This window comes from Patiria miniata, unplaced genomic scaffold, assembly GCF_015706575.1.
Source record: "Patiria miniata isolate m_02_andy unplaced genomic scaffold, ASM1570657v1 HiC_scaffold_16, whole genome shotgun sequence".
NCBI classification, from domain to species: Eukaryota; Metazoa; Echinodermata; class Asteroidea; order Valvatida; family Asterinidae; genus Patiria; species Patiria miniata.
In genome coordinates, this window is record NW_024037054.1 from 16188058 (window position 1) to 16250818 (window position 62761).

Sequence of the window (62761 nt, forward strand, 5' to 3'; positions counted from 1 at the left end):
GGGGGGGGCGCCAAAGTATATACAATGTAGTAATATACACGTGTGTTTATAATGTAACGGGCAAAGAAAGTGGTAAAAAAATTTAATTGTATGCAAATCCATTTTTTGGGGAGGGGCGTGGGGGGGGGGGGAGAGCATGGGGTCTCCAATTGTCACTGCCATTGATAACTATTTAACCAGACTGGTGCATTGGATGGAGTTGCTGACGATGATTTCTGATGACAACGATGATTTCTGAAGAAGAAAAATCATTGTTCATACGATGACGCTATTCCTTCCTCCATGCACTAATGTACATGTAATATCACTAACATAACACTTACACCAGTTAGGTACATGTACACTCTTATTCTTAATACTTCAAGCAGCTGTGTAAGTGTTATGAGGTCTGCAAAAATCAACAGATTTCAGCACCAACTAAAAAAAAACCACCCAAAACAAAAAGCCAGCACAAAAGAATTGCCTGTTATTGGATCTAGTTCAATTCAGCAGTCAATGTTCAAGGTCGTTGTACTTCAATCCCATCTGTTTACAATGTACATTGATGTTATCCTTAACAGATTCTGGAAATGACTCGTCCACCGACACTGAAACTCTAAAGGAAATATGCAACATCAATCTTTCATCGAATTAACATTTGGGTGTATACATAAACAAATTCTTAATCGTACATCTTGTGAACTTATATTTTTGTATATGTACACATGTACAGGGGCGAGTAAATAAAAAGCGAAACCAAAATGTCGGGACTATTGTTTAAAGTGAAGTTCTGTATGAAGCACTTTCAAAATCTATGATATGAAAGCCCAATTCATTTATAAAAGCTTTCTTAGTACAAGAATCATTCGAATCACTCATGTTCATTTTAAGTTTACGGAGTTTTAAACACAACCACCATTTTAATGTTCTGTCCACGGATCACAAGTTTAGTGTGCATTCTTTCAGCAAAATGAAAACAATTCGCACATATCCTTATGTGATTTGTTTTCGTTTTGCTGCAAGAACACTGAACTTTTTCTTGATCCATGGACAGAACCTTAAAACGGCGGTTGTGTTTAAAATTCTGTAACTTGAAAAGTACACGAGTGATTTGAATGATTCTTGTACTAAAAGAAAGCTTATGAATTGGGCTTTTACATCCGAGATTTTGAAAGTGCTACATGAACTTCACTAAAACAATGGTCCCGACATTTGGGTTTCGTTTATTTTGACTCACCCTGTACATTGTATGTTTCCATTTCCGAGGCCATAGGCCCTACTTGTAACTACCGATATCGCTTCCCCTACCCCCACCCCTACCCCCCACCCCTAACCCTATGAATTTGACTCAGAGTTCGTGACTTGGCAGATAACCCCCAGATTAAAAAAAAAAAAAGAAGTAATACCGGGCAGAAACTAACCATATGACTTGATGAACTGACAGGTAATACGGAGTGCCATAAAAAAAATACCGAGGTCGCGCTTCTGTGGAAAGTGACTAGTGATTGGTCAGTATCATGTTTGCATTTGACCCAGTCACTTCCTTTGGGGCAGTGCGGGGAAATTAGTCCAACACACGCAACCGAGACAACTTCGCTGAACAACTCCGAAAAAAAAAGAAAAAAAAAGCCACCAGGCAGATATATACACATGTACACGTGATTTGCCATCACGACATCCGAACCATCACTCGTGATCGGGTGGAGGAGGGGATTAGTGACAGGATTGGGGGGGGGGGGAGGAGGGAGGGGGGATTTTGCATTGGACGGTTTGGCAAGGTCATGTTGGATTGTCCTGCATGACTGTTGGAAATTATAAGGTGGTGTCATATAAAAAGGGATTCATTTTTAGAATTGCTACAGCAGGCGTGGATTCAGGGGGGGGGGGGTTTAAACCTACCCCCCAGCTCTGTCTCAATTTTTTTTTTCATAGAAATACCTTAAAAATAATGTGAAACCCCCTCCCTGCTCTGACACCCAAAACAATATTCCTGTAATAATATCCTCCTCTGCACAATATTCGGACAAAGCCAGCTTGGTTATGAGGGTATTTCTACAATATTCTGTATTATAGTGTTAACAATCGTCAGATTTGAACAGCGTTCCCATTGAAAGTGTGGTACGAGCCCCCCCCCCCCCCCCCCCCCCCCCCCCCCCCCTATTGATTTTACAGATGCCAAGTGTTCGGAGAAAAAACCTGTCTACATTTCAGCATGGACTTGATGATGAAAAAAGAAACCTGCAAAAATTCCTGGGTCCGCCCCTGTAAAGGGGTCTTCCAGCCCTTTGAAAATACACAAGCATTACTGATAATGACACATTCTGTGACTGACATCTTTTTCTTAAAATTGCTAGAGTTTAGGTGTTGTTTTTTTAAAATTATTTTATATAGCTCAGAGCATTCAGGACTCTTCAATAACTGGCCATTGAAAAAAAAAAAAAAATCACAAAGTTCTTTTTACCATTTGAAAAAAAAAGTGTGGGTACACAATACGCTCTGGCTGTGGCTGTCTTGCAAGAAGTCTTGCATGAAAGTCTTGTGTGAAATCAATCAAAATGATCCCTGCCAGAGCTTAAAAAGGCGATGCTGAAAAATGCGACACTGTGGCACATTGGAACACCATACTTTTGGTCAATTTTCGGGGACAGACAGACCGCGGGGACAGACAGACCGACCGACCGACCACCAATGTAGAAGCTCTTGCCAGAGCTTAAAAATAACCAAATTATCAAAACTATATCTGCATAATTTACACAATACATGTACCGGTAGGTTGAGCAAAAAAGACTCGATTGGCAACAAAATACAAATATGTCCGTACTTTTTTTTTCAAATACTTTGTACTTCATGTAACTTCATTTAAAGGGACTATACAACATTTGCAAACATCGAAAAATAAATCTACCAAGTTTTTACGAAATACCGTACTAGGATGTTGGTAATGACAGTTTAAAGCATTCTGTAAAATTATGGCACCTGGTGTGAAGTCATTTTCAAGAAAATAGTATTTTTGTATACATTTCCAACGGTGGTCGGCCGACCACCGTTGGAAAAACCTAACTATTTTTCAACAACTGCTCCAATTTTTACTATTTGTTTCAGTCCAAATTGTGTTTGCTATTGGTAAAATGTTCATGAACGGGTGCAGGTCAGCTAGACTGGTTCCTAGCTAGCTAGCTTACCTTACAATTTTCCGGCATCTATAAATTGATCCATTTCATTTTTAGTGGAGTCAGGGAACCAGACTAATTGAACATTTTTGTTTTTCTTGGTTTTTCCAGCATTTTCGGACACAAAACTTCAAACATGTCAGTGTAACAATATTTTATCTGTTATACTAACCCCTCAAAATAGTTTATTTCTGAAAATTACAGCAAAAGCCAATGATGTACATTCCCTCTAAAAGCCTTTTGTGGTCAATCTACCATCCTTATGCGGTCATTATGCATAACCCAGCATGTCCACCACAAGGGTCAAAGGTCGAAAGCACCTGTCAGTCAGCAAAAACTGCCTGTGGCAAACTCTCAAGGATTCCAAGCCAACAACAAGAACAAAGAGCGCACTGCTGCAATTAACAATCAAACACTCAAACTCTCCTTGGGCAAACATTGTCCACCTTTTTTGTCAGTCTGACCAAATTGTTGGTCACTTGAGAGGCTTTTTTTTTTCTAGTGCAGGATTTTTTGTTCCGAGGTTGATTGACAGAAAGTCAATGGTGGTCTTCCTTTCTTTTTTAATATCGCGCCTTTATTCTGGCCGCTTTGAGTATCTGCGATTGAACATGAGCTCTTCGGCAGTGATGGGGGGGGGGGGGGACAGAAAACGTGGACAGTGTCAAGCGTCTAGAATTCCTAGGAAAAACAAGAAGTGACGGAGAAACGGAAATTACTGCTGCTGGATTTCCTATAATTTGGCAGTTAAGGGAAAGCTCAAGAATTGCCTTTCGGCCTGAATAAGTACAAGTTTAAATCAATTGGTTTCGGTCAGTTGACCTGCGTGTAAACATCGTGGGCACAAGTAAATTCTTCTCTTTCAAAATCTGCAAGTAAACGAATGTAAACCACAATGGAAAATTGACTACAGGTGATACGGTGGGCTCTCTTTAAAGGTAATAATTATACAACATTGGCAAACATCAAAAAACAACACCACCCAATTATTATCAAATACAATTTGTACAGGTCTATAAGTGAATAATAACAAATCTCAAGCCTCCTGTGAAATCATGGCACCGGGTGTGCTGTCATTTTTCAGAAAAGAGTGAAATTTTGCTTCAATTTTTAACAATGGTCAGCCGAATATCTTTGGGGCAAACGACCTTTTTTCAAATTCTACTGTAGTTAGTCCACATTTTTAGTTACACATGTAGTTCACATTTTGTGTGCAATCAATCCTCTCCCCTGCCATGCCTTAACACAGGCTAGTCACCAACAGTCAGATCATATTTCAAGCAAGCACTGTGACTACAGACAAATTCAGTCAACAGACGTCAAACTTAAAGCAGGCAAGTGGGCACAGCTACAGGCAAAGCATAGCTGTATACATTTAACAGTCATATGGCTCCAGTCAATCCTGCTTTATGTAGGCTGGGAGCTCTTAACTGTTAAAAGCAGTCACTTGATTGATTTTGACTGAAAGGACAACTTGGCACAGAATGTTGCACATGAGGAGGACGACGGACTAAAAATAATGCCAATTCGGGGTTTGTGATGCCACAAAGATGAAAAGAGGGAATGGCCTTTTTTTAACTCTAACCCTGCTGAATCCAACAGGATCCAACTAGATGTCATACCCGATGGAGCCTGTTGGATGGAGCAGTAAACCCCTTGTGTACATTCCTGATGCAAAATGTTGGATTCAGCAGGCAACTGAACCGCATTATAATGCCATGTTGGACTCTGTTGGATTCAGCAGACAACTGAAAATAAGGCACAGTGGATTCAGCAGGACACTCCGGTTGGACTCTGTTGGATTTAGCAGGGTATAGTCCTGAGGAAGTATCGTACTAGGGGGTTTAACAGTTAGGGTTAAATATAACAATTTTGGGGTATGCATTTCTCAAATTGTTACACCGCTGACAGAGTAAAAGTTAACTTGTGAAAGTGAAAATGGTTTAGTCAGAGGACAGGTCAGGCTCCCTCATCCTGTTTGCTTTAGTTGCCCAAGGGGATTGCATTGCAGGTTCAACAAACAGCACTTCTTGAAAAGTTACGCATTTCCTTGGCAATATGTCATGGGTGATTCCTTCCTGTGCACAAAACACCAGCAGGACAATCGCTTCCAATCGCACGATGGGTTTTTTATTCGCTGGCCAGCAATCTCAATATGAGAATCCTTCAATACAGAATGGAATGGGATGTCAGAGCATTTGAGATTGCTTTTGCATGCTTGTTGTTCTTCTTTTCTTGTAGCCGGAGGGTACTCTGGTTGCTTCGGCAGGGGGTGAGAAAAAGGGTACGGAAACAGGAGGGATTGCGTAGCGGGGACTCCAGTCAGATCATGGACGGGTGACCCTCGCCAAAGTACAACTGGCGTGCGTGCAGTGTTAAAATAAACTGGCTCACAGCACATACATGTAGCTGAATTTACATTTGTGCGTTACTTCTATATCTGGGTTGCACAGTTCAACAAAACAACGTTTGGCTTTGCGGAATGTTGTTCACTATGCTTTGAATACATCTATAAAATCACAGAAACTACAGATCTACACTGTACATAAACAGAAGGTCAATTAGTCATTTGGGTTGGGTATGAAACAAAACAGAGAACTTTTGTTAACAAAATAATTGGATCGGAGTACGAAGCATAAAGAAAACCTTGTATTTTTTTCCATCAATGAATATATTTTCAAACGACGGCTGGGTATCTGGTACTGGCCGTGAAGCTTTCAAGATGAATTAAATTTATGAATGAAATTTGTTTTAATTAACAAGAGGAGAGGAGGGGGGGGGGAAGGTATGTAAATTAACCCCGTGACCCCTCCCACTTATAGGATATGCCACAAATTTACTAAAATCCTCCTGCTAGCTGAACAGTCACAGACAGTACAAAAAAAATCAATCCTCTTCCCTGCCATGCCTTTATACGCAATTATACGCAGGCTAGTCATCAACAGTCAGATCATACTTCAAGCAAGCACTGTGACTAGTCGAATTCCATCAACAGACATGAAGCAAGTAACTGATACATGTAGGTACAGCTGGCTTATCAATCAATTACTGTCAAGGAAAAGCTGTGCCAAGTTACATAAACAGTCACAGCCAGTCAACTCTGCTTTATGTAAGCTGGGAGCTCTTAACTGTTAAAACAGTCACTTGTGATTGATTTTGACTGCTGGCAAAAATGTAGCTGTGTAGCTGTGTTGAATTTGACAGGACTTCAGAGAGGGAGGTGTGAGATTGGAATGTTTATGACGCTGTTTTAAAAAAAAAAGTTTATTACCTTGACCACAAAGGAAAATAGGTCTTACGCATCGCTCCACCGACATACAAAAAACGGTTAATAAACCAGGACTGGGTCATCTTCATTTGCAGAGCTGCGAGAGAGTGATACTGATAATAGAGTGATAGGAAACAGTCGCAAATCCCCGACTGAGAGATTCAATTCCTTGGCAGGCTAGACTGCATATGGGGAACTGACCCCAGCTTTGCGTGTGTTCCACGGCCTGTCCACTGAAAGCAAAATTAGGGGAACTGTGCGAGGCGACTCAGGGGTAGCCTTAGAGATGCAGCTGTCATGAATTCAGGCGTTTCCTGGACAAAAACTGACCGTTCCCTTCGAGCCAAAGTGTCGTATTGGTGTCACGGAAGGTGATTAATAGTGAAACTAATAATGGTCAGGTTTTAAAACAGGTAAATATTTGGTGTCTCAAAGTGCCTGGCACAGATATGAGAGGATTGCAAGGTCCTCAAATGATTAAACTTTGTAAGAAAAAAAAATTGAGTGAAAAATTAAAACGACAGAAGTACCAAACAGTGGAAATCTCTTTAATTGAAAAGTGAGTATCGGAACACCAGCAGCTTAAAATCGCAATACTGAACAATCACTATTACTATAGAGCTACCGTAGAAACAGATTCCTTGCTCTATGCTATAACGAACAATTTATGTGGATCCCACGATGTTCGTTATAGCAGCATTCCACTGTACATTGATTGAAAAACAGCTGTTAAAAAAAAAAATTGTAAATCTGCGAGACCTTTTTCCTGAGTTCAAAAACCTTTAGACAGAGGTGTGATGTCAAAATGTGCTTTTATATGTACAGCACACTACCTGTGACTTTAAAAAGAAAAAAAGGGCTCTTTTTTAAACAAGTCTGCACATCTACTGGAGGGGTGAAAATCTGAGACAATGTCCTCATCAGGAGGCATGCCCCCAAATTTGGCACTCTGCCTGTAATGCAGTCGCAGTCCTGCCCCCAAGATGCGCCCCGAGTGTGCTGTATGATGGGCATACCAGAATGTCCTAATCTGTCATGCGATACGGCAAATATGGCCCCGCTTCTCATCAGTTTCGCTGCACAAGTCAAGACATTTTTTTGTGTGCGTCGGTTGGAAACTTAACCCGTGCGTGTGTACTCATGTATGCATTACACGCAGGCCCGAGTAAACCACCCCTGGCAATGTTTTACACTGCCGAAGTTTTTTTTTTTTTTTCTGTGGAGGTTTTGAGGAAAGAATGAAGAAAAATGGGGGGTTATGTATGCATTGTTTGGTTGAGCTTTTTTTTTTTGGTCGACGTGTGGCTTTTTAAGCCGGCAAGCCAGGGAGGATTTTTTTTTAAAGAAAATGCCACACTATGTTTTGAACAAATGAGATGAAATTATCTATTGAATTATCAATTCGATGTTTATCTACTTTTCACTTGATGTTTGTCTTTGTTCACATTTGTATCGTGTTTTCTTTTTTTCAAAAATTCTGTATAGAAATGGGGCAACACTACAAGCTCAAATTTCAAGGCTGGAACAAAACATCCAAAGGTGACATCACAGACAATTTTTTCATGAGCCGACTTTCGAGTGCTATCCATGAATTCAATTTCAGAAATTATAATTTTGAACATTTCCATCTCCAAAATCTCGAATAATCTGTTGTTGATCTTTTGATTTAAAACTTCTATCGTAATAAACAGAAATCTGCGGTGAATTATGCAAGTTTAATTAATACCCAATGAATAATTCACCATTTTAATAATAACCCTACACCATGATGGATTACAAAACCAGCGACGAAGTCAGTAAATAAATTCCCATGTCCTACAGCACTGAACAGGGCCGGGGATGGGTTTTGTCAGCAGTGTGTACGCCATGCACGCTGACACCCTCAGAATATGACACTCCGCCCCAGCAGGCTTTGAGATCAAGCCAAAAAAACCTCACACCTAAAACGCGAACCTACCAGCTAAAAGGGAAATGAGTGTTGAGTTTAGAGGCACTACGGCAGACGGACGTAGGAGGAAATGCTGCACAAACAGGGGGTGGCACGCTATGGTGCAACGTACACCACAGGCATAGAATCCACACGCTATGGCTGGGTCAGTGGTACACTAATCACACTTGATAATAGTATGCTCTGTGCTGTGGTGTGGTACAGTGCCAGCATATATTGAAGGGGGGAAAAACCACACAAAGCATGCAAGGCTCCATCACACACAAAGTCTATTCGCCAGGCAAACAGGCAGTAAAAAACACCCTGGCTTTACCACAGCAAACAAGCTAGGCATTAATGGGGGGAGGGCTGGCATACAATACACCGCGGCCCTGAACAAGTGAAGGATTGGAATGGACTGTGTTGAGATCCATCATTGTTTATTATCATCATACCGAACAGGGCAGCGAAAGATAGTGGCTGGTGGTAGATTTACATAATTATGTAAATGAACCGCAGTAATGACCGTAATTATGGAATGGTGGTGAGCATGGGTAGTGTCTTTTTTTGTCCACTCCATACTATGCATATTCCGAATTCTGATCAAGTTTGAATTGAAAAATAAAACTATGCATGCATACATTTAATTTGTTCATAAGATGAGCTGAAGGAACATTTAAGAAACAATTTACAGGCCTTTTTATGTATGTATATTCATAGCCTACAAACTGTAAAAAGTCTGCGCGATTAAATGTACTGATAAACTATATAAGTTCTTTGAAAAATAACACAAAAGTGCTTCATTGAAAACAAACTTAATAATATAGAGAAAAATGTTGAAAAAAGTAAACAGATTACAGTTTGTTCATGTTTACTAACACCAAATATGTGGTAGCTATTTTTGTTTCCTTTCCCACATTTTTTTCAGCATAAGAACAATTATGACACAGCAAAACCAACTTCTGATTCCAAAGGGCAAAAAAAAAAAAAAAATCTGATTCAAAAACTGCTGTCTGGAAATTTCACCAATAGGAAATGAGTTTTGTAGACGTGCTCTGTTTCCAATTATCTCCATGATTACAGTACTAATCCAAGCTGGTCAGGCTGCGTCCCAAGACAAATTATTACACACACAAAAAAGGCACCCAAAACGGTACCTCCTTTTCAAGCTATTTCGGGGGGTTTAAAAAAATTCAGAAATAACCTCTGACTAGGTCTGTGTGCGTGTGATTAAGACAGATCGTGATTGAGCTCAGCGTCCGGTGCGATTGACATGCACAGGCATTAGGATTGACCCAGGGCAGGGTCTACTACTACTTGTTATAATAATCATAATCAACTGCTGTTCCGTAATCATCTAAACCCAAGAAAATGGGTTTCCAGACTGTTGGGGGATAAAGCAAATTTCAGGGAAGTGAGACCACTTCCTGTCCAGATTCCAACCTGGCCGGAGTGATAACAAAGCCACAGTGTCAGTGTTTTACAATCATGCCCCACTGGCCGGGAACACAGGAAGTTAGCAGCAGGATGGGGCCGCTCCTGGGGGAGAAAATGCCCATGAACTGCCCCGGTTTTTTCCGCTTCTCGCGCCCAGCACGGCACACACAGAGCCCTACATGAATGATAATGTACCCACGAGATTGGGGCCAATACTGAAAAGAGGGTTCCCTTTCTTTCTTTTTCAGAAGGGGGGGTTGAGAAAAAGCTGATAAAACAGATGTGGTATGGCGACAGTGGAGCTGTATACTCGAGTGGAAAATAAACAGTGGGCCCGCGGGTATGCCTTGACATAATATAATGGAAACAAATAACTAAGGCCCCACACTCTCAATATACTAAGGCAGGAATAATGTAAGGCTTGCTTGCTCCACCGCAGAAGCGCCGGGGCCGAGCTGTGAATCGATGCCGCACAATACGCCGGTCAGATACACGGCTGGCTGCCCATACAAACCCGGGCCGCAGCTCGCCCCGTAGAAAATCCACAACGACGCCATTGCGATTTTACTAATCTCGTGTTCACGTCTTCCATAATGAAAAATGGATGTGTTTTTTTCCCTCAACGGGTTGGGTATGACTGTCTGGATATATATGCTGCCGGTTAGGTTAGGGCGCGGCGGCAGAGGCCAGCAAGCCAAACCGTATCGCGGTGTTGGTTTACGGCCGCGGCTGACAAAATGAAAAGATGGGGGGATCACACGTTGAATCGCCCGTATGCTCAGCGCTGACGCGCGGTGCCACGGTGCAGTGTACACAGCGCTGTGTACACACGGGTATAGGTCAATGGGAAAATGACACGGTCATAAAATAACACGAAAATCCGCCATTTTAAAACGACAAGTAGGGTGTTTTTTCTTACCAACTTGAAGTACATGATCCACTGCGTTGTTGTCCAGTAGTCTAACTCCTCTCTGGAAAGGCAACTTTTGATATTCGCTTTCACTGACCGTGGAATGGTGAAGCGATGAGTACATACAGATATCCTTTTCATTGCGTGGAAACGACCAGAACACAATCCTCATCTGCACGGGCTCCGGAATGCGCGAAAATCTCTCTTCTACCTGCTGAAAGGGAATATTGAGGGCCACCACTTTGGCGCTAATGTCCAGGAGGGATTCCGGGTGATGTTTGTGTCCATTTTCCCGGTGTCTTGTACTGTTTGGATGGCTAAAACGGTGGCATTTTTCGGGAGAAAGACCCGCACAGTGTCTCTTGGCCGCCGCCATTTGGGAAATTGAACTTTGCGGAAATCCCTACGCGCATGTCCTCCGTACTTTAAACACACAACGCGCAGGCGCAGATCAATTAAGCTCATTAGCATATATAAATGACAATCGAAGCCGGTGCGGGTTTTCCTCTGATGTCACCGCGGTCGTGTGCAGCACCTCACACCTTCTGTTGACAATCGGAACTTTTGTCCCGGCTGTCTTTGTCAGTCTAGGGGTTCGCGAAAGGTCTGAACTCGGCAAAATCGACAATTTATTGGCGGACTTTTTTCTCGGTTTATTGTTGAGTTCCTATCTTTTCAATATCGACCGCCCAGCAGGCAAATATATACACAGTCCGATGGTTGCATGGGTTTACTGTAATGCAAAAAACAGGGAATGTTTATTAGTGCTGGTAGGGAGGGGCGATATGTGAATTCTATTGCTTGCGGTTTGGCGAGGATTTAGTCCTGGACAAAGCGGTTAAGATCTCGGGGCCTGCTCATCAAGAAAGAAAGTTAATATCGGTTTAGATTAGAATGTGGGAGCACGTATGGCTGGTTTGGCAGCGATGGGCCGCTTGACATTAGGAACGAACCGTGTTCAGCTGCGAGCACAGCTTGTGGGATCGCTTTCTATTCAGCACACAATTGTACGGCCGCTTCAATGCAGGAATTCATGCCAAAAGTACCCGCGTTTTTAATTCTTTCATTCCCTTTTTCGATCGTCACTTTTTTTTTACCGCACGTTGTTTGTGTGCGGCTTGCTATTGAAGTACTCTGTATATATACGACCCTTTGGGCATCTCGATCAAGCTGTCTGGATGAGAACGAGTACAAATGTCTGCCCGGGTTCCAACTGATTATAACTCGGTGACGCTTCTAGTCTAGGAGCAGGCCTATGGCCAAGCTCCTATACAATCTTTTTTTTTCATGCCTATTTTGTGCGGTTCAAATTCTCAATGAAAGATGATGGTATGGTGAATTAAGTCGACCATAGTACCAGGGATCGTTTGCTTGGTGAATGTAATAATAACAGTGGTGCTTATACCGCTGTATATTGAAGGTCTCATCGTTGCGCTTCACAATAATTACCCCTGTTAATCAGGCCATCGCCACTGAGACCAGTTTTTGCAGCAGCTCGAGATCAGCGCATTCCCGGTCTTTACCTTCACATGTCTTTTGTACTCCTGTGTGGAGAGAGGCAATTGTAGTAAAGTGTCTTGCCCAAGAACACAAGCACCATGTTCCCCGTCGGGTTCGAACCCACGTACCACGCACGGCACGTGAGTCAAACACCATAACCATTGGATCACAGTGCTCTTTGTTACGGGGGACACATGAAGTTCAATAAAGTCCATTTCAGAATATGCTAGTTCAAAGTCAGAACACGTTAAGTTCAGTAAAGTTCATAGTTAGAATATGCTAGCCACACATTTTGTTTTGGCTTTTAAACTGTAATCGCAATCGGGTATGTTTGACTTACAATGTACTTGTTATTCGTGTCATCATTTGTTGCTGCTGATGCCGAAACGTCGAGCCATAATTACCAGAGGCTACGGTTCTTCTCAGGACTGTTCTCCATGTTATTAAGAGAATTGTCACTAGTAGCATGTCGTACTCGCAAACTATTCCCAAGTTGTTATCTCCATCAGACAATGCCGACCTGTTGAAAGCGACTCTCGTAGACCTCAGTGATAATTACGCGTACTTCCAAAAAATATTTTAAAATACTCACAACTCGCCAAGGTGTTGACACACTCATCAAATGAGAGCTTATTTCATCATCTTTCATTATCTGACCAATTTTTTTTTTGGAGGGTTAACCAATGAATTTTGGGAGAAAATTTCATCCAAATATGATCACCCTAAAAGTAGTCACGATATGAAGCCCATCGCCATTTTGAAAATGGATGACTGCGCTCCATTGCAAATTAGAGCCATTGTTGGGCCTGACGTCATCCACATTCTACATAAATACGAGCTCGCTGTTCTGCACGGCTTAACTTTTTTGTTTTACAAATCTTTAAGTTCACATCAAAATGCTCTAAAACCTGAGAAATTGAGAGCATACAAATTGTGAATTGACCCGCGTAGGCAATTTTGGGCCTATTTACAGATCTGCACCCGCAAGACTAAAATCGTTTACTTCCATGTTGTTTTGTTGATTGGCAATTATTGTACAGTTTGCTGTGGTCAAACCAGTTGCCCTAGCGTGCAGACAATATTGGCCTATATGTGGCACCCCTATGCGGCCTCCCGGGGGATATTTTGGGGGTAAGATTTTGTAGATACGATCTGTCCTGCATGTAAATTCGAATTTCCTTCACCCCTCCCCCTAATTATATCCGAATTTCCTCAATTATTTGATGCATTGGCCACTTGCCCCTGTCGGTTTAAAAATAAAAATATATTGGCGAGGGTGAAAGTTTTTCATCGAAAGTCTGAATATGGCAAAGAGTTCCAACGGACATTAAATGTGTGACAAAAGTAATACTACCGACAACTTCGAACCTCTGCGGGCTTTTAAACCCCTTACTTCGTGTATTTAGTAGATGAGTAATGATACAAACAAAAAATAAAAATAGGTGATTTTTGAGAATTAGGCCCAACAGTTTAACCTCTTCAAAAGAGGTCGTTGCAACACAAAAAAATCAATAAATCCAAGCCAAAGAACGACATGCAAGTGGACGAAAAAAAACCAATCCACACTATTAAATCTCACTGCAGTTTACAAAAATTGAAACTGATAAGAAAATAATTAAAATACCATGTCGAGGTATATTACTGTGAAGTTCATTTGAAACAACGGCCAAACCCATCGAGAACACAGGCCAGAAAATGTGGAACCCTAGTACATCCTGAAATTCTGACCTAAACTAATTAGCAATTGACGTTCCATCGGAATTCAACTGACGAGGGTCCTTGTTCTATACATGGTTCAAGTAAGTTTTTTCCCCAACTAAAGCCCGCCCTCTAGGGTTAACAGCGGTTCTTTCAGCAATAATATTGACGAGAAAAGAAATTCTTTGTTTTGGTTCCCATTCCCCAAAATGTTGGCTTTTTCCAAACCTTTTATATTAAAAAAAAATCTGGGGAATTAATGCCGGACAACTGTCCCTCAAAAACAGCTCAAATTATGGAGACACAGGTATAAATGCCTAAAGCTAAAGGAAATTCTCAAGCTCAAATTTCTGACGAAATGCATTAATTACATTCTCGGGGTTAGAGAGTTAAAGTGTTATTTAATTAACCAATACAAAATTGCATATGTAATACGTAACGCGAAGGCTACATTTTGCATACCAAAGAGATTTGAATAATTTTATTTACGTCAGATTTCACGGGCCAATGACTCGCGGTTTTGTCGTCGGAGCGCGCGCGTGCGTTGTTTGATTAAGAGGGCGCCGCCTAGGCGACGTCCCCGCAGGGAGGGATATAGGCACTTACGCGGTACGGAGAAATAATGCCGGGTCACTTTAGCGAGGGCAGTTTTTCTTTTATTTTGCATACAATAATGCACTCGCTGGGCTGTAAGTAAATCGATGAATTATTTGACATAGAATTTGATTATTAAAATCATTATGACCATGGAACCGACCAATGGAAAGTGACCATAAAATGGAAGCTTTTGTTCCAGTCAGTTCGCTATGTTTTGCTGCATGGGTTGTTTTTTTACCTCGATTTTAATAATTGTAGATTTTATTTTGTACGCAACCTGTCAGCGGATATCCATTAAGCGCCATGTACGAATCTACATAATTCCAGCCTCTCATTAAGACATGTTTTTGAATTAAAGAAAATACTGTCCTTGCTCCTCAACGAAATCCATGTTTTTCGCCAAATAACTATTTTACATTTTAACGAAAACCTTGCTCTTAATTGTCTATTTTGAGCACAAATTTAAGAGCCACTTGAACGATTGCCTGACCGCACATTAATTAAATTTTGCATACAAATATTTCTGTAAGTGAACCCAGGCGTTGTTTTTCGCTCGTTGTCTCGTTAAAAAGAGACTGAGTATAGCTTTTTATCTCTAGGAAAAAAAAGGCCATTAAAAATCTATTTTATGGGGTGAACGTCCACGTAATACTTATTTTGTGACTTTGTGCTTAAATATAAATAATTTTATTGTCTTAATCTGCATTTTTGTCTATGTCTTTTTCATATACACATACTGTTTATGTTGTATACCCGTTTATGTCTCTTTTTAGTTAATTATTAAACGGTTACGATTTAATATGATCTTATTTCCTGTCTGTTTTGATGTTTTTATATACGTTTAATCCTTTAAATTGCTAGTTTCTGTTTTATAAATTTATTCTTTGTAATTTTATGCCCAGGGCCCCCTGGAAGACCACGTTATATTTGAAGGGGCTACCCTGATAACAGATACGAAAAAAAATTAATAAATACAAATAGCACCGTTCAGTACATCTTTAAAGCTCGGTGTTGCGCCTACAATAATGCACTAAAAATTGAGACTCTTTGTTTTCTTACAGCGGCAATCGTAAAATGAAACAAAGATTTAAAATGCTAAAACGTCGATGGGCGATACGTTGATGTTTCGTGGGTTTAAATTGCTTACTCCATTTTGTAGCCCGTGTCTAAAAATGACATTGAATAACTGTTGCATTCGTAGCTACAATCCCGGCCAAAATGGTTGGGACACTTTCTGAGCCTGCCACGGTCACCCACTCCCCCGCTCCCCCGGTCAATGCTATTCTCTCCAGCTGATGGAGCACACACCGCGCAATAAGAGGTAACATTGAACGGGGGCCGGGGGGTTGGAGGCCCAGCGAGATTTGGCCAGGATTGTAGCTCCACCCCACACATGGAACTTCGTGTTTCATAATGACAGGGTATACTTTTTCAGACACGGTTAATGAGAATGATGACAATGACATTTCAACTTTTCAAGAATTTCAGTGATCCAAATTCTTGGGTAAAAAGTCAAGTCAATACTTTCACATTTCCGGATCATGATGACCACCTGGGAGAGATTTTAAGGTAAAAACAAATTAAACTGCGATTGTGAGTTTTCTTTTTAAATCCCCATTTATTATTATTTCTTTCTTTTTTTAAAAGTTTCCTCATTATTTGTCTTCTTCCTTCCTTTAAAGCTTTTCATTTGTATCATTAAATTTTTGAAAACAGTATGAAAAATATTGATATACACATTTTCCGAACTTGGTTTCTTGCAGACATATAACTTCAGCTTGAGACTCCACTTTTTAAGGGGCCTATTTTGAGATGTTTTATTAACTTTTGTGAGAATGTTTCCCGAAAAAATGTTCATGTGCGTCACCAGACACCTTTGAAAATGAAACCCTCACCAAGGCCCCTTAAATTATAAGTGCATGGCAAAGACCAAAAAAACTAAAAATAATAATAATGGACCATATTCTGCAACTGTTTTGAAGGAGACTTATGAAAAATATAAAAAAATATTCAGGTCAGATAATGGACGTGCATGTATAAGTATTTTTGTGTGTGTTCACCTTTTAAAAACATTGGACTGAATAAACAAGGACTGAATATTTTGGAATCACATTGACTGCCAAGCTATAAAAAGGAAATGCGTCACTTAAGTTCTTGCCCAACGTTGGTCAAATTCTCAACTACTTTTTTCATCCTGGTAATGTCCTAGTCTATGGAATATCCTGTTGCACAGCAAAGGTCTATGATATGCGAGCAGATTCGGCGATTAATTATGCAAAACAAGACTGCGTCTTGACCTCGAGTTTCTGACCATTCAGGGTGCGCATTGTATCAGGTTTTCCTAGACTGATTCCCTGTCTCTGCATTGTCCTTCGAACTTCAAATGTTATTGGGGGGGGGGAACCAGTCTAAGGTTTTCTGTAATCCGTCGTTGTATAACAAAAACATGGCAGCCTAATTGACCAATCAACAGCCGAGTCCACATAGCAGCCAAATTGACCAATCAACAGCCGAGTCCACATTTCTGATTGAAATGATGTCACAATTCCTAAAGCCGACTCCGATTGGCTGGCGCACCGAGTCGCATAAAATTTGCATTGCTCACACATCAGACATTGGTTTATACGGAGAGGGCTCCAGTGTAGTGACAACAGGTGATACTCAGACTAGGCATTTTCCTGCGCCCCCCCTCCCAGTCCCCCCCCCAAAAAAAGGAGGAAAATTTGTCTACCAAAAAACTAACATAACAAAATCTCATATCAATTTTCAGATAGATTGACACTGCCCAACCATTTTCCCTCACCAACTACCTGGATTTTGCTAAAAATTTCTCAACATCAGATGAATGCAAATCACGACATGGTACGTGAACTTCTTTAAAAACGTCACGATTGAATTTATTTACATACACCTCTCAACAACTTTCCTTTATGTAAACTAAACAAAAATAATTCAAAGGCCATGGGAGAAAGATGAATTTCTTTTTCTCCAATTAAAGTGATCACTTGCTGTTAAACTCCCATTTAAAATAAAATGGAAGTCGCCCATTACAAGGTAGAAAATTCACTCATAATAAAGGGCTTCACAGAAAAGTGTTACTGGGAGTGGGAGACAGAAACAACTGAAAAGAAAAGAAAATATTCACCTAGAAAAAAAAAGATACCCCCTGATGCAAGCATGTTTTTTTTTGGTCAAAGAAGAAATAAACAAATGCGAGGCGTTCTTGCAAAATGAGGGACAACTGGGCACAGGCCATAGTGGAAAAAATGCAAAAACCAAATGGGGATGATTTCTTTTCAATTTTCAGATTTATTTGATATGTCTACTACATATATTTTAACCCTAACCCACCTCGATCCTCCAAAATCCTCCTGGCAGTTTTGGAGGATTGGGGATGAATGGTGTTGAAGCACATTCATGGATTTTGGAGGATTGAGGATGAATGCATTTTTTTGAGGCAGGACTGTCTGACAATTTTGAAGGATTGATGCACTGGGTATCCTTCATTAGAAAATAATTTTGGAGGATTTTGGAAGATTGAGGATGGTCCTAGCAAAAAGGGCCTGGGGGGGGGGGGTAGGGTAGGGTTAAAGAAATAGTATGAAAATCATGGAATGAAAGGTGTTTCTTTAAGGAAAAACAATTGGCATCTTTCATTTTCACGAATACAAAACTTGAAACTTTAAAGGCCTTTTTCTCAGTATTTTACTTTTTGTTGACATGTCGATAAATGCGAACTTCAAACAGCCACAACTTGTCAATGGAATATCCGATTGAATTGCAACAAACAGTATTGTAAGGAGAATTTTATTCTCTTTCCTAATACCCGCAAAACCTCATTTTGACCTCTGCCCAGTTCTGTCTCATTTTGCCAGACCGCCTCACAAATAAAGAAGCAATTGATATCTAATATTAGATATTATTTTGAGATTCACAGTCGGACGATCGAGTCTGGGTCATTGTTGCAAAAAAAAATTGTAGTGCTTCAGGAAGTTCTCTTCACAGTATTATTGTCTTCATTCCGATTACTGGTAAAAAAAGAAGCTTTAAGTTGTTTCCAAAAAGAGAGATTAAATCTCAGAAAAATGTGAGGCACAAACTTCAGAAGTGTCTTAATTCAGGTTTGATGGAGAACGCAACTTAACACATGTAATTGTGGCCACATGGATACACACTCCACTTTCTTTAACCCTAACCCTGCCAGACGCAACACAGTGCATCAGGTGGAAAAGTCTGGTGCACTTTGATGCATTCAGCTATTCAACACTAGTTCATAAACAGCCAGTTCTGAAACAATGAGAGCCAGTCCCATTGAACAATGGCACAGTTGTATCCTGCTGCAGTTGGTGACCACAGACTCTGAGGCAGTTTGGCCTTGAAATGTTCTGACCTGATGGATCTTGCTACACTCAGCAGGCTTGTCATTTAAACAAGTGTTGCATGTTGCTGCGTTTGGCAGGGTTTCTAGACAAAATACCCTGGAGGGTTACGGTAAATTGACCAACAACTTGATATCAGTATGCCCTGTTTTGCAACCTGCCTATACTGGCCACTCTTTCCCAGTCTTCGGAGTGGCCAGTTTACACAGGTTAGGCTGTACTTATGAGGATTAAGATGTAGCTCCTCCGTAGTTCTCATTGGACGAGGCGGTAGGAGATATATCTTCCTGCCGTCTCGCTAGGCCTGATGATCTTCACAACCTGAAAAGAAACCAAGACAAATTTTACTCAAGGCTGACATTTTTTTGTGCATGCATACAAGAGGGCATGCTTAGCCCATTCATTTGGGTTACGGGGTAATCGAATTTCAAACTTTTGGAGAAAACTGAGACTTAAGCAAGTAATTTCACAAGTGACAGTCAGTCAGTAGGTCAGGTAAAAAGATAACTATTGTTGATGTCCCCTAATGTGAAGCGGCCCCTAACGTAACACACTTTGACTTGTTTTGCCTCTAGCGCCCTGCTGGAGCAAAAAATTTCATCAGGCTATAAATGATCCTGTTTATAAATCTTGTGTTTAGAAATGTACTTTGGCGTGATTTTCTGGTTTAATTTCTGGTTTAATTTAAGTGCACAGTGAACCCTTTAAAAATGCGCCCCAAAATAAGAAAACACTTTTCCAAAAAACTTCTACTTGGGTCTGTGAGCAGAGATAATAATGGTTTATCAGAATTTTTCAACTTTTAAAGAAATTCTGAAATGTCAACTTGGGATTTTCCAAGATTTGTTCAAGTGTGGCACGTTAGGGAACATTCAGCTGATTTTGTACCCAATTTCCGGACACCACAGTTTTTGAATTTCGGACTAAATTTCATGACACTGAAATTGTTCACAAAGGTTCAACAGCAAGCATTATTAACCCTAACTTCCTACTGTCTTTTACTAAGTACTGGACCAAGTCTGCCAACATCCATCAATCACACTGCTTCCAATGCATGCTTTGCTTTAGGCCTCCAGGTCCAAGTCCATCATACTCCATCAATATTTAGTCAAACCAGGCCAGCAGGACAAAGTCCCCCCAAATCATCAAAATGGGGAGGATGGATTTTGATGGAGTTGGGGAGGGTAGGGTTACGGTAAAAGTTACAGTATTTAACTGAATGAATTTGAAGTTTTTCAACAAAGAGGTTGAGCAACTCTGAATGAAGAAAGTGGGGGGAGGGTGTTACAACTGATAATGTAGTAACCAACTGATAATGTATCACCAACCGATAATGTCACACAAATTGACCGATACTGTATCACTAACCGATAATGTAATAGAAATTGACTGATAGTGTAGTAAAAATGTACTACACTATCAGTCGATTGTTGTTACATTATCGGTCTTAACCGATAATGTAACAAATATTGACCTATAGTGTAGTAACATTTACTACACTATCGGTCAATTTCTGTTACATTATCGGTTGGTGATACAGTATCGGTCAATATGTGTGACCTTATCGGTTGGTGATACATTATCAGTTGGTCACTACATTATCAGTTGTAACAGAGGGGGGAAAATGTTGAAGTGCGCCATGTTAGGGAACACCACTATATAGGCTGGCTCCTTTGAGACGACCAACTATGAACATTGATAGACAATCCAATTCCTTCTGACTGCACTAACCTGTCCACGTTTGAGTCCAAAATATCTGGCTACGGGGTCCCCCTGTTGAATTCTGGGTAACTGGTGCTCTTTCAGTTTGCTGAGGTCAAAGGTTAAGGTTGAATGTTGTGTACATTTCGTTAATGCCTCTGCTAACATCAGGTTCGCTGAGTGATTTATTTGGTATTACTGCATTGTCCCTAGTCAAATGGAAGGGGGGGGGGAGTGTGGCCTAGTGGTTAGGGTTTGTGACTTATAATCAGAGGGTCAGGGGTTCAAATCCAGCTGTTGGTCATATGTTGTTTCCTTGGGCAAGCCATGTCACCCCACTTGCCTCTCTCCACCCAGGAGTGTAAATGGGTACCGGCATTAGCTGGGGAGTAACCTGCGATGGACTGGCATCCTATCCAGGGGGAGTAGCAACATTCTCAGTCGTTCCATGCTACTGAAACTGGAAATAAACACCGGCCAGATGGGCCACATTGGCTCGTGACAGACTTTACTTTTTTTTTTACCATGTCACGTCATCTACACATAACAGACGTCTGGTTTCCAACTCAGATTGGGATGAAATTTTCCAATAAACTAGCACAATACACCATTTCCGCAAGCAACAAACGTTAGCTCCTAACTCTTCAAAGGATACTATCTTGCTAGTAGCTCTGCTTTGTCCTCGGCTGTCATGACAACATGTTCTGGAACAAACTGCGGAGGGAGGGGGGGGGGGGTTTGGACCAAATTACAACGATTAACTTACAGCATTAACATTTTATTGCACCAAAAAATAATTCAGCATAAAATTGAGCAAATAATTTATCCAAAAAAAACCCCAAACAAGTTCGATCAAATCTCTGAAGCTGCAGGCCAACGAATTCGTGTTCATGCATGAGTCACGTGAATGTGCTATGTAATTTCTGGAAGGAGTAGTGCTACGAGTAAAAATAATCAGCTTTTTGACCCTGGTGACCCCATGATGACCTTTGACCCCAGTTTGGTCATGTGACATGTTGGGGCTGGGCTACTGATACTTTTGAGAAAGTTTGGTTGAAATTGGTCAAATTACGTAGGAGCATTAGACAATGTCAAGATTTGTTACTAACTAACGGAGAGACATGATGATTGGTTGAGCTGCCACCCACAGCTAAAAAACAAATTGGGAGACTCTCGACATAGGCCTGGATAGCACTAAAAATGGGTAAAAGGGACAGCAAAAAACGTTTTGGCGAATTTTTTTTCAGGTCAAAATCAGTTTAAATCAACGAAATCATGACAATCAATGTAGGGAATATTTCACCTGAATCGTATTTTGAATTTTCACGAAGAGACAAATTCAAACTCTATGACGTTGTTCTATGGGGCAAAAACAACCTGCGTGTGGAATGTAAGTTTTCACGAAGAGACAAATTGAGCACGCACGAAGGGCAAAACAACACGTGTGTGGGATTTTAAGTTTTCATGCAGAGAGGAATTCGTGCAAAGAGTATGAGCAATGGGTATTGGCAATTTGCCAAAACAACAGGCGTGCGGGATTTTGAGTTTTCACGAACAGACAAGTCTCAATGGAGATTAATTACTCCGCAATTAATTGGTCCATGATACTATAATTGGTACATCTTTGAAGTTTAAGATCTCAGCTTACTATCTGAATCAAAAATTAGTCGGCATGTGCTCCAAAAATAAGCGAAATCTTTATTTTAAAAAGTGACCAACTTAAAACCCGTTTTTCTCAAAACCACTGTTCAACAGTATTTAACACCCTGTGACCCAATTCATCCCTTCATGAAAACGCTGACAATAATAGGGGCACAAAATTTAAATCCAGTCTTGAACAAAGGCTAACTCAAAAACAGACTTCACTACAACATGCTTCTAGGATTAGAAGGCACCTCTCGTTAGCCTTCTAGCATGGTCATTTTTCGGGTGGTCAATGCGCTATGACAAATGGAAATGCACTTTGATAGAGGAAATACCTTTGTCTGGAATTCCACTTTCTGAACCACAAATCCATGTAAAAAGTTGCCAAGGTTAATCCATAGCCCTTGAAAAGTCCAGAACCACTGACGTTTGGACCATCGGACAGAATTTTGTGGAAAAATCTGAGCTTTTACTCACCACTGTCAGTTTTCCGACACACTTGATGCACACTAGCTGCACGGAGTAATTTAGTCTGGTTTCCCGACCAAAACTTAAATCTCATTCCTTTAACGTACACACATGAAGGGCATCTCGCCCGTGTTTCTATTTTTTTTCCTGCATATGATGCGGCCATACTTATAACTTTATACTTTCACATAAGTATGGCAGCATCATATGCGGGAAAAAAATAGAAACACAGGCGTGATGCCCTTCGCGTGTGTACGTTAAAGGAATGGGATTTAAGTTTTGGTCGGGAAACCAGACTAAATTACTCCGCGCGCTCCGTGCAGCTAGGTTTGCATCAAGTATGTGCTCAACGTTCACGATGTCGGAAGACTGACGGTGGTGAGTAAAAGCTCAGATTTTTCCAACAAAATTCTGTCCGATTGTCCAAACACCAATGGTTCTGGACTTTTCAAGGGTTACGGATCAACCAGGGCAACTTTTTACATGGATTTGTGTTTCAGAAAGTGGAATTCCAGACAGAGGTATTTCGTCAATCAAAGTGCATTTCCACTTGTCATAGCGTATTGACCACCCGAAAAATGACGGTAATCCTTACTTTTAGGACCCCGTTCCTATATAGGAAGGGAAAGACTCACCGAAACAGTTGACTAAATGACACTCAAAATTGACATTCTGATATTTCTTGACACATCTGAACAATTGGCAGTGACACCTTCTTGAATTTCAGCAGGTTTAATTTTGTGGAAAGAGGGCAGGGCTTTGATTTATGAGGAAAATTAAGGGGTAAAAGACGACGATGACAACCAGAAAACAGACTCAAAAACCAAGATGGCAAACTTGAAAGCTCGATGCAATGAAAGCTCGATGCTGATTGGCTGATAAAAATTTTTAAACATCTTATTTATTTTTTTTAGCAGCCAATCAGCATCAGGCTTTCATTATGTAGGGCTTTTACTCGTGTTGTGAGAACTACAACATGCACGTCTGACTGCAATACAAATGAGTTTGCAGCTAACATGAGTTTTTATGAAGAAAAAAAAGACTGCTTTAGCCTGCAAAAGTCACTTTGGTACTGGACAGTCATCTGCAAAAGTCAGTTTTGAACAGAACTCGTAAAAAATAGAGGTGTCCTAAAGATAAGGATTACCAAAATGACAATGCTAGAAGGCTAACGAGAGGTGCCTCCTAATTCTAGAAGTAACTACAACGCTGCTACAAAGGTATCTAGATCACTTATTCACGTACCTCATGTTCGGTGATGTTGATCAGCAGTTCAGCTTCTAGGAACTGCTCCAGGACGTACTTGCACTGGGCCATGTCGCTCAGAGACTGTTTGGCTGAGGGCGTCATTCCCATTTGGACGATGATGATGGCCCGACTGATGTTCTCCTCTTGCATCCTCTGGCAGTATCTGCGGAGATAAACAGCAACAATGTTCAGAGCAAATAATGCTCATCAGGCTGATGTTCATCTCTGGTTTCTTTGAATTAATTGACTGAAAACATTTCCATTCTCCCCTGAATGGGATGAGAGTCCATGACAAGTTACTCCCCGGTTAATGCTGGTACCATGGGTAAACAGATAACTATGCAAGTGGGGGTTAAATGGCTTGCCCATGGACACACCATGTGTCCAGCAGCTGGATTCGAACCCCTGACCATCTTTTCACGAGTCATAAACCCTAACCACCAGGTCACACGCTCATTTGGTGCAATTGCAGACTTCTCCCAAATTCTACTTCTCCTTCATGCAAAGCCTCTGATGGCATTAAACGTACGCCTTAATGGTCTTGATGCCCACTTTGGGCTCCTCGGGGTAGAAGACAAAGAGCTGGTCTGTTGGATCATCGTTGTGAGCCACGAGGATCGTCAGGTCCTTCCTTCCCGGTCTGTCCTCGCTGTAAATATAAACGCAAACTCAAAATTTAAAGAATGTTTTTTAAAGAGCAACTCCAAGTTTGATGCAAGTTAGTTCACATAATATGCTTTTAAAGGGAATATACAACATTTGCAAACATCAAAAAATAAAACTACAAGTTTTTACGAAATACCTTACTAGGATGTTGGTAAATGACAGTCTTAAGCATCCTGTAAAATTATGGCACCTGGTGTGAAGTCATTTTCAAGAAAATGGCATTTTTGGGTAATTTCCAATGGTGGTCGACCGCCCACCGTTGGAAAACCTAACTATTTTTCAACTACTGCTCCAAATTTACCATTTTTTTTCAGTCCAAATTTTGTTTGCTTTTGGTTACATGTTCATGAACGGGTGCAGGCCAGCTAAACTGGTTCCCTAATACCTTACAATTTTCCGGCATCTATAATGATCCATTTTATCATGAGTGGAGTCAGGGAACCAGACTACTTGAACATTTTTGTTTTTTCTTGGTTTTTCAAGCATTTTTGAACACAAAACTTCAAACACGTCAGGGTAACAATATTTGATCTATTATACTAACCCCTCAAATAGTTCATTTCTAAAAATTACAGCAAAAGCCAATGATGTACATTCCCTTTAAATTTCACTGGTAAAGTGGGTATCAGTATTAAAAAAAAGAGATTTAATTTTCTCAAACAACATAAGAAAAAAAGCGGTGTTCAAAATACCCTGGGCAGGGTGTTGAACATACGCCAAGACACATCTCGGCTAAAACCATGTGTGTTGTCATACCTTTAAACCCAATATTGCCTTTCTTTAAATGGTGACGCAGTTTCAAATATAATTTTTGCAAACATTCTTAGGAGGAACACTAAACCTTTTATTTTCTGGCCGATATAAAGACTAATTTGGCAAACAAAAAGAGAAGCCGTTTTCGCAGTGGACGTTCGCCTACACGCCGAACGTGTTCTTAAAGACAAGGCGTGCACACATTTTGGTAAATCTATTGGTCGAAGGAGCCTATAGTGCGTGCGTACTACCCGAGCGCGACTTGCGCAAGCCCAGTGCCGACTCAGAAAATGGCTGTCTCCAAATTAATCAATAGAATCCCAAATTTTCAGACTAATGTATTACCAACATAAATTAATAACATTTGATTGAAATGATGACCGGGTTCAAAATAAAAGGCCCACAAAAGGTCACTTCATACAAAAGAAAAGGCAAAGCACTTTTCATGACATCAACAAATGAAGTTTCCTTACGACGTTCGCAATTGCCAAATGAAAGCACTGAATGAACTGGCCTAAGTTAAGGACAGTGCAACGACACCAACAAATTTGTATAAATCTCATGAGAATTCAACTTCTTCTCACATTAGTACCTTGGTTTATCTCCAAATTGTTCCTTAAACTGGTCCAGTGTTTGATCCAACTCATCCTGCGTTACTAGGTAGCCTCGATCGTGACACAGCTGCAAACAAAAAACAATAAACCAACAACTTTCATTTCAGTCTAATCATCAAATCCGAATGATGACTTCAGATGTAAATAAATATATTTTGAAATCCAATAAATACATTTATTTGAAATCTAATGTTTAAACTGTAAAAAATATTCTGCATAATCTCTGTAAAAGTCACAGAGATTCAGTGTTTAGATGAATGGGAACAGGACAAGTTTTATTTCGAAAATTTGGGACTCTCAATACTGTGTATGAGAGTCCCAAAATTTAAGGTATTGAAAACATGCAATACAAGAATAACTTGAAATGTGACAAACAATCTCAATATAACTTGAAATGGGACTAACAATCTCAATATGCGGCAAACAAAGCTACCAAGATGCTAAATTTTGTGCAAAGAAATTTTTACCAGTGCTCAAAGACTGTTAAAGAAAACCTTTACCAAACCATCGTCCAACCACATTTGGAGTATGCCTCTGCCGCTTGGAACCCAGGAACCAAGAAAAACAGGGACATTCTTCAAAAAGTCCAACGAAGAGCAGCTAGGTTTGTGTGTGGCGACTATAGAGCCAAATCCAGTGTGACCAAGATGCTCACTGACCTCAATTGGGATCCCATCGAAACCAGGCGACAGACGCAACAACTAGTCACACTCCACAGAATTCTTAACCAGGACATCGACATTGACGCCAACTTATACCTCAGACAGAAAACTATCAGATCCAGGAGAACCCACAACAAGCAGTTTGAAGTTTATCATCATACATCTACCCCCTTTATTCAGTCTTTTTTCCTGAAACCATTTTAATTTGGAATGCCCTACCACATCAAACTGTCAACACAACTTCCTCTGTAACCTTCAAAAGCTCCATCCAAAACCAACAAAAACATCACAGCCCCTGCTAGACATTTAATAGTCCACTCTCGTCAACTTCCAGTTTAGTCCCTGGTGGACCGTTCGGGAGTTCGAACTACAAGGTACAAGGTACAAGGTACAGGGTACAAGGTACAAGGTACAAGGGAAAGAATGTAGTATCTAGTCCTAACTTCTCTGGCTGTGCACAAAGTTTATGGAGAGTTGAGTGGATTTTCTAACAAAATAGGAAATGTTTCTCAGTTCCAGATTCAAGTCTCTTCAACATTTTGCAACGACTGACCTTCACTGAGATAATAGGTGCCTTTAGATGACAAAAAAGTGGCATAAGGATGCAATATTCTTTCCAAAAAAAGACTGCCGCATGAAACAACCAGCCTTCAGAACATCTGGTACCTACTCTCTGTTCTATACACTCTTATTAGTTATGCCACCACACCACTGAATGGTCAATCTTTCCAAAAAGTTGAACGTGTACCAGTCTAGTCTTACCATTTGCTTACTATAGGCTTCATATGGAAATTACTTGGCTTCACTCAGGTGTGAAAAGCGACATTTACTGTTAACCGGCGAGGGCTAAGTCGCAAATACCGTATGGACGCCATTTTGAAAATGGCATCCATGCGAAGCATGCATGGTGGAGCCCTTGCCAATATACAGTAAATTTTACTTTTCATCCAAATCTTGCCCAACATAGGCACGTTGACTACGCCAGACAAGCCAGACCATTCATGTCCCAATGTTAAAAAAGGCGATTTGTAGGGTCCAAGTTATGCACCTATCAAAGACTTTGTACACAATCACGGAAGTGGCGTCACGTTGCAACATTTTGTCCAACAATTGAATATTGATAGGCGCATTACTAGGACTATACTGAAACATGCATTAAACTTTACTGTTATTGTTAAAAGGTAATGGATATACGAGCAATGTGGATTTAATGTGCACATGGCTGGCAATGCATGGCGCGAAATAATGAAATGACAATGGGAGAAATTTGAGCAGCAAGCACACCGGTCCTTTTCCATTGTTTACGTCACATTTAAACTAAAGCGCTCATGCTCAATATAAGATGTAAACAATGCTGAAAAGGACAAGTGTGTTTGCTGCCACCAACGTCTCAAAAGTCTCCCATTGGCTGGCATTGCACCATCAGCATCATCAACATCGCAACAAAATACATACAAAAAAGGGCTCAAAGAAAATACCTGCATCAAGGTTTTTCTGATTCGCCAAAGTTTGTACGTCTCTGCCTCGTCATTCATGATGCAGTAATATTATTTCTGTGAAGGAAAAAGACAGTAGGAAAACTGCTAAGTGCAAGTTTTTCCAGTCCGTTTCCGATCACGCACGTTCGTTTTTGCATGTGTTTTTGTGCGTAAAACATATTGTACTGGTAACTGGACTCAACTTATGAAAAACCCCTCACTTACTCAGAGAGCGCCAGACTTTCTCTTTCTGCATGAAATTGTTTTCAAAAGTAAATGTTACCCCCATATATAAAAGCCTCTCATATAAAAATCCTTTTTTTAACCAAAAAATTTAAAAAAAAAACCCTAAAATATCTAATAAAAATGTCCACTCATCGTAGTATCAATATGTTTTGGAAGTTTTTACTTTAATTGGAAATAGGAAGTTTAGATGACGGACAATTTTCTTTGACTTATTTTTTTGGCAAGACTTCCCGATGGACGTCAATTGAGGGCGCTATTCGAATAAAGCAGTGCACGCAAGAGCCACATCATCACAACATGTTTAGACGTCTGGGGCAAAATGCCGGTAGTTTGTTAAAAGTTAGAAAGGTAAATTAAAGAAACTAAATACTCCAATTCTTTTCTTAAACCACTCGAAGTAAAATTACGACAGGCAAAAATGACAGTTCATGTGAGAATTGATGAGCTTTTCAGGCAGCCTAGACGGTGACTTTGGCATTGTTGACATGATGATCAGACATGTCAGACGAAATTGACTTGTTAATGTTGTCATGCATGTTTGTATACGGCGATCGTGTAGTGTAGGGCCCCTATTTAGTTTAGATGAAATTAGAGTCAAGTGTGTTTTTTATTAGTCGAAAATGACCTTTTAAACCAAGAGTAGACTTCTTTCAATTAATGACACCTTTTTTGTAATTCTTGAACAGTTTCTTCTAATAAGATATTACGGTTTACCTATGCGGTTTACGGTTGGTGCCGTACGATTCAGCGTGCCTTGCACGTTCATGGTACATTGTGCAGTGATCGCCATCTTTATTTTCGTGTTGCGTTTTGTCGTTGTCATCGTCGTTTTACCCCAAAGTTTCCCTCAAAATTCAAAAGTTTAACTAGGAGTAGGACATAGGTCTGCATGTTTTTAATGTCGCCAACTAGTTTGGTTGGTCAAACTTTTTTTAAAGTGTTTTTTGTTTCCTTATAGGAACCCAGGCCCGTAGATACACGATCGCCATTTATACTGCTGTAGCGTTACCATGCAGAGTGAATGATGTTAAAAGTAATACCAGAATAGGCGGGATTAGGCCCAAGTCGTCATACAGTCCAAGTCGTCATACGGTCATTCCAAAATACGCCCGCGTCTAGCAACGCGTGTTCTTTCTGCCCCGTGAACAAGATGGCGCATAATACGTTTTGAAAAACCTCAGTTGCTATGGCTAATTGAAATTCCATCATGCAAAATAGCAGTTTCAATCCATTCCGTAATGGTTGTCTGAGTTTGTTTAGATTAAGTTTAGAAAAAAAAAAAAAATGAAATTTTAATTTTTCTTCTTATTTTCAGATGGTTTACAGGATGTAGTAGTGCACTTTCCCACATGCAGTGATGGATGCAGCTCAATGCAGTTAACCGAACTTTGATGACATATCCGTCCAAATTTTTCTACCTCTTGCATTTAAAAAAAATATATTTTTGATACTTCTACGTAATGGCCGAGTGTGACGGAAGTGATGACGAAGATCAGGTTATTAAAAATTTTGTTAATTAATTGTTCAGAAAAATGTTGCGACCTGACGCCACTTTTTCTTCGTATATCATATCAATGAAGGTCATTCATTGCAAAAATGATGATAAGACATGAATCTGGGACTGAGAAACATTTCCAATTTTGTTAGGAAATACTTAAAAAATGTTCTTGACTCTCCATAGACTTTCTACACAATCGCAGAAGCGGCGTCAAGTTGCAACATATTTTCCAATTGTTCTTTTGCAGTTGATATTTTTCAATTATTTATAAACAGAATTATTGAACCCATTAGTCCCTGTACTGTCCTAAAATGCCCTGCCTGTTACTTCCTGTATTGCCCCAAACTGCCCTGTCTGTTACTTGCTGTACAGCCCCAAACCGCCCTGTCTGTTACTCCCTGTACTGCCCAAACTACCCTGCCTGCTACTCCTTGTACTGCCCAAAACTACCCTGCCTGTTACTCCATGTACATGTACTGCCCAAAACTGCCCTGCATGTTACTCCCTGAATTGCCCCAAACTGCCCTGCCTGTTACTTCCCGTACTGCCCCAAACTGCCCTGCATGTTATTCCCTGTACCGCCCCAAACTGCCCTGCCTGTTACTCCCTGTACTGCCCCAAACTGGCCTGCCTGTTACTCCGTGTACTGCCCCAAACTACCCTGCCCATTATTTCCTATACGTAAATGCATAATAGATGTCGTGTCTAGGTTTTATTTATAGATGTCTAGGACAACAGGTAACCGAAGCCCAGATCTAGAAGGCGCCAGCTGAAATGTCAGAATCTCGAGGTCAAGACGCAGTTTAATCTAATTCGTTTGATTGCGTGACTGTTAAGGTTCTGTCACCAACTTTGTATGAGGTAATAATATCCTTAAAAGTTAGTGAAGTAAATAAATACTTTGTTTTCTCCTAACAGTTCTATGATGCCTGTGAGAGGCTTCCCGTCACGTGAGTATAATTTAAAGTCATCACCCTTAATTCCTAATGGACTTCAAAGCTGTAATAAAGTCAAAACACAAGACTATCATATTCACACTGTCCTTGAATGTTTCTTTTTCCCCCTTTTCTGGGGTTAGTGAGAGGATTTAAATCCAGATTTTTTGAAAGGTGTCCTTTCATGAAGTCGAAAGCAATCAAGTGACTGCTTTTAACAGTTAAGTGCTCCCAGCCTACATAAAGCAGGATTGACTGGCTGTGACTGTTTATGTAACTTGATACAGCTATGCTTTGACTGTAGGTGATTGATAAGCTAGTTGTGCCTCCCGGTTGCCTGCTTTTGTCTGTTGACTGAATTTGAATAGTAAAAGTGCTTGCCTATAATATGATCTGACTGTTGGTGACTAGCTTGTGTAAAAGGCATGACAGGGGAGGAGGATTAATTTTTGACTGTCTGTGACTGTTCAGACAGCAGGAGGGTTTAACTAAAAATTATAAAACGTCCCTCTAAAATGGCTGCCAGGCAAGGAAAAATTGTGTTCAAAATACGAAGTCCGAAAGTATTGCATTATTTTCATACTGTTCAATTAGTCATGGGTATATGAGCAAAACATGTTTTATCCGAAATATATTTCTGGGTCCATTAAATTAATTATATTGAAAAGCATCCACCCAGGCAAATGTAACAAAACACCACGAAACCGCCCAGCTTTTTCCACTGAGCCTATTCCAATATTTACGGTAATGTTCTACTGAAATTACATCCATACCGGTACATGTACTATTTATATTCAGAGTAATTTGGGCCATCGTGTCGTGTAGGTTTTGTTAGTTTTTATGAAATTAGAGTAAAGAGTTTTTTTTTTTATCATTCCAAAATGACGTTTTCAGCGTAAAGCAGACTGGTTTTTATTCTAATGACGCATTTTTTTGTAATTTTGAACAGTTTCTTGGGGTAGAAACTGCGATTTTCGTACGTGGTTTACGGTTGGTGCCATGTAATTCAATGCATTAGCGCATTCATGGTACATCGCGTTGATCGCTGTCTTTATTTTCGTGTTGCAAATTGTCGTCGTCATCGTCATTTTACCCCCAAATTTCCCTCAAAAATTCAAAACCCTGCCCTCTATCTATGACATACCTGCACGTTCTTAATGTAGCCAACTAGTTGGGTAAGACAAATAAATTCAAAGCGAATTTGGAAAGATTCCCATATCTGGCCATCACTTGTCACCCTGTGCACAAACCCTATGAGACTGGTCTGAAAATTTCTAAGTGTTTTTCAGCAAAGACTTCAATATTTTCCCTGCTAAATTTGACTTTTTAGGACATATTATCACTTTCTGAAGGCTGATAGGTCACTGAAGGGAAAAATTAGTGATTCGTCAGATATGGGAATCTTTCCGCAAATTTTGTTCTCTTATAGGGAATGGGGCCCTACACTACACGATTGCCATAATTTGTAGTTGCCAGTTATTGTACTTATTTCAAACATAATGAGAGAACCAAATAATACTAAAAGGTACATGTACTTACATGCACAGTCTATTCATGAGAGCTTTCATCCACAGCACTAAATATCTGAGATAACTATAAAGTTAGGAAATTTGTAGCTGGTTTGTGGTTTTGCAGAGCAAGGATAATGCATACCAGTATTAATTTCTCATTTGAATGTGTTCCATTGTGACCCGATGACTTGCATTTGGTAATTGTCACTTAGGCCATTTTCCAAACCATGGCCATGATTGTGGCTTCGGCTTTGGCTTTAATTCCTGACTTCAGTTCCCTGGCTTTTTTATATTTTTTTGTTGGCTCAATAGTTGTTAATTTTTTGCTGTATTAACACATAAAATGAAAGGAAAGCTTTATAGTTATCAGCCTTTGTTTTGAACAAAAAAAGACATGCAAAGGGGTTTTGGGCCAGAGATATAGCCAAAGCTGAAGACACTGCCATGGTTTTAAAAATGGCTTTCACTCTGCTCAGAGATGTACCTAAGTGCTGTTGTTATTGATTTGAATGCAATGACTTCTCCCTATAACATGAATATTCATGAAGTATGATGTGTTAACCTGGCCACACCCACTTATGTTATATGCAAATTGGTTATGACTGAGTGAGTATGCCAGTGGTTCATGGACCAGATGTCGTTTTTCGTGGACATAAATTTTGAAATGTTCCAAAGGCTAGTATTTTGTTTTAAAGGGATTTTCATCTAATTTAGACACTTTCATTTGAAACTTGGTTAAGGATTTTGTGACGTTTGTTTATTTGAGAACACAAGAACGTTTGAAGGTTTTCGAAATTAATGACAGTTTAAGTAAAGAAGTAAATAAATTGTAATGCTTCATCTATCTCACTGACTGACTCACAGACTGTCACTTGTGAGCCGGGCAGTGCTATTGTATAGGATCACCCATAACACCAATGAATTGGATAAATCTAGCACCATTGTGTTGACCAGATGCATGAAAAGACCTCCAGCGAATTAGCCTAGTGGTGGGTTTTGATCGGTCACATGTGTGACCTGTTCTGTCAAAAGCAGACGCTTCTGGGCAGAGGTTGAAATGAAGATAAGGCCCAAAAACGCTGTGAGGGCGATTTTTTTCCATTTTCAAATGTTTGCATATTTGTAATCCTGAACATGTCTAAAATATACCTTAAATGTTTGAAACCCTAATTTGATCTCTAAATATAGTATTTTTGATGATTTGTTAAGGCGTATCAGTTAAAGATATTACTGTTTTGTGACGTTCGTGGCCATTTTTTCAGTTTTCTACTTTTCAACACAATAAACTTCAAAATAGCATAACTCTGCCCAGGAATGACTGGTTTCAAAAACTGAACCACCTATTAAAAGGAGAAAGAACATATTTTAACAATATGCAAAAATCTCATTTTTGACCATATGCCCAGAAGAGTCTGATTTTGACAGAACAGGTCACATGTGTGACATTTCGTTATTAGAATCATGCTAATTTATGCACGAAAAGACCAACTTATAAAACTTCTATGCATCTGTACTTACTAGCAATACTTTAGTGAACAATAATCATTTGAATTACATCACATAAAAAACATTTCCCCCCGAAAAATGGTTGAGGTTCAATTTATGAAGAACTGCATTTTACTGGTCTTACCTTTTTATTGTACATCTGTGATGCATTACATTTCAGAAAATTATACAAGCCATTAAAATATCCACACATATAATATTAATTGAAAGCTTAAAATTAACTGCCTTATGTGCAGTCCACACTACAGAGTTTTTCCAACTTGATTAATATTGATATATTCTTCTGTAAGCCCCGCCCACAACGGCAGACATGGGGGCATAATAAATGACGTCTGTATAGATCTTCCGTGCCTGAGTGCACTAGTCTTCCATAGACACAAGCAGTGTATGGCAGAATAGGCAGTCGCTGTGTGTGTGTGTACATGTATGCGTGTGCTGCACTGAATCAAATAACGCTTACTTATAGTCGGTGGCTCTGTCAGTGACATTTTGATAGTGTGGACATGTTGGGACATAGAACATCTTCAATATTATTATTGTTACCGGTACGTGTGTACTAGCGATATACATGTACACGTAGAACTCTTTGTTTCGCCACCGTATCCGTTGAGGCACATTTTGCATCGTTCGTCCTCGTCATGATAGCATCTGAAGACGTGCCCACCTGTTCCTTGTCGTCGACGGCAACCGCATCCGGTGAGGAGGCAGGAGCAATCCCAGGATGCACTGAGGCATCTCTTATGTACGTTCACTTTTGATTTCTCATTTCGAGAGGAATTAAGTGCCAAATGTGTTTTTTCTGTGAAATTAACATAAATAAACTGTAATTTATGGACTCAAAATTGGGAAAGTTGTGAAAAGGATGTGTGTATGGTGACACTGCATGTAGCACAATGTACAAATTATATGAACATGCGTACAGTAGATATGTGTATGTTTGCAGTTATAGATTAACTTTTAAAAAGGTGTAAAAAGCGAATAAGAAATTATGTAGCAAATACGTTTTTCTACTGGTAGGTAAATAATATTAATACAATAGGCAAACAGTTGTACAGGTACATGTATTTATACATAAATTTACATGTCAACAATTAACACAAAGTGGTATGCATGGTCGGTAGTATTAATATTTATGCAATAAATTCCTATTAAAACGTTGTTATTTGTATTAATGAGAATTCTAATGTTATGCCTTTAGACCTGATTTCAGTTTTTAACTCTTTCAGTGCCCGCAAAATTTGAAAAGTTTACCTCTAAAGTGCCCAACTTCGAACGTTTTTGTTAATTGTTCGAAATTCTGTAAAAAAAAAAGTAAATAAGTTTTACTAACTAAATTTGTTGTTGTTGCTCTCTGGTATATCCTTGATATATTGGAAAGTCAAAAGTAGTCACAAACATAGTGATACACCCTGAAACACTGGCCTGAACACAGGGGAATTCCGCACTTTTTGCAGAAAATACGAGATTTAGTGCTGCGCCCTCTCGCAAGAACTCGAATGAAAAAATAAATACAGGTCGTACATGCATGAAAATGGTACCATTAGAAAGAGCGAGAGCCCCCCCTTATGATAACATATTTACTCTACCTCGTACATGTACGAGGTTTGGCAATTTTAAGTACGAACATTTACGAACATAACCTCGTACATGTACGACGTTGGCGCTTTTGTACTAACAAATATACCTCGTACATGTACGAGTTTGGCACTGAAAGAGTTAAGTATTCTGACCCCAAAAAATATGCGGAATATTATGGAAATCAATTAGTTTTGTTCACTCCATGTAAATGTCAAAAACTCTGTATATAAACTTTGTATTTCCTCGAAAACATTTTGCAAGCAATTCATTCATTGAAAATTTGTTGAGGATGGGGAAAAATAATTTTAAAAAACTCGGATCTAAATGTATAAATATTAAATTTCTTTCAGAGAGTGACACGCATGAATTCATCTCCAGATGGTGTCCAGGATCTTAAATGCTATCTATAAATGTCTGAAATTATGCTAAATGTTACACCCATTGTTTATTTTTTTCCACAAGAAATCCTCCTTATATTGTATTCCCAAACCATCTGTCAAACTAATTGCCTGCGTTACATTAACTTGCTACAGTGCACACATGTTTAGGTATGAAAATGCGGAGTGGTACGTTGCATGGTACTTTGTACCGCTGTTGCGTGATGAAATACTAGGTGTTGAATGCAATCATGATTTTTCTGCGTCGTTGGCTCGATTATTACATCCTCAAGACAAAAAAAAAATGATTTACATTAAAATGTTTCTTTTAAAAGAGGCTGTATAAGTAGATCCTTGATTATATTTACAGAGAATGTTAATTTTTCACGTAGAATTTTTCTTCTCCACTTTTTGCCATATTTGTTGGGTAAGTTACACTTGTAGGAATTTACCTTGTAATTGATACTGTAATATTGGAACAGAATTTAGTATTTTAGTGCCAGTAACACACTACTTTTGATGCTGTAAAAGCCAGAATTGGTCATTCTATAAATTTGGGGTTCTTTTTTTTCCTGTCCCTGTTGCATCTGACATCTACAATTTTATATTTTTAATGTATTCCTTAATGCAGTCGTCCTCCAAGAGTGATTATGAATAGCAAACTACCTACCCAACAAATAAAAAAATTGTCTTAAAAGTAATTCTATATTTGAATGGCAAATTACCAAGTGCCAAGGTAACAGGGACAGGAAAATTGTCACACTTTGAACGCTAAATTGATAGAATTACCAAAAAGTATGTAAAGGTAATATTCGGAGTTCGGCAATATACACTGGTTTTTAACGAAGGGTAACTATAAGTGAACGTACATTTGTGATGTCACAGCTAGGAATTGTTGCACCTCAAACTTGCAAAATAATTCACACAATTTAACCTCGACCAAATTACATGTAGGTGGGATTCTTTTGTGATACCAACTTTAGCTCACATTTCTTGTTTGCTTGAAATAGGAACCGTCTTCACAAGATTTGAAAAAAGAAAAAAGCAGAACCGTGCATGTTGTATTTTTTAAAGAGGTTGTGGAATGCTCGAAAACATTTCCCTCATTTTTTGGGTATATGTAGCCTAAGGTGTGATGAAATAAAAACGACTATTGTTTCTGTCATGAAATGAGTACAAAGGGTACTTTTGAGAGCTATTTTTCAGGTCCTGTTTCGACCCGAACGTGCAATTTGTGTAAAAGTCGTCGTTGCGGGCAGCAAACAAAACACAGTAAATCGTGACGTAATAAACAGGACTCGTTTATGCTACTCTGCATCGGGAGTCCTGTTTATTACGTCACGATTTACTGTGTTTTGTTTGCTGCCCGCAACGACAACTTTTACACAAATTGCACGTTCGGGTCGAAACAGGCATGACAGGACTTGAAAAACAGCTCTCAAAAGTACCTTTTGTACTCATTTTATGACAGAAACAATAGTCGTTTTTATTTCATCACACCTTAGGCTACATATACCCGAAGAATGACGGAAATGTCTTCGAGCATTCCACAACCTCTTTAAATCATTTTTGGTATTGCCCATTTCATATGGCCGTATGTTGTGTCCTTGGGCAAGCCACTTTACCCCTACTTGCCTCCCTTCACCCAAGAATACAAATGGGTACCGGGTATTAGCTAGGGAGTAACCTGCGATGGACTGGCATCCCATCTAGTAAAGAATAGAAATATTCTCAGTTGTTTCATGCCAAGGAAATCAGAGATTAACATGACAACGCCAGCCTGATGTCTATGGTGGCTCATGACAGACTTTACTTACTTTTTAATTACAATTTTAGCCGGTTGTGGGTGAGTTACTAAATGTATTTTTAGCTTTGTGTCGGTCATTGTTTTGCAACTCTCTGTGTCGGTACCAGTCCAGATGTGGCCTTAATTAATCCTGGGTGCTGATTATCCGAAGTGCCGAAACCTGTTTCATCATTAATCATTGATGGAATTACCGACCCCAAAAGCACTTTCAGATTCGTACGCAAATGTCGCGTCGGTTTGGCAGTGCAAACACAAGTGAGAGTTTCACAATAATATGGAAAAAGGAAATGAAAGTATGTGACTGTTTTTGTGCAGCAATTGCAGGTGATTTATGTAATAATTTGTTTTATTTGTAAGACAATTAAAAACTCTTTCAGATTGCTTTTTTATTCCCTGAATTTGCAATTTATTTTTTTTGTTAATTTTTTTATTTACAAGCATTCAAGCTGTTTACGAGTTTTGTTAACTACAATCTTACCAGATATTATTTTTTAAAACTAATTTCCTCTTACATGATCGTAAGTCATGTGGGTGTTTTATGAATTTTTTCCCTTTTTTTATCGGCCTAAATTTGAATGAGTTTTTTTGCCATGATGATCTGGAACAACTGAGAAAGAACAGTGTCGCAGTTTGCACACAAACAACTCATGAAATGTCTTCCATTAATAGTGCCAAAAATTTAAATTGTAAACTTTCACCAAATCAAAATGAAAATTATTTTCGGTTAAACAGTGAAACATAAAAAAAAATCATCAGCGTTAATAATTACACTTAAATATATGTATAGTCCCCCATATATGATTGTCAATTATTTTGGCGTCGCAAAGGGGGGGGGGGGGGGCAAATATCCCTGCCCACCCTCCAAAAATGATCAATCGAGAAAATGCTGGAAAAAAATAGGGATTTGGGGAAACAAAATGTGCTTTGCCCCCCTCTAGAAAAAATCCTGGCCATGCCCATGTTGACGTCCACCCATACAAACATGACAAAAACTGAGATAACTTTCAACAGTAAATATGACTAAATATAAGTAAATATGACTCCAAAATATGTGACTCTAGTTTCTTTTTTGTTGTTGTTGTTGAGTTTTTGCCTGTCTCCCAAAAAAGAAATCTTGTTTAATTTAAAAATAAAAATTGTTCACATTTTTTCTTGTTTTCCCTTTTACCACAGAGCGGAAGGAATGGACCTACCCGCGTCCATCGAAGACACCAAGATCTCGCTGGACCTCTTCCTCAATAACAACTTCAATGAGGCCAGGTCACGTCTCAAGCCGTGGTAAGTACAAGCCTTGCATCCACTTCGGTGATGAAAATGATGATACTTGATACTGAGGCCCTTTCCCAAACCTCAGTCTTTACTCCAGCTCTGGCTACATCTTTAGCCCCAATATCCAGTTGGAGTCCTTACAAATCAGGGTCTTTCAAATGTCCTGAAGCCGCATCTGGAGACGAAATCACAATTTCGAAAATCGATCTTAGTCTACTTTCAATAATTACAAAGAGAGACACAGTAAGACAGTGATATTTTAAGGGGTACATGTCTCTAGACAAATTTAGATATTTTTAGAAACCTTTTAAATTCCAGTATCTTGATCTCCATCTATTTTTTTTTAACTGAAAGGTTCATTGATTTGAAGTAATAAATAGCACATATAACAGTTGGCATTGAACTGAATTAATGTTTTTACCACCTGGTGGAAACCTGCCTGCTCCTACAATGTATTTGAGAAATCAGTGTTTTAAAATTATATACCAAACTTTTTACACGTAAAAAGATCAAAATTTGCTGCTCCTACATTTGTTCCAAATGAATCCAAATGAATCGTCATAAACGTATTTATTAGTAAATGGCCGTGTTCGAATTACGTGGCTGCGGCTTGAAATTACACACAAGTCTATGGTAGCGGCTGCAGGCACTTCCCATAGACTCATGTGTCATTTCAAGCCACAGCCAAGTCTGAATTCTATTTTGGACTTAAATTCTTCTCAAGTTGGAATTGCATTTAAAAAAAAAGTTTTTAAATGAATTTGCCATATATGAACTCCGTGGACAAATAGTTTAGATGGCGCCTTTCGACCATTGGCTCGGGCCAGTATCAACATCCAGGCCCCAAACCGGTTTTAAACGTACTTGGTTAAAACCAGCCAAATGCATATTTATTCTCTTAGTGAGAACTCCATATAGAGTATCTAGGAGGAAAACATGCATTATCCAAGAACCCAAGATTCAATATCCAAGGTCATCGCAAGAGCATTTGTACACGGAACCAATTACTTTCTTTCTTTTGAGGTTAAAAACAATCAAGATTGTTTCCCAATTTTTTTTCTTCTTCCCTGTACAGGGTTTCCTCTAGTATGTACCATGCCCTGGGTTATGGCACCATCAGTTACCTCCAGGCTATCATGACCTTTGACCCCGATGACATCACGGAGGCCATCAAGTGGGTCAAGAACTCCATCGAGGTGTCCAACCGGTTCCGTCGCCATGGCAACATGATGGAGTCCATGTCCAAGATGGTGCGCAAGCCGAACTACGACAACTACACGGACGGTGAGTCTCGGCCACTTAGTATCTGAAACAATTAGGGTTTAATTTGTAGAACTGCTTAACACATTTTGTCACCAACACCACGAACTAACAGTTGTGTGTGAGTGTCCGACACACGCGCGTATTTTACAGAATCAGGTTATTTTCGTTTTCACAAACTAACACCCGGCGCTGCATGTACGCACTCCGTACATTTTCGTTTTCACGAACTAATGCTGATCTTAATTTTCCCAGTAAAAGGGTTTTTAATTAAATTTGTGTGTAAACCCACAAGTTTACGGATGAATTAAATTGGTGTCAAACCCTTCAAAGCGTTTTTTCCTCCGAATTGTAATTCCGCAACATGCTTGAGTTTCAGTTCGTGAAAACCAAAATCATTCTATTTTGCGTCAGTGTCTGATGTGCGCGTGCACACCCGGGTGTCAGTTTGTGAAAACGAAATTGTTGATTACGCGGTTTTCACTAGTGCGTGAGTGTCAGTTAGTGCAAACATGATGTGACTGAATCGTTCCTTGATATCAAGCGCTGTCTTTAGCTTTTATCTTTGTACATGGGGGAATAATCGATATATCGAATAGTCTCGATATTGGAGTTCCAGTATATATCGATTATTGAACAATCTGATATGGAAAGACCCTAAATACACTTTCGGCTACCTTGTGTTGTATGGCTGTTTTATCGTTTAAACAGCTGTTTTATTTTCTTTTTTTTTAATGGAAACAAAGGTCATAGACAAATCTTTTACAACATTATGTTAAAAGAAATTGAATTTAGAAAGTAATTTGAACATGACACAGAAGAAAAAAGAAGGTTTCTCCCATTTCACAAATTGGACATGCCAAATATTGGCATATTTTTGATTCCAATTTTCTCAAACAAAAAGAGCTCTACATGTGTAACACAACTAGTTGAATTGGTGGTTTGAAAATATCAACAAATTTAAGGTATGAATTAGAGTTACATGTATATAAATGAAAACAAATGCAAGATTGAAAGGCAGAAGATACGTAATGTCTTGTTATGCGCATGCTGACTCGCATTACAATTCAAAGAAAAAAATGAATGAATACACACAATGTAACTTGATTTAGATTGGTTAAAATCAAACAAGAAGACACAAAAAACCAACATGTTCCAAACAATTATATTACACAATCAGAAACATTCGATATTTTTGGGATTTTTCTGCATAAATTTCTCAAAACCCATTCGTGCAGGATCAGACTAGGTTAATAAATGGCCCCACACATATTAAAATACTTGGACGTCCTGGAAACCACACGAGCTTTTTGTTCTTCACCTTATTGATTTGATTTAGTCACTAGCTGTACACCATTAATTACCGCTATGTGCATTAGCTTGTGAATAGCGTGATGACATTTCTAGTTCACACATGCCATGTTCGTGTCCTTCATGTACCGGTACATGTATTCATATGCCCACACATCTATTGAACAATGTCACTTCAATGTATCTCCTATTTTACCCCCCCCTTTTTTTCAAAGAATATGTTCATGTACAAACATGCACGCATTAGCCGAAAAACTAGCACGATAACAGATACATAGCAATGATATCAGAAAATTTAGCAAATTATGGGGGTAAAAATGTGAAGGGGGCTCTAGCTCTCTAAGTGTCTAGAATTTTTGTGTGTGTGCAGAATTCTGCTGGTCAGATTCTGTGAATGCAAATAACTGTTTGTGGTTTTCGCATATTCATTGCCTTGCAACCTTTTGTTTTGGCGCCAGGAGTGGTTTGCTTCATAACATGGCCGAGAAACCCGAGCATGCAGTGTGAACTTGAATGAGTTTCTCTTTCTTCCTTTTTTTTTGTATCTCGCCTGAAAACATAAATGTACCAGAGTTTGTGGGGGTAGGATAAGGTAAAATGGGGGTTAGGGATCATGAAAATTTGAATTTTTTTGTGCACATTTATGGAATGTCTCCCTAAGATGCCATTCTCGGTTAAAACAAATATTTCGGGTACTGAAACCAAGGATTCCTCAAACGTAAACCTGTAGAGAGGAGACAATCAGAAGAAATTACAGTTTTAGAGGTGGGAGGAAAACCACTGGAGAATATTCTAGGGAAAACCTATGGAATCAGGTAGGGACTGATGAAAACAATAATATGTATATTCATTCTTTTCACAAAAATATCAAAGTTCTGTAAACATTTAAAAGAAGACAAACATTATCAGCTAAGGGCAAGTTCGCGCAGAACTATTGTTGACCAATGGTTAACCATAGTTCGACTAAAGTTAGCCCAATCACTGTCTAGTCGACGATGGTTGACTACGCTAGTCGACTATTTGGAACCAGCCTACCGGGCATGGTTGCATAGCTGGTAACCAATAGCTGCGCGCATTCATAACGTACAGCAGGGAGCCAGGACGCAGAAGTTTTGGGATGACATTTTGACCAGCATTGACTAGAGACGTTCGCACTTTGCTAGTAGTGCGCAAGCGTAACTTACATGTAGGTCACAAATCAACGTCTAGTGAGTCTAGTCGACTATTGGTCCTTGCCCGAACTTGCTGTAAGGTATTCAATTGTGGGATGTCTGATTTTGATGGTTGCAATGAAACACTTGGTTAGATCATTTAATTTATGCAAGGGTCATTGTATGGGCCCAAAGTGTGACTTTGTTTCCTGTCCCTGTTACCTTGGTACTTTGCCATTGTAATTTTGCCATATTTTGCCATGTAAATTGCAATTTAAGTATATGTATCATGAATTCAAACAACTGTTTATCATAATCACTCTTGGAGGACGCCTGCATTAAAGTGTGTGTCAGAAATATAAAATCTTAGATGTAAGATGTAACAGGGACAGGAGAAGAAAGTAGACACTAAAATTTATAAAATGACCCAAAATTGGTAGCAAATGCCACAGAGCTGCAAAGCACAAACACATTCTTCAGTAAATTTGTATTTTCCAAGCAACCAATAGCCGGGAACCAGGCAGACGCCATACACAATGTATGACTTTTGCCTGGTAACCCATTTTTGCTATTTGCTTAAAGCAAATGTTTTCCGAGCTTAGCCAGTCAAAATGACATGTAGCCCAAAGACCGCCATCAAAAAAAAAAATCATGTCACAATTGGTCACTCTATATAATGACTTGTATTCCCCAACCATTACAATATCCATCTAATTAGATTAGGTTTGGGGATGATGACGATAATATATCGGGTGGACTTTGTTATTGGTTCGCGAATGATCAAAGCGTTGATGGACGAGGCAATGTGCGATGCAATTGAAAGCAGAACCCTTCTCACACAGACACAGGTGCTGAGGATCACATGATACTGAGTTATTTATCATGGGAATTAATTTTGCTGTTTACAATGTTAATCAGAATGGAGACAGTGGTGGGCAAAATAAAAAGATAATGGATGAGCAGACAGTCAACAAAGAAATAGCATGATTAAAATTGTAGGCAAACATGCTTCGCAGAAAATGTTTTGGAATGGCTATAGTTTCCTAATTTAATTGAGATGCAAAAACCTCCCCCCCCCCAAACAAAAACAAAAACAACAAAAACAAATTGAAATAGAAATAATTAGAAACAGATTTGGCTAAAGGAAAAAACAAGTGCGAGTGCACAGTAAGCTGTGGCCGTCTTGCAAAAAGTCTTGCTTAAAAGTCTTGCATGAAATCGATCAAATTGATCCTTGCCAGAGCTTAAAAATGTGATGCCCAAAAATGGGACTTGGATGGCACGTATGGAACACCATACTTTTGGTCAGTTTTCAGGGACGGACAGACAGACCGACCAACCACCAAGTGACATGTAGAAGCTTCTGCCAGAGCTTAAAAGCGCCAGAAATCCTGGCTGTACAAACTCTGCCAAAACAATTGGTTGATCGTAGTAGTCAGTTTATTGTGAAAAATCTTACCCAGTAGATGTTCAGATGTTATATTACAGCATTTGGATGAACAGGAAGCAATATTTCATGATTCTTGTTATGAAATCTAAACCTCCCTCCCCCAGCTAAATTTTCAACATAAAATCTCCCTTTCCCTCATAAGGGCACTGCTCCAGACAATGTTACGTCACAGGATTATAGAAGCAATGTGTGATTGTCTGTGTAAGCCAAAAGGTGATAATTTTATCAGTGATTTACAGATTATGGAATGGCTATAGTTTCCAAATTTAATTGAGATGCAAATTCCCCCCCCCCCCCAAAAAAAAAATTCAAAAAAGAAAAAAACAAATTGAAAGAAAAATGGATAGAAACCGATTTGGCTAAAGAAAAAAACAAGTGCGAGTGCACAGTAAGCTCTGGCTGTCATGCAAGAAGTCTTGCTTAAAAGTTTTGCATGAAATCGATCAAATTGATCCTTGCCAGCTTAAAAATGTGATGCCCCAAAATGGGACTTGGATGGCACGTATGGAACACCATACTTTTGGTCAGTTTTCAGGAACAGACACAGACAGACAGACCGACCGACAGACAGACCGACCAACCACCAAGTAACATGTAGAAGTTCCTGCGAGAGCTTAAAAAGCGCCAGAAATCCTGGCTGTAGGCCTACAGACTTTGCCAAAACAATTGGTTGATCGTAGAAGTCATTTTACTGTGAAAAATCTCACCCAGTAGATGTTCAAATGTTATATTACAGCATTTGGATGAACAGGAAGCAGTATTTCACGATTCTTGTTGTGAAATCTAAACTTCCCCTCCCCCCCCCCCCCAGCTAAATTTTCAACATAAAATCGCCCTTTCCCTCAGAAGGGCACTGCTCCAGATAATATTACGTCACAGGATTATAGAATTAATGTGAGGTTGTCTGTGTAAGGCCAAAAGGTGATAATTTTATCAGCGATTTTCAGATTATGACCAGTTATGCATTTGGTTTAGAAATATTTCTTTCTTTTGGGGTTTAACCCACTTGCTGTATGAAAAGTCACAGACATAAAAAAAACCTCAATCCTCTTCCCTGCCATGCCTTTTACACAGGCTAGTCACCAACAGTCAGATCATATTTCAGGCAAGCACTATGAGTAGTCAAATTCAGTCAACAGACAAAAGCTGGTAAGGTTGGCACAGCTGGCTTATTAATCACCCACAGTCAAAGCATAGGTGTAACAAGTTACATAAACAGTCACAGCCAGTCAATCCTGCCTTACATGTATGTAGGCTGGGAGCTCTTAACTGTTAAAAACAGTCACTTGACTGATTTTGACTGAAAGGACAACTTTGCACGGAATGTATGTTTGCATAGATGGTTAATTTAAATATAAATTTCATAGATAACTTCATCTCAATTCATAGCTGGTCAAATGCATGCATCTTTTTCCTTCTTATTTGTCACGCATGGAAATCTTCAATGAAGTATTCCCCTGCCCTGCATTGAAAAAAGGTTATGTGAGTCAAAATTCACTTCACCAAAAAAAAAAATCATTATTTGTTAATCAATTTGAACAGGAAATCAAAAATCTCCCCTCAATTTGAAGAAATATTCAACCTTGACCAGCACGGTGAAGAGCAGGGAGTGTCTATAATGTATGCCCCCTTTGTCGGGCGATGTTCTGCAAAATTGCGTCTCACTGTCGAGTCTGATTTTCGGAAAGCAATTAGAGCCGTGTAGGTTATCGGCATAACAGGGTTGACCTTTTCAGTGATGCAATGGTGGCACGTTTTTTATTTCATTTTGTGAAATTTGTGTTTTTGTCTGCCACAGAGATTTTTTTTGCATGGCATCACTATTTCAAGCAAATTCGTTGAAGTTAAAGGGAATATACAACATTTGCAAACATCGAAAAATAAAACTACAAAGTTTTTGCGAAATACCTTAATAGTATGTTGGTAAATGACAGTCTAAAGCATCCTGTAAAATTATGGCACCTGGTATACTGTTATTTCAAGAAAAGTGGTATTTTTGTATCAATTTCCAACGCTGATCGGCCGATCAGCGTTGGAAACAACTGGCTTTTTTTTTCAAATACTGGCCCCAATTGACCATTGCACTTGTTTGCAATCGATTACAAACCTATGAACGGGTACGAGCCAGCTAGACTGGTTCCCTGACCTTACAAATCCCCAATGTATGTAAACTGCTCTGTTTCTTCTTATATGGAGTCAGGGAACCAGACTACAGGAAATTGATCGTTTTTCTAGGTTTTTATAGTATTTTCGAACCCAAAACCTCCAAAAAGTCAGTGTAACTATATTTGCTTTATATTTCCAACCCCCCAATTCCATCCATTTCTGAAAATTACAGCAAAAGCAAATGATGTATATTCTCTTTAACAGTAAATTGCTACAGTAAATTGATATTAAGTGAAAATTCAACAAAAATCTTTAATTATTTCAAGATTTAAAATACACTCGATTTTGTGGGTTTTGTGAAAAACAATTAATGTGAGTTCTGTTTGTTTATTTTTTTTTCAGCTAAAATATTTTTTTTAAGTTACTGAGGAAAATCAGGGATCAATTTCGTGGCTCAGTGAATCATGGAATTCTATGCTTGCGATAACCATATTGTGCTTACAGTCCCTGTTAGCACAGAATCCTTCGGCCCGTTCTAGACGCCGTGAAACATTTTGGCTCGGGGAATTGAGTTCGGCATGGCACCATCCTTTGGTTCGACAGGGCTGCCATGCTATCATCGTTCCGAATGGCAGTGGCACGGCACTGTTCTAAACGCCCTGCCATTGCCGTGCCGAACTCAATTCAATAAGCCATTTGCGAATAACCTATACCCTTTTGCGAGTTAAATTTGAATAACATCTGGCACACTGACTTGCTCATAATGCTTGGCACGTTTTAACTTTGAATTCTCCAGACTTAAGACACTTTTGCTATACCACATGATTCGGGGCAAGCCCTTGCATACGTAAGAGACGCTCAGCACCAATACATTGCTCGCAATACCCTCTCTCTCGCGTCCACATCACAGGGAGTGAAATTGGCGTGAATATCTTGATCGCGCTGAAAGTTCATGGAACTGCTAAAACTGCTTTATGGTGACCAGTTACTCCAGATGCATTAAGGTTCGACTGTTAAGTTTGGCGTTTAGAGCAACTGCCGTGCTTTAGACGAGCTATTGCCGCCCTCATTAATTGAGTCTGACACGGCAGTAGCACAGCGTCTAGAATGGGCCTTAGTCACGGAGTTAAAGCACGCGAATATGCCAAAATTCCTTGCAAACCTGTGAAGAACCAAAAGACAAGTTCTTTTAGAACTAAGCAGGACTGTTCTTATCAGAACTAAAAACTACATGTAATAGCGAAAGTTGATAATAAGCAGTAGCACAGCGTCTAGAACGGGCCTTAGTCACTGAATCTAAGCTTGTAAATCAGCCAAAATTCCTTGCAAACCTGTGAAGAGACCAAAGACAAGTTCTTTTAGAACTAAGCAGGACTGTTCTCATCAGAACTAAAACTACTTAGCAAAAGTTCATAATAAGCAGGACAAGTTCTTATCACAACTAAAAACTACATGTACTTAGCAAAAGTTGATAATAAGCAGGACAAGTTCTTATCAGAACTGACATCTACTGAGCGACAGTAGTTTATACCACATGGTGTTACCGCAAACCGAAACAATACTTACACTGTATACTCCCCCATGCAAAGCCTAAAATAATAAACCTGTGAAATACACTATAGGTTTTTTGGGAGACTTTTTTCCTTCTTTTTTTTTGAGCAGAGCCATGGATTGGATGAAGAATTCCAGTGTTAAAAAGGCCATGAGTAGGGCCTCGATTTTACTCATCTAATTTTTTAATTATTATATTATTAACAAATTTAATTGTTTTTTTTGCAGCTGAAATTCACGGTGAGCTGTGCTACGCCGAGTCCATCCTCGAGAGGGCCCTTATCACGTTTATTCAGGACGACAATCTCATCAGCTTCATCAAAGGGGGCCTCAAGATCCGAAGCGGCTACCAGTCATACAAGTGCGTCACACTTTTTTATCGTAATAACGATGTATCATTTATACGTTTAAAACATTTAAACGAAAACAATTCTAAATCCATTTACAAATTTTCACAAACATTCAAACGAAAACGAAAATATAAAAAAAGGACCTATGTTTTCAGTTCTCGCAGTCTTCCTTTGAGTTAAGCCTACATAGCACAAATAATAAATGATGTTTTCAAACCTATTTCATTTACAAAAGCTTCGAAGCACTTCTATACTTGATCACATTCGGGGCACACGTAGTTAAATTTTACGTTTTCAATGACTGCCATTGTTGATTTATGATGTCAATCACACCATGGTCTGCAGACATAATGAGCATGCGTCAGCCTTTGTGAATGGCTAAACGTTTAAACGGCTCTTAAAATATTTGTTAAACGTTTACAAAATTAACCACAAAGTCACATCCTTAGTAAATAAGGGGAATTTCATGCTAGGACAAACTACGGGGGTATTTTTTCGCCTATGAATTGGTTTAATTAATATTTGACGTTGCATTTTCTTGTTTACATTTTTTTCCTCAGGAATTGCACTCAAATGCTGCGTCACAGAACGTGGAAGGATCAATACTCCAAGATGCATTTTGAGAGCGGCGTTCGGTTAGGACACGGAACTTTCAATTTGGTGCGTATTGATAGCTACATGTAATTTGTCCTCATTGTAAGGTATTGATCAAGAAGTACTTTCAGAATGGGAAATTTTGGATTTTTTTTTGTACTGGAAATTGCCAACAATAACACATGAATACATACCATGTAGAGAAAAGTAAAGTTAAAGGTGACTGCTAGGCATTCATGTGGTGTGCTCATTTGCACAAAGCTTTAAAGGCTCTCTCTTTAACCCTACTTCCCTACAGTATCACATGTGAAAATAATATTAAGATTTTAAGATTTTAAGTTTCAAGATTTTAAGATTCTGCAGCCAATTTCCCAAACTTACGCAATGGCATAAGTCCACTTGCGCCACAATTTATTGTGTAAGTTGTGCAACATTTGACGCTGCGCAACATTTCAGTTATGACGATTTCATGAAAGTTTCATACTGCGTAAGCCTGCGAATTGCGCAACAAATTATGGGGTAACTTGCGCAATGATTTTAGGTGGCGTAAGTTGTGGAGTAGTGACTGAAAATGACCTATTTTACCAGCAAATCGTGAACTTCGTGGAGCCTGTTACTGCACAACTTATCAAGGTTGATACAAGATACTCACAGCTTTGTGTTTGAAGTAAATGAATTGCCAGTTTACTTGTGACCGAGCTTTTAGAGTTGCCGCACGATTCTGAAGAAAGTCGGACAAAATTATTTTCAAAATGGCGGGCTGAGGTGATTCAACGACTGTTTCGGGATCGAACTGTTTCGGGATTATCCTTGTCCAAGATGTCTAGATTATTTAAAATGTTGCTTTGCTGCGCTAAGTTTTGTGAAATCGATCGTAAGTTTATTGCGCAGCTGAGCAATAAATTTGTTGCGTTAAAGTCCTATGTATTCCGTAAATTCCGCACTGTTTCGAGAAATCAGCTGCTGGACTGTTAAGGTTAAAAAACACTACAGGCAAATTTTGTAACTTAAGAAGTGATATGTATACAAACTTGACTGACACATGTATATGACAAGAGTGAATATTTTAAAGAGTTTGTTCTTGCCTTGTCATTCCAGATGATCTCGATGCTTCCCAAGAAGGTCATGAAACTGTTAGAATTCATTGGATTCTCAGGGGATAGGGTAAGCACAAATATCCAATTGTTCTGACAAAAAAAAAGGAGCAACTGTTTACCTTGGTGGCAGCGCCGAGATAACCCGCCACTGCGAAGGGGCACTATCACGACCAACCATATCACCCACGAACCCATCAGAACAACATCTAGGGAAATACGTATCGGTTGTGTAATGCGTGAGCACTTGTTTGAAATATATGCAGCGCACAATTAAAAAAATTCATATTAGTTCCGAAGCAAACTCTCAAATTTCTTCCAGTTGTATAAAAGATGCAGCAAGACGTTTGTGCACTGGTCAGCTCTTTTGTTGTGTGTAGTATGTGTGGGGCTGAAAATGGACCGTAATTGCCTTCATAAGTCGCACATGCGCACTAGTTTCCCCCATTTTTCGGGGGGAGATTTTAGGAAATGTCCTAGACATTGTTCTGACTAGTTCGTGGGTGATATTGGTTGGTCGTGATAGCGCCCTCTCCCGGCGGCCAGTTATCCCGGCGGCGGGTTATCGCAGCGGCGGGTTATCGCATATCAGACAATAACAACGTCTAGCCCCTAGACTACCTTGGGGGCTGTTTGAACGTTCGGATTTTACAAAAGCCTTTGAACCGTATCATGAAAGTCAAAATGATAGAATGTTAGATACAATTTTAAACTATGTAGGAGATGTCAGCAGTGATTTAATTTCATGATGTCATTTTTTTGTGTGTAATATATAGGGTATTTTACTTGTTGACCTGAGGAAGTAAAAAAGAGAATCCCGTCTCCCTAAACTGAATTAATTAGTTTTACTATACCTCATACATATTCATGATCGAGAGCCGAACTCTCACTGGTCAATTCACCATCACGTTATTTTAGCTGTTAACCAAGTGTGCGCGCGAGGATTCACGCACAGGGTAAATACGCATGCGTAGTAGACTGTCGCACGGGTTACCAATCAACTGAATGAGAATGTGTCCTGGACGCTGATTTCGGGCGCTATTCAAAACATGACTCAGTAACTTTTGAATTGAAATCGAGATCCTAGAATATTGTTTTCTCAGAATTTACAGCATTCACAGAGCTGAAAGTTCATCCGGTTAGTTCTTCAGCACCCTTCTTTAGATTTTGAGCACTTTTGTTGCTTCAAATGAAAAAAATGCACAAAATGACAAATGATGTACTATACCTTAAAGACATCTGCACCAGTAAGCAAGGGGTTCGAGTCCCACCCGAGCAAGGTTGTGAATTGTTTTTCTTGCAAATCCTCAGACAACTCTAGAGTATACAGTGCTTATTTAGTTACTTTGGTAAAGTTCAAAACCCAATAATCCTATTATTACTGTTTTCTCATTCCCAGGACCATGGTCTTTCTGAGTTAGATTCAGGCAGCAAGCTGGCCAGCCTCAGAGCTCCACTGTGCGCCTCGGTGCTCATCTGTTTCCACACAGTGGCAACATATACATTCGGTAAGGCCAGTCTAGTAACAATCTTTGGTTTTTATGGTAATGTGCAGCTAACTACATCACATGACCCAACATGAAACAGGTTCCGATCGTATGACATCAAAATTACCACGTGACAATCCAGTTTCCCTGTGATTGCCACCATTGCAGTAGGCAAGCGTTTAGTTAGTTACCACGTCGTGCGTTGTAAACTAGACAGTAGGGTGTATTTTCGCTTAAAATAACCGCAAATGCTTTATCAAATGGCGTAATTGTCACTACCTGTGCTGTGTACGGTTGTCATAATTGTGCCGGCCCAGCACTGGGTGTTGGCTCCACGTTTTTCTCACAGTTTTTGCCATCCATCACAGCTTTGATGGTTTGCCTACTACCAAATGTGCACGGCCCTATATAATTTTTGCCTACTACAATGGCGACGCTGACTTTCCGGTACCCGGATGTAGGCTGGGTCACATGGCTCTAGAGTTCTCTATAAAGACTTGTGCCGTCATGAAGTTTTTGGGACTATTTTGACACACCACTTCACATATCCAATAAGCTTTGTGTGACAAGTTTGAGACCATGTTCCCTCTGATTGGACCCTTGTTCTGACTGTGATTCTCCCCTTCATATTGATAGAAAAAAAATTGCTTCAAGTTTTCCCGTTTTATTAATTCACAGGCACGGCGGATGGCGATGTTGAACATTCCAAGGAGGTCTTGGCCCCGTGTCTCAAGAAGTACCCGACGGGGGTCATATTCCAGTACTTTGATGGCCGGATTGAGGAGATTACAGGCAACTTATCATCAGTGAGTTACACAAATCTATTTACAAGATAAGATCTAGTTGGAAGGTTAGGACTTTCAATACTGTGTAGGGGAGTTTGGCCTAGTAGTTAGGATTTGTGGCTCATGATAAAGAGGTCAGAGGTTCGAATCTTGCTGCTGGCTATTTTGTTTCTGTGTCCATGGGCAAGCCACTTCACCCTTATATACCTGCCACTTTCCAGTTTGGAATGTCTGGCATGTTTTGGGGAGTAACCTTTCATGTACTTGCTCGTGTGATAACCATGATTCTACATGTAGTTTGTGGTCCTGAGGTTATGTTGCCCAACTCATGTGTGATGCAGTACGTGGGTTTGAATCCTGACAGGGATCATGGTGTTCTCAGGCAAGACACTTTACTGCAAGCCCCTCTCTCCACCCAGGATTGTAAATGGGTCTGCGATGATAGAAAATACTACTGTAGAAAATTCATCTCATGGCGTGAAGAACACAGATGATAACGGTGACGAGCTTTCAGACATCGGCATAAAGCTACAATGTATATACAAATCCGCACTCTGGGCTTCTTCGACCAATGGGAATGCCAAAATTCGCGCTTGCCTTGTCTTTAAGAACCCGTGTAGCATGCTTGTGAACATAATAAAGAGCATTTATAATGCGCCAAATCCATCTTGATTAGATGCTCAAGGCGCAGAGAAACAAACAAATAAACATGAACAGCAAAAACAGCAGGAAACAAAAGTACGCACAAATGAAAATACATGAATATGAAACAGTACATATGAGAGTGAAATCAAACTGGATGATTAATGAAATGCTGTTTGGAATAGGTGGGTCTTCAGAGCACATTTAAACTCATGGGAAGTAGCACTATCACGAATATTTTGAGGAAGTTTGTTCCATAACATAGGTCCAGCATGAGAAAATGAACGGTCCCCCCAAGACTTAATAGTTTTAGGCACAACAAGCAGGGACGAATTTGCAGACCTGAGGTACCTAGCAGGGTTGTAAGAAATGAGCAAATCAGAATTATATCCAGGGGCAGAACCATGTAAGCAATGAAAACAAGCAAAAGTAATTTGAAAACTATTCGAAACTGTACTCTCAGTACATGAGAGTACATGACATCACTGACATCACTGCAGTAAAAGCATCTCATTCTGGTCGCTGGATTCCACTATACAAGCACTACGTTATTATTGTTAATAATAGTACATGTATTATTATAATTGGTCACAAAAAAAATTCGACTTTTCTTTCCCGTATTCAGGCCATCGACAAGTTCACAGAGTGCATAGCTTCTCAGCAGCAGTGGCGGCAGTTCCATCACATCTGCTACTGGGAGCTCATGTGGTGCCACGCCTTCCACTTAGACTGGCTCATGGCCTGCAAGTATGCCGACAAACTCTGCAAGGAGAGCCGCTGGTCAAAGGTCAGTGAGCACGCTCAGTGGGAGTCGCAACATGATTCCTAGGGGAGGGAGGAACTGACTGACTGACTGACTCCCCGACTCCCCGACTGACTATCTCCCCGGCTCCCGACTGACTGACTCCCCGACTGGCTTGTTGACTGACTGTCCCTTGTGATTGAGACTGATTGCAGCATGATGAAGAGTGCCGGGCAGTGCTATCATATAGGATACCCCGTAATGTCCATGAATGGGCTAGATCCGGCCATTGTGTAGATCAGATGCATGACAAGACTTCCATTGAACAGCCATTCTGAATTCAATTGAATAGAATGTTGTGCACTCTGGGACCAGCATTTCTCGACTTGTTTAGTCTTGTTATCCAGAATTGCATGAAGTTTCACATCAAAAAAACCCCAGACAGACATAATAGTAATTGTGCTTATATAGCGCTTTCCATCGTATCAACGATCTCAAAGCGCTTTACAATTATTGCCCCGTTCATCAGGCCATGAGACCACGCGGCAGCCGATATCAGCGCTCAATCGGTCCTCGACCCTCACAGGTACCCATTTATACTCCTGGGTAGAGAGAGGCAATTGTAGTTAAGTGTCTTACCCAAGGGCACAAACACCATGTTCCCGGTACGGTTTGAACCCACACACCTTTATACACGAGTCAAACGCCGTAACCACTGGACCATGGCGTTCTACAGCGTGTGTCAATAAAAACGCAGGATTCAAAGCGATTTTTTTTCTGAGAAAATTATGCTACTGGTGTGCCTAATTTGATAAGGATTTGATTGTCCATAATTTCATCTTTGACAAGATTTTTGTTTGGTGGAATATGGACTTTTGGTTCAAAAGTTATGACAAGTTTTGTGAAGCCCTTCTGAAGCGGGTTGGTCTGATTCAATGACCTTAACACAAGGACCAGTTATGTACAATGCAGGTATGCATTGAAGACAATTAAACCAGAACAAAACTTTCTTTGAAACAACTGATGATAAGTATCACTTAAATTTAATAACTGGACTATCATTGTTTCAAAGCATCATGAATGTCGTCTCTGACATATCAAATAACATTGATTGTGGACTAAAGGATTATGTAAGCCTAATCCTGCCACACATGTCCTTCTTTGTGATCCACAAATACTTTCACCTGTACTGAATTCAAACCTTTCATTAGGTATGTGTGATTTCACAAATCAGACCAGCTTGGAATTTATAACCCTTCTTCAATGTACTCTATCTCTGGACAGGATTGTCCAAATGAGATGGGATAAAAAGCATAGTGAAGAGAAGGAAAGGTACTTTGAAAAGAGGGTTAACATTATGATGAATAGGGGTGGTTTATATTCTTAATATTTTTGTTTCTAATCCTGCGTTTTTATTGACACACGCTGTACATTAGATCCAAAACTTTTGTTCCCTGTAATTAGGCCACGTACTACTACCAGCAAGCCTGCTTCATGTCCATGTGCCCGGACCAGACTGAACAGACCAAGAAGAATTTGAATGCCATGTTCCGCAAGGTGCCAGACTTCAAGCAGCGGGTGGCGGGCAAGTCCATCCCGTTTGAGAAGTTCGCTGTTCAGAAGTGCAAGAAGTTTCTGGAGCACGGGATAAAGAACACCCTCGCTGGCTTGGTGAGTCAAAGAATGTATAATTCTTGGGATTAACCCTTACCCAACTGGACCCTCCAACGCATGCCATTATGTGCCTTAAGAAAATGGCATATGTTTTTTGCACGGCCCTCCAATATCTGCCATGTCATTTCAAGGGTAACTGGACAGGCACTCCAATACATGCCACAGAGAACAATGAGAGTCCTCTGATAACAAAGTGAGTGCCCCCAGCTGGTCAGTATCAGGCACCCTCCAGGGCCTCCAACTCCTGCCAATTGGAGCCTTCACTGTTAAGACAAACTATCTGCCAATAAACTGCAGCTGGAGGGCATTGGCATAACCAACTGACATGCAGTAAACTACCCTCAGAGAGTAAGGGTTAACCCTAACCCACCTCAATCCTCCAAAATCCTCATTGCGGTTTTGGAGGATTTTTGAGGATTGAGGATGAATGGTGTTTGAGAAACACAAGGATTTTGGAGGATTGAGGATGAAAGGCGTTTTAGCACATGATGATTGTGGAGGATTGAGGATGAACGGTGTTTGAAGATGAGGAGGATTTTGGAGGATGGAGGATGAATGCATTTTGAGGCAGGACTGTTTGATGATTTTGAAGGATTGAGGCGTTGGTTATCCTTCATTTGATCATGATGAGTGCAAAATTTTGGGATGAGGAGGATTTTGGAGAACTGACGATGAATGCATTTTGAGGCAGGACTGTCTGACGATTTTGAAGTATTTTTAGGCGCTGTTGCAAAATTTTGGAGCATTGAGGATGGTTCCTAGCAAAAAGGGCCTAGGGGGTTAGAGTTAAAGATAAGAACCATAGTGCACGCATTATGTACTAATGTAATTGAGATATAATTTGTTTGTTTTTTTTCTCTGTCTGTAGGAATTGATTTATACATGGAACGGATTTGTCATAATCGGCCAGAAAGAAGAACTGCTGGTTCCCATTGTTAACATCATCGAAGCAACGATCAAAGACCTTAATAAAACAAAAGGTAGGTCACAATCAATTTCTTGGGCGCGAGCAGAAATCTTAATTATAAAATACTTTGAAACTAAAAGTACTGCTGAAATTGTTTGTGTGTGGCTAAGCATAAGTCTGCTGGGAACCAGTCTCAAGCAACATACATGGCATGGCATTTTGACTGGTAACCTGTTATGCTATTCAAATACAGCTAACGCTCATAAAGTTAACTTTCGAGATAAACAAGTTGTTTCAAGTTAGCCTAGTTTGACTTAACAGGAGTATATTGAATGTGCTTACATAAGCAGCTTATGACGTGGACCTCTGCTTGTGTGTCATTATGTAGTATTAGTGGAGTCTAATTTGTGACAATTTAAGACTTTTCTGTTGTGGTTGTCACCGGTTAAATGTTCCTCCTTGTTACGGGGCAACCTCTTTATTGAGGCCACCTGTCTAAAGTGGTCAGCTGTCTTCGTTGCATCTTGTCTAATATGTGGCCAGCTGCCTAAGTATATATAATTTTAATATCGTAAGTTCATTATGGCTTTTGGCATTTAGGCACCGATGTGTGTTACTCTGACGACTACGGCCTTGCCATGCTGCTCAAGGGTCTGTGCCTGAAATCGCTGAAGAGACCGTCACAGGCAGAAATGTGCTTCCAAGAAGTCATGGAACAGTAAGTCATCACACAGAACATGTTTCTCATTGACTGTTTGTTGACAAGCGGTATAATATGTAAAACATTGTTTAGCTTGTGGGATAACATTTAATAAGTGCAAATATCTGAAATCGAATGACGGTTGATCATCGTCACAAAACTTCTGTCCTGCACCCCATTTCACGAAGCGCTGCAATGCGTTTCAATTCGAGTTGCAACGCGTAGCACGTCGCAACTTGCAATGCGTCATATGATCCGTTTCACAAAACTTGCGATGTGTTGAACGCGTCGTAAGTTCCTTGACAACAGCTTAATACACATCACAAGTTACGACGTCTCTAGTGGTCATCGCAAAATAGGAAGCATCCTTTCCTTTTATGCCATACGAATTACATAAATGAGAATACTGAGACAATGTGTGGAGATGTAAATGGAAAATGCATGGAAGGAATTATGATTGTGGCTTGAAAATTGCAGTTGAAATTTCAAAGTAGCTATACAGTCCACCGCGAGCTTGTTTTCCTTTAAAATTGCATCATATGTCCGCCAGTTTGTTTTACGTTTTAAAAACTTTGCTAGAGGACTATTTACTGTACGCTGGAAAAATACATGTAACAGTCACTGAGTTATGCTATAAATACACCTACGACGCGTCCCACTTGCGACATGTTTTGTGAAATGAATCGCAGGACGCATCGCAGCTGTGACGCATCGCAGCGGGGGCTAGTTCCCTGCTGTGTATGGAGATGCGAGCAGCTATTGGTAACCAGCCATGCGACCAAGCTCGCTCGGCTGCTCCAAAATACTTGTCTATACTAGTCCAACCCTTGTTGACAAGTTTGAGTTCGATCAGAGTAAGTCAAACTAGGTGGTCATACACAAACTTCTGAAATATTGAAATGAAATTGAGGTGTATTTTTTGTTTTCTATTTTTTTTTTTGGTAGAGAGGGTAAGATCTTGTACAACAACTATCTGGTCCCCTACGCAACAATGGAGCTGGGTCTTCTGTACTTGGAACACAGCCGACTGGAGGAAGCCAAGCTATTCCTCCTACAGTCCAGGTAGGCACACTAAATTGTACGCACTGGAGCGACAGCCAAGAGGTTTATCCACTAAATCTTGTTTGCTAGAGTGTTATTGAGATGGACATGAATTTTGTCACACTGTTTTATGATTTGAATATTGTAACCACAGTGTCGTGATCCATGTACAGGGTGCGTCAGAATGATCTGGACCCAAATTAAACAAAGTATTACAAATATGTAGCAATTATCAAAACAAGTGCAGATGAGATATGTTATAGGCTGGTATTTTGGACACAGTTGGTGAAAGTTTCATGTATATTCATTGTACCATTTTGAAGAAAAGCGCTAGCAAAGAACTCTCGCCAAAAAACACTCTGACCACGGTTCCATGGTTCAACAAATTTATTGAAATCGCGTACTGATGTGAAGCAGTGTAACATCAAATAAAAACCAAGTCATGGTGACTGACTCACTTGAAGTTATTGACACATTTAATAAAGTCAAAACCAATTCCGTGTGCAGACTGCAAAATGAGCCATTTGTAATGAAAATGGCATAACTCCTCTGCACAGCCACTCATTTGAAAATTTCAAAATTGCTGTGGAAGACACATAATAACCATTCATATGTAACACTCAGTTTTTTTTCTCAATAAACTCTATTTGCCACAAAAAAAAATGGTGAACTTAGGTCGAGATCATTCTGATTTACTGTGAATGGACTAGTGGTGGACTTGTGATTGACTTGAATTACTGAGTTACTGCTCTTCTCATTGAAATCGTAACGGTGTTCAAATGCTTCTTTTACGGTTTACGAAACATAGAAGCAAGAAGAAGTTCATGTTGGAAAACAAGCTCCATTTCAAGGTCCACTCGGCCATCAACAACCTCCGGGCACAGCTGGAAGCCGCGGGCAACAACAACACCACCACGACCCAAGACCTAGACTCCCTCGACGACGAACTGATGGAGGGGGAGAACGGACAGGATGGAGCGGTAGCCATGGCAACAGAGGATGCAATCGCGAGTCAGAGCTGAAAACCGTCATGTGACTGGTTGCTCGATATTAACCCAAACGGTTCAAGACTTTTTGCCAAAAAATGCATCCCGAGTCTTTTCAAAATCTCAAAGTGTCCGATGTCCTAACTCAAATCTTGAAAAGGTTTCAATGAAAATGATAACCCATATGGGTTTGAATTAAAAGTCATTTGATAAAGAAAGGGACGTCTTGCATTTTTAAGTTAATGAGAAATGTTTTCCAAGGAAGATAATTTATATGTATATTGAAATATATCTAAGGCATGATTTGCCCAAACAAGGTTGGTGTAAATTGGATTTTTTACAAGGTCGATTGTTAGAAACAAATTATGTATGTGTACAGAATATCTTTTCAGTGACAATGCAGATATTTAACTTGAAATAATTTTACGCCACAGGTTTGTGGCTTCAGATTAGTGTCCCATGAACAAAAACAGTGACAAAATGGGGAACTGTCAACATAGGGCTGGATAGCTCAGTTGGTAGAGCACCGGAACGGCGATCTGGAGGTTCAAACCCCGCTCCAGTTATATTTTTTGTTCAACCAAGTGTTAATTTAAAAAGAAAGTAGTTAGTTTTGCAATTGTGGTTTATTTTATGAGAAACAAGGGAATAAATGTGTGCTTGGCCGGTTTAAACACTATGTTTAAGACCGTTAGGAGTCTGGGATGCTGATAATTAACTGAGCCAAAGGCTTTTTCGTTAAAAAAAAATCTAAGTTTTTCGGTCAAAAAGTCAAAACAAGTCAAAAAATTTAAATTTCCAATGATTTTGTTCAACAATTTTACCTCATGTTTTTTTTAAACACCCTTCTAGCTATATTGTGGTATGTCCCTCTCGCGAAGTCGTAAACAACTCCTTATATGGAGATTGTTGCACGCGTACTGCGCGATGTGGGCCAGAATGCAGCTGTGCCAGTGTATTGTGAATTTAGGACTATGAAATACTGACTCACCGGTAGTATTGCGCATGCCTACGTGAGGATTGTGAACATTCAACCAACAAAAGGGTAAAAGGCACTGAGTTTCATAGGAGTCCAAATTTCATGTGACACTGGAAAAGTGTTAAGAAACCGTCTAAAACTGGCCACATGACGACCAATAGGAATGGGTAAACTGTCTTAGGTATTTATGAATTGTGTTTAAGGAAATGTTGCCGTGACACGTTTATTTAGATAGAGTAGTGTGCGTTTCTTTTAACTTGTTGTCAAACAGTTTTTGAAGTGTTTTCATTCTTCCTTTTTGTAGACTTTTGTTAAAAACATTGTTTTAAGCTGTAGTGTGCAATTTAATGTGATTCCAATTTCAACTTTTTGGGGTGGGTTTTTTGGATCACATTTTAGTACCAATTTAAGTTTATGCCGTGCAATAAAAAAAATGAATATAAGGCCAAAAAAAAAAAATATTCAGTCTCTGGTCAGACCAAAGTTCCGGAATTGACGCGGCCACGCGGCTTTTTTTTTTTTTTTAGCTTTTTTTTTTTTCTTCAAGCTTGGATTGTACAGACAAGGTGGGGTACTATTTTGCTTTTTTGGTGTCCTCATGTACATTGGTGTCCTCCATAATTTGCCTTGGTGCTTTCGATCATTTGCCTTGGTACAATTTCCCATTCCTTGGTGCTCTTTGGTAAAAAAATTTGAGGAGGTGCGGAAATAGAGGGCGCTGTTGGAGCTACCGCGGAACATTTTGGAAAAAAAAAAAGATCGACGCGCATGATTAAAATCGACGCGCGCGCTGACCAGAGACCGACTTAATTTTTTTTTTGGCCTAATCAGTCTCTTGTAAAACACAAACTGTGTTTGATGGGCGGAGCCAGTAAATATGGGAGGCGCAATACCTTTAAGTTCAATTTCTGCAAGGGATCCAAAGGCAATTTTTAATATCAATGCATCGATTTACACCTTAGTTTTTATCCTTTTGTTAAAAATTCTTCATTAAAATTAATTGTAATATTATTGTTTTCAATTGTATAGTTATCAGTGTTTCAGTTGTAGTATTATTGTTTTGGTTTCTTACATTTTTTTATATGGGCATTATTTGTGCTAGTTTACTGAAATGATGAAAGATGGTGAAGTTGGAATTGAGCTTGTGAAACAAAACAATGCAGTCTGATAAGTGCTTAGACAAAAAGTTAGATAGAAAGTATTTGCAAAATAGGACCCCCCCAAAAAAGGGACTAACTTTTTTGGACAACTTAGCATGTTATTTTGTTGTTTAACCAGTTCGCGCCGGATGACGTGTATACATGCAAAGATTTTGCAGTATTCGGAAAAGATGACAGATAAACACGCGCGCAGGGAGCTAGGCAGGAAAAATTTGTCAGCGACCCGCTCACAGCGAGGGGAAATATGAGTGTGCTTCCCCGAGGGTGATGGCTTCAACCCGCCTGGCATTGAGGTCGAGTGAAAAATAATCCCGCGCCTCGTTCCGTTCTTGTCAAAATAATCCCGATGCGAACTGGTTAAGGCTATTTACAACTTTCTTTTTTGGTTTGGTATCACACGGACCTGGTTACCAATACAGGAAAATTAAGTCAGCATTTCAATATGTCTAGTTTCCATGTACTTTTCAGAAGAAATTTTTGAGACTCCAAATTCTCAAAATGTCCTTGGAAATTACAAATGCTTTTGTTCCTACTCATTCAAAGAACTCAGTCAGCACAGCCTTCGCGCTTAGGGTTAATTCCTTCTATAGGTTCATGCAGACATCCAGGAACTTTTAAATCTCCTGATCTTGTTCCCAGACCCATTTACATACAACTGAATGGTTCTTGGGTCTGGAGTGCTGAATGGTAACACATGGCAACCAATGAAAACGCACATGCTAACGAAAAAGATGTTTACATCGGCTGCCGTAGTGTCGCACTGCCCCATAGACCATTATCATGTTGGGGCCATCTTCATTTGTTCCCATTCAAACCAACATAACCAAAGCGAGGCTGGAAGGAAAAATAGTCTGGTTCCTCTTTGCACAAAAAACATTATCATTCATTGCTGTTACTGGATACAGGGAACATGACTGAAATGGTGGCAGCATGATAAAGGTTTATACCACCTGATATTTGAGTGTTCTTGGAAATTTGGAAAATAACTTGAATTTGAGGGGAAGTACCGGTAGAACAAAATTAGCGGTTCTGAGGTGGGTAAACGTGTAGTTACACGTAAGGACCCTATTCCACTTAAGAATGAGCAGACTGTGATGACGTGACTCATACACGTCTCCAACTGCTAAAACAGTTACAACAGTCGCATTTTCTTCCAAATACTGATCAAAAAGAGTTAATCTTAATTTGTACAAACTGTTGGAGGCTTTATAAAAGTCATTATGAAATTGACCGTCATTTGCAGAAATCATCTTGGAACAGAACTAGGTACAAAAAATAAGAGGTGTCCTAAAACTACACTTTTGCCCTAAACTACACTTTTGCCCTAAACTACACTTTTGCCCCTGAGGTGCTGGCTAATTTGACTACCTCCTGACGCGAAACAAAGGGAGGTAGTCAAATTACGTGTTGACCAAAGAAACTTTGAGTTTAGCTCATAAATATGTATCATGTGTGGTAATAAGGGAAAGTCCATGCTTTAGTTGAGTCAACTTCATAGCGTGCACTTGCTTAGACCTATAGAATTAGTTCTTCCATAACATGAAGTTCATATCCAAATCAATTATTTTTGTACTTAATGATATAAAGACATGGGCAAACGGTACAACAAAAATAAAGAAATTTGAAAAAGGGGTCAGTGTCTAATGGAGGTTTTTTGTTTCATACCAATGTAAATGCGTATTTGGTGGGCAGCACAACACAAAATACATTATTGATAGTGGCTATCGTTACGACAGCCGTAACGCAATTTTTAAATACTGTTGTTATGGCATTGTAAAAACACCATGCGAACGTATATCAAATTTAGAACTGCCCATCCAACGAGGGCGCTTCGGTAGCTCGATTGGTACCGACGTTAGCTCAATGAGCTGGGACCCTGGTTCGAACCCCTGCCGTGCTACTCAATAATTTTTCTTTAATTTCTTTTTTGAATAGATTTCTTAATTTTCACGTTTTTAATCAAAT

At 39.6% G+C, this 62761-nt stretch overlaps 2 protein-coding genes across 4 annotated transcripts; one reads left to right on the plus strand and one right to left on the minus strand.

Moving 5' to 3' along the window:
- Positions 1-18980: 18980 nt before the first annotated feature.
- LOC119723115 (DNA-directed RNA polymerases I, II, and III subunit RPABC1) lies at positions 18981-28295 on the minus strand. Its single transcript, XM_038193653.1, has 7 exons — positions 28100-28295; positions 25938-26026; positions 24456-24575; positions 23924-24089; positions 21222-21280; positions 20597-20675; positions 18981-19186 (listed from the first exon to the last, which is right to left on the minus strand). Exons 1-7 carry the CDS (start codon positions 28154-28156, stop codon positions 19121-19123), a joined length of 636 nt encoding a protein of 211 aa, XP_038049581.1. The 5' UTR covers positions 28157-28295; the 3' UTR covers positions 18981-19120.
- Positions 28296-28638: 343 nt separating this feature from the next.
- On the plus strand, positions 28639-60035 carry LOC119723116 (tetratricopeptide repeat protein 39B-like). Of its 3 annotated transcripts, none has more exons than XM_038193655.1 (16): positions 28639-28693; positions 29661-29841; positions 30762-30793; positions 38731-38835; positions 39902-40110; positions 47884-48016; positions 48566-48665; positions 49698-49763; positions 51093-51201; positions 51859-51986; positions 53233-53394; positions 54814-55020; positions 55892-56003; positions 56531-56648; positions 57576-57692; positions 58480-60035. In XM_038193655.1, exons 2-16 carry the CDS (start codon positions 29806-29808, stop codon positions 58691-58693), a joined length of 1848 nt encoding a protein of 615 aa, XP_038049583.1. In that variant the 5' UTR covers positions 28639-28693; positions 29661-29805; the 3' UTR covers positions 58694-60035. The 3 variants fall into 3 exon arrangements, with proteins under 3 accessions (XP_038049583.1, XP_038049584.1, XP_038049582.1); XM_038193656.1 differs by having other exon boundaries at positions 28651-28670; XM_038193654.1 differs by lacking the exons at positions 28639-28693; positions 29661-29841; positions 30762-30793 and adding an exon at positions 34353-34537.
- Positions 60036-62761: the final 2726 nt, after the last annotated feature.

Bases quoted from the DNA above. Each gene is read 5' to 3' on its own strand.
- LOC119723115 (XM_038193653.1), bottom strand. From the start codon at position 28,156: ATGAATGACGAGGCAGAGACGTACAAACTTTGGCGAATCAGAAAAACC. The intron at 24,576-25,937 runs GTACTAATGTGA...TTATATTTACAG, and splicing joins CAATTTGGAGATAAACCAAG to CGAGGACAGACCGGGAAGGA. The intron at 19,187-20,596 runs GTTAGTGCAGTC...GTTTCTTTTCAG, and splicing joins TTGGACTCAAACGTGGACAG to GTTGTGAAGATCATCAGGCC.
- LOC119723116 (XM_038193654.1), top strand. From the start codon at position 34,434: ATGATAGCATCTGAAGACGTGCCCACCTGTTCCTTGTCGTCGACGGCA. The intron at 49,764-51,092 runs GTAAGCACAAAT...TCTCATTCCCAG, and splicing joins TTGGATTCTCAGGGGATAGG to GACCATGGTCTTTCTGAGTT. The intron at 57,693-58,479 runs GTAGGCACACTA...TACGAAACATAG, and splicing joins CTATTCCTCCTACAGTCCAG to AAGCAAGAAGAAGTTCATGT.